The 72,089-nt window shown below is 36.3% G+C and overlaps 3 protein-coding genes across 6 annotated transcripts; 1 reads left to right on the top strand and 2 right to left on the bottom strand.

Moving 5' to 3' along the window:
- The first annotated feature begins 20,471 nt into the window (after positions 1–20,471).
- si:ch211-288g17.3 (chromosomal protein D1) lies at positions 20,472–24,567 on the top strand. Of its 4 annotated transcripts, none has more exons than XM_067411462.1 (2): positions 20,472–20,610; positions 21,997–24,567. In XM_067411462.1, exon 2 carries the CDS (start codon positions 22,066–22,068, stop codon positions 23,239–23,241), a length of 1,176 nt encoding a protein of 391 aa, XP_067267563.1. In that variant the 5' UTR covers positions 20,472–20,610; positions 21,997–22,065; the 3' UTR covers positions 23,242–24,567. The 4 variants fall into 4 exon arrangements, with proteins under 4 accessions (XP_067267563.1, XP_067267564.1, XP_067267565.1 ...); XM_067411463.1 differs by having other exon boundaries at positions 20,481–20,605; XM_067411464.1 differs by lacking the exon at positions 20,472–20,610 and adding an exon at positions 20,682–20,833.
- Positions 24,568–25,685: 1,118 nt separating this feature from the next.
- On the bottom strand, positions 25,686–33,037 carry vamp1a (vesicle associated membrane protein 1a). The gene is made up of 6 exons (XM_067412119.1): positions 32,766–33,037; positions 32,522–32,537; positions 31,309–31,438; positions 30,674–30,832; positions 27,184–27,235; positions 25,686–26,424 (listed from the first exon to the last, which is right to left on the bottom strand). Coding segments are annotated over exons 2-6 (360 nt in total). The 5' UTR covers positions 32,524–32,537; positions 32,766–33,037; the 3' UTR covers positions 25,686–26,407.
- A 7,441-nt stretch (positions 33,038–40,478) lies between these two features.
- Positions 40,479–54,232, bottom strand: iffo1a (intermediate filament family orphan 1a). The gene is made up of 9 exons (XM_067412109.1): positions 53,256–54,232; positions 48,757–48,817; positions 48,556–48,651; positions 48,193–48,333; positions 46,795–46,985; positions 45,785–45,902; positions 44,513–44,605; positions 44,295–44,425; positions 40,479–40,635 (listed from the first exon to the last, which is right to left on the bottom strand). Exons 1-9 carry the CDS (start codon positions 54,230–54,232, stop codon positions 40,479–40,481), a joined length of 1,965 nt encoding a protein of 654 aa, XP_067268210.1.
- Between the last annotated feature and the right edge of the window lie 17,857 nt (positions 54,233–72,089).

Genomic DNA, 72,089 nt, shown 5'->3' with positions numbered 1-72,089 from the left:
ATATATACAGCATGCACCTACCACGTATATACATATATGTGCACGTACATACACATGCCTGCCTACGCAAGTATTCAACATTAACATGCGCGTAAGTGCAGATATTATTTCTGACACTGTGGAAAATGGACACCCTAAGAAGCTACGCAGCTTATGGCCAGGGTCCATCACCAAGTGCAGGCAAGACAGATGGTTTGGCAGATTTTGGATACTTTAAGTTGTAAATAATAATATAATAGTAAAATAATAACTATAAAAAATAAAAGACAACAATAACAAATAACACAAAAAAAAGAAAGAAAAGAAAAAAAAGAAAAGAATAGGAAATAAGAATAAAGGGTCATGATTTTTGTGTAGGTCTGGTACAGTAATATGAATATGCAGTTTACTCATCATTACATCATGTAGGCACTGCATACTTCCCTGCCACATGTACAAGGAGAAATACAATAAAGGTAGAACCTCAGCCGCGATGTCAGTCATATACTATAATTTTCCAGAAGCTTACATTTACATTAAATTTCTTTTAAATATGGATAGTGAGGCAGACAGTTTAATATCATTGTCTAACTCATTCCATATTTGTGGTCCTCTAATAGCAGACACTGAAACTAGTACATTTTAAGTTCCTGATTTTCCCTTTTAAAAGAGACTTTTTCCATGTATCATGTTGGTGCAAAGAAGAGTATAGTGGAATAAGTTCATGCAGCCTGCTGTTTAATTTGTAATTTATACAATAAGCGGGACAAGTCCCCCCAAATATTCAGAAATGGCCAAACTGTCCTGAAATTCTTGCACTGCTCTGTATGTTGTAAAGTTTGTTACATTTTAGACTATAGAATAACACAAGACGTGTCACTCGTATTGTTTTGAATGGGAGAAAGTGCAACGCGCAATATGGTGGAATAAGCCCCGCCTTCTAAATAAGAGCCAATCGCCGACTGGTAAAGTCATCGCGTCACTGCAGCGGCCGTTAGAAGCACTGGTTTCTATAGAAACAGTCAGACGCGCGCCTCCGAAATGAGGCACAAGAGACGCGCATTTAGGTCTGCGCATGCGCATTAGCTTGATCTAGCCTAAAAAATTCCAGCTTTTGGAAAAAAAAATTATGAGACAGTTGTTGTCATATTTCTTTGGTGATTACAAATATAAAATTTAATCGAAAGCTTGGCAAACAGCTTTGGAGAATTTAATGTTTCCCCATTCAAAGAGATGGAGCTGCTCTTGCATGCCCGAGCGGCGTTTCAAAGATGGCCGCCGACTGAAATGACTTGTCTTAAAGGTGCTCTATGTAAGAAAAGAAAAACTTGCAGCAAAGCCCCTATCATGTAAATCTTTTCATACAGATATTTATCAATATTTAATGTCTTTTCTGATGGCAGGAATGCTGTAGAACTGCAGTTTGGAATATCATCATCGTTATTCATTCTCCAAGACTGGAATGACAGAAAGAATTTCAGCATGCACGGTAATAATGAAAATTACCATCTTTGTCTTTCTTTGCTTTTATATCTTGATCTCTCTGTCATACGTTGTGACTGAAGGGAATTTCAAACATTCAGGTTTCTTTGATGTTTGGAACTAATGATTTAAATGTTTGAGAGATAAATCCTGAAAAAACAGACATATCAGAAAGGGAAACAAATTATATTTTGCATAAAGAAAACAAAACCTAATTTTTGTTCATATTTTCATTAAATTAAGCCACCCTTCTCCCAAATTCTTTGGATGTTTGACTTTTTTTCTTTATTTTAAATTCTTCAAATTCTCAATAGTAATGCTTTTTATACTGTGCTGTAATATAAATATTTGTATTGCATAAATTAAAGGCTGTACCACAAATACTACCAAGATGTATAAATTCTTCACAATTGAAGTAAAATAAAAAGTGTTTTTTTTTACATGAATTTTTATGAAAATAATTGTCGTACAATAATATGCTTACATTTCTATATGAAAAATAGCATTTCCTATTTTTTCTGTTAATTGTTATTTGTTAAAAATGAACTGTGGACATGTTTTTGACATGGTTTCTCGAGATTCAATGCGTGCTTCTCTGTCTTTTTATGGACAAAGACATAGAGCACTGCCACTTTTGACCTGACGTTCTTGCTAGTTATGAATATTTTTTTTCTGCATCGTTTTTAATCGCAGCAAAGCCGTCGTTAAATGCATATTTACTCTGTACATATAATTTACAGATATAGACAAACAAAATGAACACATTATCGATACACATCCAGACGCACACAGCTGGCACGGCACTTTGCTGCCACTGACAACACTGCCCTGGCAACCGATGGGCACGTCGCCAAACCAGCAAGTTGCCAAGCAGCGAGTTCCCATAGCAACCTGCCATTCCCTGGCTTTTTGAATAAGGTATCGGCAGACAGACTCTCAGGCTTATGGGGAGAGAGAGGGGTTTGGATGAGGTGGAGAGTAGATGGAAGTGATTGAAATAAGAAAATGAAAAGAAAGAGAGTGAGTTAAAGAGAGATAGACTTTTGTTAACTGGCCCTAAATTGAACTTAAATGTATGTGATAAACTTTGAATCTTTTTCATGTTGTGTTTATTTATACAAAATCAAAAATAATACCTTTTAATTCCACTTTATTAAAAAATTCAAACAAAATCAACATTTTGAAATTTAAAACTCAAAATGAAAACACTTCAAAACTTCCAAAGATTTGTGCCAGCTTCATCGCTGTGTGGTCTGATAATTAAGATCATAACAAGTGTGTTTGACCTTATGTCCCAGTGATTCGTGCTGGCTAACACACACACACACACATTCAGGTTGGCAAAAAGCTGGCACTGGCACCACCGTGCCGCATTCGCACGTGATTGGACTGTGAATGTGGCAGTGAGAGAAAGAAAAAGAAAGAGGGAGGAAGATAGGGTGGAGCCGAGCCAGAAAGAGAAGGACAAAAGTCCTAAAGGATATTAAGCCGCAAAAGTGACCTAAACAACAGCAACATTAAGAGCAGAAGGCACAAATCCATAGGCCAAGTTGTCAACTGTTAGGTTTGTAGTTTAGTTTGCATCAGGAAAATGAATGCGTTTGACTGTGAAAAGGACAGAGAATGAGAAAGGAGCTGAATAGACCGCTCAGTTAATGTTTGGACCGCATTCACGTCTCACCCTGGAGATCTCTGTCATTGTCAGAGGAACAGAGCTGTCCAACATATGTGTCTGCAGTTGTCTGGGAACAGTGTGAATGTTAACCGTTTCGTGTTAAAGGAATGGTTCACACAAAAATTGCAATATCTGATCATTTTTCCCTCTGGTGAGCTGTTACGGGCAAATCATTGAGTGATTTGAAACATCAGTTTGATGCACAAACAAATCATTCAATCTTGTTTTGTACCCTTTTTATTGAAAAGAAAAAAAAGTATTCAGTTTTGTACTATGTATTTTCATTAAAGTGACATAAAATACACTATTGTCAACTGGAATATAGTGCGCAAGTCGTGCTTTATGTAATTTCTTTAATTAAAATAATTGTGTGTAAAACTTAAAAATATTTCTCCTTTTTTTTGCGCAGAATGAATATCATCCATGAGCGTTTGGAACCACTTGTGGGTGAGTAAATAATGACTTAGTATCTGTATCTGGTTATTGTTTGCAGATAAGCTAACTTTTGAGGTAGCAAATGAGAGAATCATCATTCTAGAGACAAGCAAAAATAGACTGATCCACAGGCTGGATTCATTTTTCAGGATTTCAGACACACAGAAGTTCAAAACGAAACACATGAAGGGCCTTTTTCTTGTTTGAACTGCATATGAAATTGATTGAAGTCACCTCACTAAGCATGTACAATTTCCAAGTACTTCAAAAACACCCCAAATCTGACTTTCTTTTCAGTTGTTTTCGGTAATGCAATAAGTAAGACCTTTGAACAACAGCCTTATTCATGATGGCTTGATCCATACTATTTCATATTTTATTAAATGAAAAACTTCATGTCAGTCTCTTAAATTGTATTTCAAATACCTGTTCCTGCTCTTTTATCTCAATAGTTTGATTTGCTCTTGCATTCAGCTTCATTCAAGGATTCATCTCACACATGGAATGAATGTAAGAAATTGAATTGCAAAAACAACATTATTATTAAAAAAATAGCAAATAATAGTCAAGAAATCAATCCTGTCCCTCCACAGATTCACAAAAACACTAAATCATGACATGCCATTGAAATGTAGGTTTTCCAGAAGTCAAGGCTGTGGCCGCTATGAAAAGAATAAAGATTTGGGCATAAGAAAAGAATACATTCCCATAGAGCACTTCTTAAAGGTGGTAGTTGAAAATTCTGCAATAATGCCATTCCAAACATGTAAGACTTTCATTCATCTTCAAATACAAATGAAGATATTTTTAATGAAACCGGTATTTTTAGTGATCTTTTCAAAATCCATTCAAAAAGGCCATACAGAGATTGTAAAGGAAATTGAAAAGTTTATTCCAAATCTTCTGAAGAGATACAATCAATTTTGGACAGGTTTGATTTAAGCTTTTTTGCATATAAACATTGATCAGGGCACATAGATCAAATATGGTTAACACAGACTCATTCGTACTTGCTTGACAAACAAGAATAAACCTTGGTTTTTGCACATCAACAAAGCACATTTGATCTTCCGTTTATCAAATTCGATAAGCAATTGTGCTTCTTCAGAAGACTTAAACTAAATGAAATATGGTTTCTTTTGTACTATGTCCTTATGAACTTTTCAAAGTTTTGGTTGTGTGGACTTTAAATGGAGGGACAGAAATATCTCAGGTTTCATTAAAAATATCTTAATTTTTCTTTCAAAGATGGAAGTCTTATGGGTTTGGATGGTGCGTTTGGATCATGACGGTGCGTAAATAATGAGAGAATTTAAATTTTTGGGTGAAATAACCCTTTTAGCCAATCAGACAGCCGAAAAAGGTTTAAAGGCTTAACCTTCTCTTAAATATTTTTATTTGATCATTTATTGATTTACATTTTAATAATGTTAATATTATATATATAATATTTTGATGATACCATTACATTTTTTTTCTCATTCAGAAAACAGACACAACAATATATATAAATTATAAATATAAATATAAATATATATATATATATATATACTTATATATATATATATATATATATATAATATATATATATATATTCAGTTGTTTTCGGTAATGCAATAAGTAAGATCTTTGAACAACAACTATACATGATATATATGGCTGTCTGTTTTCTGAATGAGAAAAACAATTTAATGCTAGCATCAAAATCTTTGGGAAGTACTTGTGCATATCAGCAATACCATTTTTCAAAAGTGGATGATGTGTTGCTTTACATAAGTTGTCCAGTAGGGGAAGACATTACACATGAAATATATTGACACCTGACTGTGAGAGTATGTAGAAATCGAACCACGAGTCAGTGCGCTGCAGGCTGAGGTAGTTGGTTGTATGGTTTTGCATCATAATCAGCCTGGAGTTAACTGTACAACCTTCTAGCTTTCCCTGCGGCGTCACCATTACGTCGAGGTGAGTATGAATGACCATCAGCTGCATATAGACAAGCATTTCAATTGTTTTTACCTTAAAATTGAGCTGCAAGGTTGAAAACAAAACAAAACATATGGTGTGAATCAGCACAGCAGCACTTTCATTGTTGTTGTTTTTGTAGTTTCAGTGTTTGTTGCGCTCATTAACAGGCTGTTAGTCACCCCTATCTACCATATGGACAGTTTGGGTGAGTGCCCAAATGCCCTCATCCACAAGAGGGCTCCAACAAATCCATGAAGTCTAGTAAAAACAAAAAGGTGGAGAAAACAGATTGACATGAAAATTATACGTTTTGTGTACTTAGGATTGTTCAGCCCTTAGCTCAAATAGTATAGAGGATGGCGCTGCTAGCAACACTATTGGGTTTGATTCCCAAGGCATGCATGAACTGATAAAATATACCTTTTATGCAACTTATCACTTTGGATAAAACCAGGTGCATAAATGTTCAACATTAAGAATTGAATTGAGAAAGCCTTTTAAATTCCAGATTCACAGATGCACTTGTCCTCAACACCTGAGAGTCATGCCAGTGAAAATAAGAAAGAGTTGATTTGTAAGATGAGAAATCATGTTTATTTTCTAACCATAATAAAACAGAACACCTCAATATTGTAAAAATCAAGGTTGACTTAACAGCCTCTTGAATGTCTACAAAATCTCAAGTCTCAGTTAAGCTCACATGCTCAAAAAGGTCATAAGTAAGTCAATATCCTTGAAAAGATCTCTTCAGTATAGCAGATAAATTAAATAACGCTAAGTAAAATGAAATAGTCAAAGTCTTCGTTCACTGGATGTGCTGGTTTTGGCCTCATCACCAGCTGCAGTCATGACCTCATCTCCTAAATCAAACACCTGCGATTCAGTAAACTACCTGCTAATGCACTCATATTGTGAGTAAAGGCAAAATGCACAAGATATAATACATTCAATTAACTGTAGATGGCAATATCACTTCCTTATAACTGAAACAAACTGCTGCAGAAAAAGTTAGGTGCCATGCAAAATGTAATGTGTAATTGCATTGCTCATCATAAATGTAGTGGAGTAAAAAGTACATTTACTTGTTCAAAAATGTTGGCAAGTAGAGAGTAAAAGTTACTAATATATTTGATACTCAGTACAACTACAAAGTAGCCAAAAAGATACTTAAGTACAGTAACTAATTATATTTACTAACTTTACATCACTGTCCCTGACTGTATAGTCTGATTTTTATGTGAAGCACTCGGGTCGTTTTTGCCAGGAAAATCAAAAGGATGTGACACGCATGATCCCGAAAGCCTCTTTTCAGTTCTGTGACACATGAAACGAATACTTATGTTTAGGATAAAACTATTTAATGTAAGTGTCATGCAAAGAAAACAAATTGATTCAAACTATAGTCTCACATAATCAGATCTATATAGTCTGTATACGCCTAGCTATACGTTACAATCAAACTATCATAACATAATATATTTAAATACCTCAATTGTCAACATGATGCCGGTGAATTGCAGAGCTTGTGCAAACATCCATATCTGTACGATCAGATGCTTTCTTAAGATGCTTTTACTGTCATTTTGTTGCGTGTTTATTTTGTTAATGAGAGGAAAGCGCATGGCACATATTTACTTCTAAACGTCACTCTCAGCAGCATTGATGGCTTCTGGATGTTTGCTAACAGTATATCGCTGCAAAGGTATTTCCAACTTCTTTTTACTTCAAAGCTAAGAATGAAAAAGAACTTTGCAGAGGGTATATCAGGGCACTGAATCACATTCAGTCTCTTCTACGTCACGTATTAGGGGCTTTTTACACGACACCGTTTACAACTAAAAACGGACATAAATGGCCTAAAAACACAAACTTTTGAAAATGAGATTCAAAGTAGAAGTTTTTGAAAACAGTACCTTCCTCGAAAATGGGTCTCCACAAACTGTCAGTTAATGATTATCCTAAGTATATACAAATGATATTAATTTAAAATATGCATAGCTTACTATATAATGTGTAAGAAAACAAATTAGTGCATAATAAAACAACTGAATACACTGATTAACTGTATTATTAATAATAATAATAGCCTATTATGTGAATAATTGAACATCATTAATTTGTTTATTTATAACTGAAATATTTGGACATTTAACACTTAATTTAACACAATTACATCAAAGATGATTGTGAATAGGCTAAGTGCAAATAGAGATATCAGGCTAATCGGGTATCTGTATGCTATGCTACATAAGCTAACTAATACGGACATAAATGGTCATTATAACGTTGAAACAGCATTTATCATAACATTATTTTTTTTAGGAATTGTAATCAAGTGCTAAAGAGAGTACTATTAAAAGCAATTTGAACCAATGGGTTCGCTTGGGGTCCTAATAGAGTACCTCAGATAAGTACGTTAGCATTTTAGGACTTCCGGTTCCATCGCCCTAAAGTCTATGGGTTTTTTGAATGGGTTTTTGCTAAATCGCCTGAAATAAGGTATGTGGTTAACAAAGCCTCTAAATATTTTCACATTTTGATCAATGACATAAAACACACCAGTTATAACCCGTGATTTGTGATTTTTGAAAACCTATATTGTGTCTTAAAGTTGGCGGTTGCTAACACGTTGCTAAAAGGGACTACTTCCTTTGGCGGGGCTTTAGACGTCATCATGACAAACAGGACATTTGGACAGCATTTCTCATGAAAAGGTGGATAAGTATTCATATACAGTAAAGATCATAATCAGTGAGCATGTTTTTAAATAAAGTTTGAGGAAGCTTGGTGGTGACGGTACGTTGATCCGCGACCATGGTGTGCTGTAGTCCGTTTTAAAGTCTACTGTTAGTTTTTTATATCTGACGACTTTATTTAGGCTTCAAAATGTATAAATGTTGTGTTTACTTGTAAAGATTATCTTGATAGACAAAGTGTGTAAGTGTCATAAGCCCACACAGCTTATTTTTTGCGATTTTCGAAAAGTCTATGGGAAAAATGCACAGGCTTTCGATCGAGGGAACCCGTGCGCCGCTAACTTCCGGGTTGGCCTACAAACACACGTCGTCTCTGAGGTACTCTGTGGAGACCTAATTTTTTTTGGGGGGGGAGGTTTGTCACTACAATGGCATGCACATGCATATTATGTGTTTAGTCTATCCACCTTAATTTTCAACGTGGAAATAAGGTGTTTTCTGTGAATGTGCAAAACTTCCGATTTATTAGCCGCTATAGGGAAATAACGAAAGGAATATCAAAGTGTAATGAACTGTAAAAATAAGGTGGATAGGCACGTGCTAGGACGAGTGCTCTGTAAAAGAATGCGTACAGCCGCAGGCGCGTAGTCTTTCTTTACAAAGTGACATTGCCAACTACTTGTCCGGAATGCACAGTACAGTCGTTTGTGTGGATCCGTGTGAACAGGGATAGTTTTGATAACATTGTCATCTGTACAAAGAAAAAACGTTTCTGTTTTTAGTACACCGTTGTCGTGTAAACGTAACATTACATTATGAGAACGAGCAATAAGTTGTTTGCTGCTGCAGTTCACTTAACGGCCACCAGAGTCGCTAATAACAAGGGTTTCTGAATTCTACATATAGCCCATGTAAGGTAAATTGAGTGTTTTAATAAAACATTATAATTAGCCCAGCATTTTAATATCATTATTTATTTGTTCTAAAAACATTAAGGTGGATAATATAATATAATTTTGGTAAAGCATCTCACTTTTAGCTGATAAGCACACAATAGTTAACTAAACTGGAAGAGGAATAAATACTTTGTCATTGAAATAAATGACTCATTTCGCACAAGGATTAATGGTTCAATACATGGAGAAATAGCACTGCCGTGGCTCTCATTCTCCTCATTTTTCCTCAATACTGAGAGTGTTTTGGACAAAACCAGGCAGCACTTCATTATTCATTTTCCATTACCCATAATCTTCAAATTAGCTCATTTTAGTGTGTTTTCAGGTGCTTACAGCTGTTCTTTTCTTCTCAAGCACATGCATTATAATAATAGGATATTAGGATGGGTTTTAAGTTGTGTGGTCAGTGTGTGTTCGCAATTAGCCCCTCAATCATCTCTCCAGCACTCTTATGAATGATTAGTCTCCTCCTTCTCTGTCTGTCCCGCTGACTGTCTGGCCGCTCACACGGTCTGCCAGGATCCGCATTGCGTTGCCCTTCTCCTCTAAGAGATAAAAAGAGCACATATCAGCAATCTGTGCCTGTCGTTGTTCTTTTACAGACACATAAACACACACCAAGACGTTCAGCTCCACATTACAAGAAACATAGGAATCGTACTCAGGAGAGACTGGATCGAGAACAAAGAAACGGAAAAACCTGCACAAATGAAAGCACTCCCATGTAAGAAACTATGATTTAATGGAAAATGTTTGTCATGTTTGATCATATAATGAGAATGATTTGAGTGGCGTAAACAAACGCACCATAGATCTTTATGCATTAATTTGATTGCTTGCTAGAACAGGTGTCTCAAGGGACTTTTTTTTTCTACATATCTCACATCGTAATGCAAGCTACTGCATTGAAATTTTGAAAGCCTCAACTTGAACCCAATCCATTTTTTCAGTATAAAAGCACATCAAGATTTCTGTCATAATCACGTCACCTGATTCTTGCTCACTTGATTTTCCCCAAACACTTTGTCAGTCTCTGTTGTTTTGGCTCATTATCATTTGATTAATCTGTCTAATTGTTTGTTTCCCTATTCAATATACTGCCATGATTGGTTGTATAACTTCTTTGTTTGTTTGTTTATTCGGCTCCATCATCAGCGTGTGTTTGGTGAATTCACAATGTGGTTCATGAATATGTATCGGGCACAGGATGTTGGTATTCAGATCCTGAAGATTATATACTCGCTGCGTATTTACGGTGAAACCAGAGTGGTAATGAATTAACTGCTTAGTGCCACCTAGTTAACCCCTGCTGGTAGATCTTGTAACTACACCATCTGGGTGCAAAAAGCATCTTTCTCAGTTGACGCCCTTAGCTATGTTTCTATCCGAAGTTGCACATTTTTATCTTATGCGCAAAATTGGAATATCGCATAAACGTTTGCAAATAAAGCACCGTTTCCATCCCATTTGTTCAAGAGAACAAAATCATCACTTCCTGGGACGTTGCTCCATGAAAGAGACGAACCACAATAAACGCTGCCGTGTCTTGTGTTCGGATGCCTGATGTTTGTGACCGCAATCATGTGAGATTCTTCTCGGAGGTCATTATACCAAATCTTTCTAATGACAGACATTGGCTCAGGCATTTCAGAATGAACAAGCCAACCATGGTTGCCAGGTTTTCACAACAAAACCCACCTCATTGGTACTCAAAACTAGCCCAAAACTAGCCCAATCGCGTTTGGTGGGGGGTCCCACAGTAAAAATTGCATTCTGGGAGGGTAAATGTGAATATTTGATGGGGTTCCTCTGGTAAAATTTGCATTCCAAGATCTAAATATCATGTTATTTGGAGTCGCTTCAACACGTGGACATGAAAACCAACCCGCTGCAACAAAGTGTAAAAGTAGCCAAATTCCGCGGGAAAACCGTGGACTCGGCAACACTGATGCCAACATCTGAGATGCTGTGCCATGATATTGGTCAGCTGGTTAGTCCAGTTATCCGATCACATCCTCCGTGGAGGCAAAGTCACATGATTTTTTTATTGTTCTTGTTGTTGCACATTGAGCGATTTATTCAGTAAATATGTATCCATCGTAGTTTATGGGCATGTCTTCTTATCAGTTAAAAAATATAGTCGCTTCAATTTAGCGCATACATTTTTATGCGCATTTTTAGAAATGGTGTTTCCATCCAACTTTTTTTTTTTAATGCAATTTCCTAAAATTCATATAAAAATAGGTGGATAGAACCTAGCTATTCACAAGTAACTGCGTATTATGCCAAAATTGTCCTAGTAAACATTTACCAAGTAACATATAAATCACAAGTATTTCATTTCATATTATTGTAGATTTTCTGCTGCCAAGCGTTTGTGGAACTTGGTGTACATAAAAAACAGCCTCACATACTTCCGGGAATCCTACGCCAGCTGAGCATTTGCCCTTGAGATGAATCGGAATCAACATATAGCTTTCTCAAGGTATTATAGACTTATTATTATTAAAATACGAGACAGAGATTTTCTGTATATGAATAAATTATAATATATTTTACACAGAACAAGTAATTTTATTTACATGCATAGATGAAAGTGCTTCTAATTTAAGAATATAAAAAGTGATTGCAAAAACAACAAAACAAATAAGAAAACAGTGTCAAGTTATTATTATTATTCATTTCTCCCATCCTTTTCACTTCCTTTAAATTTGACACATTTATTGTTGTTTTTATTTTATTTATTTTTTTTAAATAATATTCTCTTTTTTTTCATTTTTACTCCCTTTTAATTTGAGACTTTTATTGTTTCCTTTTATTATTAATATTATACATTATAAAAAGACACATTTTTGTACAAAGGAGTCACATGATCAATGTTTGCTTAATGACCTAGAAATCATTTTAGGTCATAACTCGTCTTTTTATTTTATCATCTTTATTTTAATATAAAAAAAAAATAAATGTCCTACTTATTTTCGGATTTACATCCCCATATGTTCAGTGTGGTCTCAGATTTTCGGCCCCCACTGTATATTATTAAACACTAAGTATGCGTCTTTCGATTATTATGTAACCTACCAGCTCATATACATGTATCATGTTACACAGAGTCTGAACTGAAAGCGTATAACCCGACGTATACACAGAGTTTCCTCAAACGGGCTTAATTGAGTTATTCCAACCTGTCATTAGATCAGATCTTTCTGTCAAAGGAAGGAGTTTAGTATAATGCAGCATGATGGCTGGTGACACTTTTCATTACTGCAGGGTAATCACCTCAGAGCTTTTGTTGTCTGGGAAAGGAATCTCTCTCTTTCTCTCCATCTCTGAAATGATCTTTAACTCACAATCTCCCCATCTATCCCATATTGTCTCATCTGTTCCATTTCACACACAAAGACACCCTTCCAAGCCTTGAGATCAATCACAAGGTGTTATGACTGTTCTTGCGTTCGAGTGCCAGACATTGCTGTGGGGGGGAGAAAGAAAGAGAGAGAGAACGGCTGATATTCTATGGACAAAACGCAGGAGTGGAGGAGAAGAAAGGGTGGGTGTATGGGGGGGGTGTTGGTTAGAGGAAGCGGAGCGAGACGCGGAGGCAGGGACAGTGACGACAGGGAGCAGCACTAGGTCTGAACGTCCACGGCACACGCTGGTTGGGTGCGTTAGTGTTTAGGTGACACTGATTTATGATGCTGGGGGGATTAGACATGGTTTCTGTCGGGCGGGAGGAAGGAGTAATGAGAGGAAGGGAGGGAGAAACAGAGAGAAGGGAAAGAGAAGAGGGGACGGCATCAGATAATGGTGGGCTGCTCACAGCGCACCTATCTCATGATCGCCACGAGTGTCACAGCATCAACGCCACGCTAGGAGGGAGAAGAAGAGAGGAGAGCGCAGGGGGACCGTGGGGAGATAGAAGTCAAACAGGGATGGAGGAAACTAGTTTATCGTACGGCTCCAAGGAAGCGAACGTCGGATCGCGCTCGGGAGACCCTATAGCGGATTTCGTGACAACTCTTTAAGTGTATAACATACGAGGCGTACCGTGCGTGTCCGTGAGCGCGCGTTTAGCAATAAATTAGGTTGGGACGAGCAGGAATAGTGAACAAAAGACTGCAGAAGATTTCAACTTCTACGTTCGGCTTTTTTTAAGCGTTTGTCGTTACCTTATAACCCTGCAAACTGTTATTTTTCCCTGCATGCCTTTCCAAATGTGCCTTTTTGTCTGCTGTTTCCCCCTCCACTCTTCTTTCGAAAGAGCTTTAAAACTGGGGCACTACGAGACTGAGAGAGACGGAGGAAGAGAGAGCAGCGTTTGCTGTTTTCTGGTACCGCATGCTTTCTATACATCTTCAAACCGCAACGCGCCACCTTTGTCGTACGATCTTGCACACAAAGGCCGGGCGGTTTATGATATGCATCACGCGTTTATAGATATATCAACTTATGTGTGTGTCGCTCCCGTACACACCGATGCCTCTGTGTTTGTGGCTTCACAGAAAAGGAGGGCAGCCAGAGAGTGAGGGCAGAGACAGTTTGCTGGCAGTGCATATCTGTCTTTGGGTTCATCCGGTTCAAGCGTCGTGTTCGCTGTCTGCCACCAGGGGGCTGGACAGAAAAAACTGCGCACTCATTTACGGTGCTGAAGCAGAGATGCTAAGCCTTAATTTTAGTGTTCATTAGGCAGTTGCTGTCAATTCCTAAAGGTTAAATGTGTTAAAACTTGTTTCTGTTTGCCACAGGTCGCAGCCTCCCGGACATCCAGAGACGTCGCTCGATTTGGAGAAGAAAGCGTCATTGATGCGTTTAATGTTTCTTTTGGCAAATCTGACAAAGGTACGTAGGATGGTAAAGAAGTGTCCTTATCCAAAACCAGTTATTATATAACACCATTCAAAAGTTTGGGGTCGGTAAGATTTAATCATGTTTGTCTCTTATACTCACCAAGGCTGCATTTATTTGATCAAAAATACAGTTATATTGTGAAAATTATTACAATTTTAAAGAACTGTTTTCTATTTTACTAGATTTTAAAATGTAATTTATTTCTGTGTTGGTAAAGCAGAATTTTCAGAATCATTACAGTCTTCAGTGTCACATGATCCTTCAGAAATCAATCTAATATGTTGATTTGACACGCAAGAAACATTTATTATTATTCTTATCAATGCTGAAAACAGTTGTGCTGCACATTTTTTTAAAAACTTTTTTTAAATGTCTTTTATAAATGTCTTTACTGTCACTTTTGATCAATTTAAGGCATTTAAAACAAAACAGCTGCTTACAGACCCCAAATTTATATATATATATATATATATATATATATATATATTATATATATATATATATATATATATATATATATATTTATTTTTATTTTAATTTTTTTTCTGTATAGCATAAGGTGTGGTCAACTATATTAATTTTTTTAAATAAAATAATAATAAAGTAAATAATAAAAATAATAAAAAGCTGTCTCAAATCTGTCGTCTTAATTATTTCTGAACAATAAAATTATTTCTGTACAATAAAATCTTAGTCTATTACTAAACTTTGTTGAGATTCTTTTAATTAATAACCTTTAAGTAAACGGACCCAGAGCGGGAATTTCAGCCTCACTTTTGAGTTCTTTGAATTTGAACCAGTGTACGTCTGTGTCCCTGAGACCCTTAACCTGTGATGTCTTCAAAGGTCACAGGTGAGGTCCTTGGGAACACAGCTGTATATGATGACATCAGTGCGAAGTCGATGTAAACACATGACACACGCAACATCTTGAGTCTGATCTTGCCATGATTATTAGGATCTGACTGACACATTAAATTCAAAGATTAGGGTCCAATTCTCACTATTAACTAGTTGCTTATTACTAGGATATTAGTACTGATAAAGCACATATTAATGCCTTATTCTGCATGACCATATTCAGCATCCCTTGATACCGGCCTAAACGTAACAACTACCTTATTAACTATTAATAAGCAGTAATTTGGAGTTATTGAGGCAGAAGTCATAGTTAATAGTGAGAATTGGACCCTAATCTAAAGTGTGACCAAATTCATATATTTTGCCTTTTAAGAGTGACCTTCAGATTCCCCTCTAGTGCGTCTTTCCTCTGAACACGTCGTGCGTCGTGACTGACGTTACCGCAGGCGCACCATTAGCATGAGTGACTGTTTGACTGTGACTTTAAACTCTTCTACTCCACGTTACCTGAAACGGCACCACAGATTTCCAGACAGCAGTGATATCAGCTTCAGACCACTTTGACGCAGCTGTCGGGGACGGTACCTATTGGCTGACTTTGTGCCCTGACCACTCGGAGCGACCAATCCAACGCCAGCCTAGGTTCACGACCCCTATACATTTCTCCCGAGGCTTCGATGTGGATCTGTTCCATGAAACCATTTTACGGGCTAGCCTGCCATCTTGTGCTCATTATTGCCAACCGCTTTGGTGATGGATGTTGCCCCGGAGCAGCTCATGGTGTTTTTCTGCAGTGAAGATAATTGTATTTTACAGTGTGAGACAGAGCGAACATAAAGAGAATGGATAGACATTGTTTATTTTCCAATTAGATATACAGTAGTTTGATAGCATGTAGGCTGTATGATTCATTATATGATCGGTGTTGAGTGTTGGCTTGGAACGTATTTCAAATCGTGATGTTTTCTTCAGTTTTCTCATGCTTCCTTGGTGATCTAATTGTACCTTTATATTTAATCATTTATCAGGTATATTCATTTAGACACTGGTTCAGCATTTTTATGTAACCTGAAAATAAACCATGAAATCTGAGACGTTGTGCAGTGGCCTGAAAATCAAAGCAAACCTGTGGATAACTTAAGGACATTATTATATAATCTGCAACACATTTTCTCCCAACCATATGTTCCTGTCTTTTGTTCTACTCAGTGCCTCAAACCATGAAACCAAACAGTTATGATTAAGTTATACGCAAAGCACAGGCTCTCTACAAACAGTCCCCTGGATCTGAGTAGGCAAAGAGAAGCAGTCCCACTCCTTTCTGCTGGTGCTTTGAGACATCAGATATGGAACATCAACTTTCACCATCTGGTATGCAGTGGATTCATTTAACAGCCACACCAGAAATCTGTTTCACAACAATGCAAACGAACTGATGAGTTTGAGCATTGAAATCAGCAGGTGGTCTCTTCAATGTTCTGCTTCAGACAAACACATGCCGAGTGCCAAATAGCCTTTTTTTTTTTTTTTTTTCTACAGCATAGATTCATTTTGAAAGCCCCTCCCCATTATCAAGCATGAACTGGTTTGAATATTTGCCTATATTCTGTGGAAAGCACTTGTCCTTACCAAATGTCTTGTTTTAATGTACAAGGCTGAGAAAATCTACAATTTCACATGGTGTTTGGATAAAATGGAACATAAAATGCAGAAGAAAACATTAAAAGTGAGATGAAGACATCACTTTCACAAAGCATGTTCTTCTTTCCCAGGGCCTGAAGGAGGTTTTTGATAATGGGGAATCTCACCATGCATAATGAGGAACTTCAGCACCCATCAGGAACTATTTTCACTTTATACATCTCCGTAATAATTTTCTAGTGCTTTTCTACACTGTGCTTAATGGAGGATAGTCATTCTCGGAAAACAGTTTAATTTGACTTACTGTCATGACAGGATAGAAATTTAGTCGCATTATTCGATAAAATATCAGCCAATTTGTATTCCCCCATTCATCTCCATACATTTTAATTTGTAATGAAGTGCCGTATAGTCAATTTTTTTTTCAGAAAGCTTTATGCATTTAATTTTCCTCTCACTATCTGTTCAACCCTGATATGCTGCAGTATTTGCTTCCGTTAAAAATATTGATTTGATCTTTCTGGTATCACATTCAAGGCTATGACATTATAAAAACACTGACAGCATCATTCATACGGAGGTAAATGTATACTTTATTAATATCCCACCTATTTCCAAACATTAATTTTGCCATTCATTTTAATAATTCTGTGAGATTTTTGAATACACAAGGAGTCTGACCTGAAGTAACTGACCTGCAAAGCTACCTGAAAAAAAGGATGCACAAGTGTACTTGGACAAAAGCTGTTTTAAACACAAAGGGTGATCACACCCAATATTGATTTGATTTCGTTAATAGAAGTTAATTGATAAATAAAATCTATTTATGACAGTATTTTTGAAAGCATCCTCACTTTACAGCATTTTTACACAAGTGCCTAAAACTCTTCACAGTACTTTATCTTTGCAGGTCAGTTTCTTCAAGCGTATTGGAGACATGACCACAGTTCTCCTGGATTTAGTCTGTCTCAGTTTCATCTGTTTCTTCATGTAATCACAGACGGATTCAATTATGGTGAGATCAGATCTCCGTGTGGAGCACCGGCTGTTGTCAGACTCCTTGTGTATTCAAAAGTCTCACTGGATTATTATAATTAATGGCAAAATGAATGTTTGGAAATGTGAACTGATATTTACTGATACAGCAAAAGATATAAATAACTGGCTTAAAAACATGCCTAAGACTTTTGCACAGTTCTGTTTGTGTGTGTGTGTATATATATATATATATATATATATATATATGATATGTTCACTTCAAGAAAACCTACATGTATACTTGCAGTAGGGTGAAGGCAGCTAAAAATTAGCCACATTTTGGTAAATGACTTATAATACCATCAAATAAGCTATGCATGAGATCTAATGATATTTTTATAAATTAGCACAGGTCTCTTAAATAAATATTTTTTTAAATGTGAAAAAGTATAATTGTTTTAAAAGTATGAGTTAGAGTATCAGCAGGTCCCTTCTTGAGCCATGGCACAACATTCAGGTAAAATGGGCCAATAAAGAGAGAACAACACAATTTCGGCTGAAATAATTTTATTTTAAACAGTAAATTGACACTATTGTCTTTAGTGTGCCATATCAACAACACCATACATTTATTTTATTTTATTTTATTTTATTTTATTGAAAGTTGAACGAATATTTCATTAAAAACTATAGTATAATTTACTGGGAATATTCTTTGAAGTGTCATAAACAATAATGGGTTAGAAGTAAATTAACAGACTACATTTAAGTTAACTTGAACGTTTTTTTACAAGATGTAATATAAGTCTAAGGTGTCCCCTGAATGTGTCTGTGAAGTTTCAGCTCAAAATACCCCATAGATTTTTTTAAATTAACTGCCTATTTTGGGGCATCATTAAATATGAGCCGATTTATGCGGTGCGGCCCCTTTAAATCTCGTGCTCTCTGCTCATGGAGCTTGCGCTTGCCTTAAACAGTGCCTAAACAAAGTTCACACAGCCAATATAACCCTCAAATGGATCTTTACAAAGTGTTCGTCATGCATGCGGCATGCATGCATCGGATTATGTGAGTATTGTATTTATTTGGATGTTTACATTTGATTCTGAATGAGTTTGATGGTACTCTGTGGCTAAAGCTAACATTACACTGTTGGAGAGATTTATAAAGAATGAAGTTGTGTTTATGAATTATACAGACTGCACATGTTTAATAATGAAAATAGCGACGGCTCTCTTGTCTCTGTGAATACAGTAAGAAACGATGGTAACTTTAACCACAATTAACAGTACATTAGCAACATGCTAACAAAACATTTAGAAAGACAATTTACAAATATCACTAAAAATATCATGTTATCATGGATCATGTCAGTTATTATTGCTCCATCTGCCATTTTTCACTGTTGTTCTTGCTTGCTTACCTAGTCTGATGATTCAGCTGTGCACATCCAGACGTTCTGACATTGTCTAATGCCTTTCATAATGTTGGGAACATGGGCTGGCATATGCAAATATTGGGGGCGTACACCCCAACTGTTACGTAACAGTCGGTGTTATGTTGAGATTCACCTGTTCTTCGGAGGTCTTTTAAACTAATGAGATTTATATAAGAAGGAGGAAACAATGGAGTTTGAGACTCACTGTATGATATTTCCGTGTACTGAACTCTTGTTATTTAACTATGCCAAGATAAATTCAATTTTTCATTCGAGGGCACCTTTAATAAAATGAACTTTGAAAGGGAAGTTCTTCTACCCTATAAAGCTGACGTGTAATATATACCCCATAAACCTGAACATTTATATGATAAGACATGCTGGAGTATACCTCAAAAAACCATAACAAAGTAAGAAACACAACTACCAGCCAGGTAGAATATTTAGTTCAAAGATTGGCTACATAAATCAAATATACTTACATTTCTATTTACTTGTTAATATATGTACTAGGCCTATTTTTGATAAACCTGACTGTCTTACTTTTTCATATTTTATTCTTTAGTTTTATTATTATGTCTTGTTGTGCACTGAAAACTTAAGCACACTTTACTTACTACATTACACTTCAGTAAAAGAAGATTGGCAGTAGGCTATACTCTCTTGTTTTTAGTTTAAAAGAAGCATAGGCCTACTAACTTGAATAGACTATATATTTTACACGTTTTTATTTTTTAGACATTTGCGAACCCTCACAAAAAGAACTTTATTCAAGTGTGTAAATGTATTTTTTTTTATGCTTTTATTTATGATTTTATGCTTTTAGAAATTTTCTTATTGTGGTAAATCTCTATTTATATGAAGATTTTTACCATGAAAGTTAGTGATTAAGCAATGTATATAGGCATATTATTTCTATGATTATTTTACCCCTTGCAATGTTTAGGATGTTTTGTTCTTTTCTCTTTCACCCAGAACCCTCTCACCGAAATCCCGCCTCCAAGATATACCAGCAAACCGGATGTTAGCAAAGCGAAACGCGGCAAATGATTGAAAAGAAAAACACGTTTCTGATTGGCTAAAAAGGGCGCGCAATCCTTTTTGTGTGTGTGTGCGCGTGTGCGCACAGAGGCAGATGTGAAACATCAAGCTGTATTTAGCAGACAATAGGTGCATTTTATGTTATTTAACATATGTCTTTTTAAAAAAGTAAAGATAGGTCTTTAAAAAAATTTAACAAAAAAAAAAAAAAAAAACGCTCTTTAAATGCTTTTTAAATATTTTCAAATTCATTTTTACACTTTTGCATGCTCGTTCTCAGCAACTCATAAGAGGAGGTTTTGTACTCTTGAGTTCTTTAGCTATACAGTAATACAGCTAACTTGATTTGGATCTGTCACATTACATTAACACACACATAACTTGTTTATTTATTTTACTCATACATTCGTTCCTCGCGCTTGCACACTCCAACACAGTAGGCGGCGCTGTGCCATGAACCGTCAGCGCCGAGCGAGAGACGAGGAAGAAGTGGCATTGCCTTTCAAATAATCACAGTCGCCCGCCCACTGTCCGATGCTGTTTGCATCGAAAATATTGTCGAATGCATGAAAAAGATCATCTCTGCTGTTGTGAAATCCCTTTACGAGTAAGGTGCGTTGTGTTTCGAATATTTGCCGCTTTTTAATATCGAAAGAATGAAAGCCGTCTCTTTTTCCATTGAAAAGTTGTCTTAGTCGGGTTAGCAGGCAGCTAACAAAAATCGCCAGTGCCTCACATTTTACCTGGAACTACAAAAGCTCGCGGGCTTCACTGTACATGATGGCAGCCAGTCTACAGCATCCGCTCTTTTATGCGTGTCATACTGCATGAAATCGTGTGTATTTTGAAATTATTCTCTCAAATTTTGCGTTATTGCTCCATAAAAATTTAAACATAAGTAGAACATTATCGTCAATTTTTTTGTACTGTGTAAGATCTCGCGGTATAAAACGATGCATTTTTTTTCACGCTGATAAAGATGTCCATTTGCATCCGTTAAGCATGCATGAAGTACGCTAGCAACGTGCTCGAACTTCTGTAGCTGATGGTCCTCTGTTGTAAATACTGAGATGGGTTTTTCTATTGTCTAGTGTCTTCAAACAGCGCTACAATCGATTCGTTTTAAAATAAACTGCTCCCAAAATTATATATATAAAAAAAAAACACCAATGCACCTTATACCCCTTCCATTCTTAAAAATGGTTTTCAGTGAGTGCATTTTTATATTTAAATATTTGTGCATATTTAATATTAATGTAGACATTTTGTTCTGTTGTTTTTAGCTACAGAACTCCATTTAATGCAGTTGAGAAACTTAATTTACTTCCGTGTTTTTTTTTTTTTTTTTTTTTTTTTTTTTACTATGGACACTATAAATTGATTAAAACTATAATATAAATACCCTAATAGTTTTAACATGGTTATGTCTGTTATGAATAAAAACTCAATAAAGCTGAACAATGCTATACTATACATATTTTTTTTCATCATCAAACACTACAGCCTTGTCCAAATCTTATATCAAATATATTGTAAATATTATAATTATTATTTTTTTTTACCTGGACTGTAAAGACCAATAATGTTTCATTTTAAATTATTTGTGATTTCAAGTGTGTTTTTTTTCTGGTATAATTTTCATCTGTATAATTTTCATTTGTCTAGGTCTGTAGCAGTAAACTTATTTCCCTTCTAAAATAAAGTAAAAAAAGATAATTGAGGTTTGGTAACTCAATTTATTCTCCCAAAAAAAAAAAGAGAGAGAGAGAGAGAGAATAACTTGTTTTCCCCCCCATGAAAATACAGGGTATGCAAACAGTTTTCCTTTATGTTGTCATACGTTTGCGTAAAAGTAGTTTTAATGGAAATAGTCAGTTCTGGATTTGGCGGGAAAACCATGTGAGATTACTGAAAGTTGTCTATTCAAGTATTTGATTCAAATAATGTTTTGTATCTTTATATAAACCTTTTTTTCCTCTCTCGTCATGTTGTTTTCAGAGTCTCCGCACCAAATAGACAAGCGTGGCACTGATACGCCTGAAGTTTGGAGCGAGAAGCAGCAACGTGATGGAGGTTGAGAATAAAGAAGGATCTGAGAGCCCTCTGCCCAACGGCAGCACCCATCCACCTAAACGTGGAAGAGGCAGGCCACGAGGGTCGCTCAATAAGAAGTTCACTGCTGAGAAAGCGCCGACACATAACGCCAGGCCATCGAAAAAGGTGGACTTCTTTTCTCCTGACATAGTCATAAAAACCAAGGTGAAGAAACGTGGTCGACCGAAGAAGATAAAAATGCCCGGTAGGCCGAGAAAGATCCCGCTTACGCCTGAGGAAGAATCAGAGAGACTTCACAGGTTGAGTTTACAACGCAAACGGAAACTGTCAAAGCCCCTAGGAAGACCCCGCATTCATCCCATCGCCGAAGGCCCCGCAGTAAAAAGGGGAAGAGGAAGACCTCGCAAATCTGGAGACTCTGGAGGCCATAAACAAGGTAGTGGTGAAATCAGCCTCGATGTTGCTAATGGCTCTCCACGAAAGAGAGGGAGGCCGGCGGGCTCGATGAAGAGAAAGCGGGGTCGCCCCGCAGGTTCTACCAAGGTTTCGATTGCCAAGTCCTCAGATGGGACCCCAAAAAGAAGAGGCCGCCCTCCAGGCTCGGGCAACAAGGTGAAGAAGATTCCGCGGGCTGACGGATCTCCTCGAAAGAGAGGCCGACCCCCAGGCTCAGGCTCTGGCGCCAAACTGAAGGTCATTCGACGAAATGCAGATGGATCTCCTCGAAAGAGGGGCCGCCCTCCAGGTACCGGCAAGAAAGTCAAGCTTGTCGAAAAGAAAGTCGGAGATTCTCCCCGCAAGAGAGGCCGACCGCCGGGTTCAGGCAAACTCAAGGCTCATACCTCAGAAGGTGGAGCTGTAGGAGGGTCGAACGCCGATGGCGCTCCGCGTCGTAAGAGAGGTCGTCCAAGCAAAGTCACACTGGCCGTCGTGCTCGAAAAACTCCCCTCGGCGTCGGGGTGCGAGGAGGAAGAAGAGGATACCGACGCGCCCTCTCCCAAACAATCCCGCACCTCTGACGACTCGTCGCAAAATCAAAACGACGAAGAAGAAGAGACCAGGGCGAGCGAGAACGACGCAGACCCAGAAGACGAAGAGGAAGACGAAGTCGATGACGCCGTCGATTGTTCAAAAGTGAACAACACAAGTGAGAACGAAATGGTGGGCAAATTCAAAAAAAAGAAATAAAAAGATAGGGGGCTTCATTGAAAATTGGTGGGTATATTTTTCGAAGGGTTTTAATAGGCTATGTCAATTAATTTTTTTTTTTTTATCTGATAAGTGTGCTTTTGGTGTTGCCTGCCATGTCAGACTGTATTTTTTCCTCTCTCTCTCTCTTATTTTTAAGCTCATTATTAACCGAAATGTTTGCTCACAATCTGATTGAGCACAATTGATTTATTTTATTATTTTATTTGTATTTCTTTTTGCATGTATAAAAAAAAAAAAAAAAATTTGTCTGCATAATTTTAAGCATGCAAAAATCGAAGGACAAGTATGTAGCCTGTTAACATCACGGGATCCAAAACGATGATGTTGCACAATTAACGGTTCCATTGAAAACGTTACCATGCTAAGCACACCTTATTTGTTACCAATGGCTTGTGCCAATAATTTCAAAGCAATTACCAAACTAGACTGTTTCAGATAGTATCTTCATACCTGTACAGTAGTCCAAGTGCACAGGCTTTAAAAAAAAAAAAAAAAATCAAGGCTAATTTTTAAATTCAAATCGCCCAGACGGTTTTATTCGAGGATGATGGTTAAGTGCGTCTTTGCTGTAGTTTTATTTCTTTTATCACGGTCCATTCGTTCATACTTCAAATCAACCCCACCGACTTCAGTGTTTTATAGTGAAACAGTCTTATTTTATGCTTTTTTTTTATCATCTGAGTTGCCTGATAGTTTGGTCATTTATAGGTGTTGAGTGCTTAGTTTAATTGCACCCCCTCATTTTTGCTAAAATATTGTGATTGCTTCTTTTTTAAAACATGCCTTTGTTTTTCAAAATGTGAATACATTCATATTCCGCTTTGACATTAGGCTTATGGGTCCTGATTTTATTTTCATATCATGTATGGCTTTTTATATACAATTCTTGTTGCTCTTGTCTTTTTGAACTTTTTCCTCATTTAACCAGTTTCCCCCCCCCCCCTTGATTTGCTTAGTTTGTGTAAAACCGTATAGACTTCTCTTGTTATAAGCTGTAGATCTTGTCTTGATTAATTTTCATGTATGATTTAGTTTTAATCTGTATGTACCAGTAGATGCTGATTGTTTTAGCTGAAATCTTGCATCTAGAAATGTTCTTTCATGTTAATAAAACTGTTACTGTTGAGACATGATGGTTCAATAGACATTATGTGCATTTCATTGTACACGCTTTCTAATTAGGTTACTCATCTGTGCTGTAGTATGAGACATTTCTGTATCGCCGCTTTGTATGAATCATTTCACTTTGTGATTTGGATGAGCATTGTTGCTGATTAATAACCAATTAAATCATACCATATTCACCATGCCTTGTTGCGACATTCATTTATGTTTTGCGTGCGAGCTGTTCCCCACACTCATTTCAGAACTTTCACCCAAATAAAAACTCCAGAGGGGGAGGAGCGAGTAACAGCATCAGCACTTTATTAGAATCAGCACATGGTGGGCAAGCAGACATGCTTTAAAATGAACCACGAGTAAGCAGCTTGGCTCCAAATGATCAGGGACAGGATCTGTTATTTTATGCATCTCTGAAGCACATATTTACAAATGAATAGTTTGCATAAAACACAATGTATTCAAGGAGTGCGCTTTTTTATTTTATTTTTTTATTTAAGGGAATGACATTCACTTCCCTGCATTAGGTTTGCAATTTGGGTTAATGCTTAATGTAGGGGATGTTATTCACACAGATGGTACACATCAATAAGAGCAAGAATTCTTAGATTTAGGTGCTGGACAATATGTCCTTAATACCCAAAAAATGTCCTCTCAATCATACAATCGTTATTACGAAGGTGGTTAAAGTGCCCATGTATATTTAACACAAACACATGCAGAGGTACGTCCCTGAACATTGTCGTCTCCAGTGCTGATTACGTATCCGCTCCCACACTGAATCCCAAATATTTACAAATACATTAAATTAGTCACATTATCAGTTATCTTTCAGTTTGCATATCAGTAGTTGTTCATTCAACCTAAAACATCATGGTGCCAGTAAAGTCAGAAGTTTGCCATTCTTTTTATTTTCTTTTAACGGTCACATATTTTGTTAAGATGTGGAATTCTATTTGTGACCACAAATTTGTGCCGCAATAATCTCAAATATAGAAATATTAAATAATAATAAAATTAATAAAAAAAACTTAGAAAAAAATCTTTAAACCAAATTTGTCACATTATTTTATATTGTGGTCACAAGCTAAAATCTTAAATCCCCATATATATATATATATATATATATATATATATATATATATATATATAATAGCAATGATATTACATTTTTCTTTTCCCATCTCTCTATGTTCTTCCAAACTCCATTGATTTTCTGGCTGACATGAACAAAGCATCGATTTATGATCAGATATTCTCCTTAAGTCGACTGCCGACTCTAAGTGCAAAGTAAAACGTCTTGCATTGTACTTTTAAAATCTTTAAATTAATTATAAAATTGCACCATCCAAGAAACGTTTAACATGATATGGAAGGAAATATACTAGATCATTAGTCACTTTAAGACATTTAATACACATGGAAACTGCTCTATTCAAAGGTCCATCAGGTATGTTTGGAAATGAAAACAAGTTGCTGTTAGGAATCTATATGGAGGAGGGCTAAAAAAAAAAGCAATTATATTTTACTTTCTGCAATTTCTCATTGCAGTTGCACTTTGTTAATACCGTAATAACAACTTTTTCTGGGTAAACCAGTACACTTTTGTTTCTGTGCATAAATGCATGACTTGATCCTAAAGTCAAACTGATCTTTGCATTTCATTCTCCCTCTTTAGTTATTCATGGGTTCATTTGGACAACGCTAGAAATCTATATTATTGCATCACCCATTGTTTTTGCCCTGAAAAGGACCAACACATTCTCCAATCGAAAACCGTACGTCGATCGTCCTAACCGAAGGAGTTTTTGAGTAAGCTCGGGCACTGTTGCGAAGCACTCAAGAGAGGTACAAAGAAATGCAGTGACAGACAAAGGGAGGGAGAGGCACTGCGTCAATGACTGCACACACACGCGCACGCACACACACGGTGGATTCAATGAAAGGCATTGGTGGGGAGAAAAGGAGGGGTGGAGTTCACACAAAGCCAGGGTCTCCTGTCCTTGTGTGTCCCACGAGAGGCTCAGTAGTAGAAGTACACTGTCGAAAAGAGAAAAAAAGAATTGAAATTGGTTAGTCGAGGCTGATTCAGGAATAAATTAGGCTTTTACATTTAATGCATAAATCTAGATCTTGGGCCTCCTTTATATAAAACGTGTGTACGATAAAATCCACAGCAATGATCAGATTTATACAAACGTTCTTTGTCGTGAAAAGTGCTTAATGCCACATCAGGGTCTAAACAGATGTACGCACTTTACCTTGTGGCAGATTTGGTTTTTGGAAATCTAAGCAATTCTTGCTGCTTGCCATTCTGACGGACGTTGACTGCTGCTCTTTTATATGCAAATGACATTAATTAGGGGGCGTTTACAAGGCGGAGACCTGAAAGCATTCAGCTGCAAACGATTTCATTTGTTTCATTCGAAGATCATTTGCGGTTTATGGATTTCACATCTGGAAGAGAGGCGTACGCACAGTTTTTTTTTGTGCGTATGCTTTTGAGAAATTATCTTATATCAAATTTAGGATGGTTTCTACACAACATTTTATAAATGAGGTCCCTTTATAAGATCAGCTTTTCTTTGATCAGTATTTAAGTATTTGCTGGAAGCAGATGCAACACAAGATTTGTAGAATTTTTCTAATTCTTAATCCCACATCAAAATTCAAGATGGCAAAACATCCTACGCTGGGAATAAAAGTAAATAAAGACCAAAATTTTTTTTTTACTGTTTGATTTACATGTAAATAAACTCACACTTGTGTTTGTGAAATCACATTATGGTTTCTACTCACTGAAAAGGATGCCCACCAAGATGACCCCAATAATTCCCATCATGATCATCATCTGTGAATGAAAAAAAAAAGGGGGAAATACAGTTAAACTCTAAATATGAAAAGCTAATGAATCAATTCTGAGTAATAAGATTGCATTTCATCAATAAATATAATACAATTGTATATATCTTTGTGTAGAGTGGAAAAGACATTAGAAGGTTACTCTTTATTTGGTAACTTTATTTTAGTGTCTGTTACTGTAGTAATAACTATAAATTATGCATAATTACATGCGACTAACCCTAAACCAACCGCTATCCTTAACCTAACTAGTAAGTACATGTAGTTAATTGTTATGACTCAGTACTTAAATATATAATTACACTGTAACACAGACACCTTAAAATAAAGTGTAACTTATTTTAAGGTGTCCTTGTTACAGTGTAATTATACATTAGTATAATATTAATTAACTACATGTACTTACTATAGGGTTAGGTTAAGGATAGGGTTTGGTTTAGGGTTAGTCGCATGTAATTAGGCATAATTTACTGTTATTACTATGTAACGTGTGACATGTAACACTGTAAAATAAATTGTTACCCATTAAAATTATAAAATGAAGATGATCATATATTTAAGATAAAATGTTTTTAATCAAATGATTAACTCTATTCAGCTACAACATAGATACCTTTTATAACTTTGGGTGGTAAAAATAAATTAATTAATTAAAAATAAATAGATAAATTCTCCAAATTAAATATTTTGTATGTATATATATATATATATATATATATATACACATTTATGTGTATTAATCCCATAGTAATCAAATGTGATAATTAATCACATTAATCACGTCGCGATTAATCATATATATATATATATATATATATATATATATATATATATATATATATAAATGCGATTAATTGCGATTAATCAATTTGACAGCACTAAAATAAGCAGTGAAGAAATAATATTAAAATTCATTGTAAGTTTCTCCAAAATATTTAATTTGTTTCATTAGAATATTAATTTTAATATTTTAGATAAAAAATGTTCCCTTTATCAGTGATGTACAAGTTATTAGATTATAAATCTTTTACTTATCCAGCAGTTTACATATTACTCTGTCACTTTATTGGTTTCAGTTTATGAATCATAGGCACATTTTTTATTCATCCCTTAATTGGTTTTATTTTATCTACTAAAACATGTTTAAAGCATTTCCATTTTCTCTTTGCCAATTTACATTTTTCTATTTCTTACAGAGAAAAAAATACGTTTGGGAAGGGTATGACATGCTATACTTCATGTTTTAAGCAACATTTTTTTAAAAGCATTTTACTATTATTTCTCTGACCTCATGGAATATTTATACTTTTAATTTTCATTTGTCACACCACAGGACTATTCAAAATGCTATTTATTTAATAAAACAGAAAGACATAAAAATCAACCCGTATGAATGTGGATCTGCTTTAAGAATCAACACTTGCTCCACTAAAAATACAGAGGAAAGTTACAAAAAGAAAGGCTTCAGTAAGAGTAAACAAATGCACAAAGGAGAGAGAATAATAAAACAATCTGGATTGGAAAGGCGGGACATGATGAGTGAGATTAAAAGTGGGACGTTTAAATAAAAAGAGGAGGATCTGTGGATACGGAATAAGAAAGGGATATGGAAAAGGGAATGAAAGAGGAGGAGCGAAAGAGAGAGAGTAGGAATTATTAGAGTGGGTTACATCATCACATCTGGGTTTTAATCCAGAAATGCTGTAATCCAGATTGGGACTAGACACCCCCTCCCCCACCCCGCTCAAAGATGCGATTGGACGGGCAGCTGTTCAGCCATCTGGGGCGGGCGGTGGGGGGTTGGTGCAAGGGAGCAATAAATTTATGCTATCTGGAGGGGTGGAGAATGAGGGGGAGCTTATAAATCTATGCCGAGGGGATGGATTGACAGATAGCTGGATGGAGAGATAAAAATGTAATATGTAAAGTGAGGCTGTCAGAGGACCAGACTGACCAATGCAGGCTTGTACAAGATTTCCATTTAAAAAAAGGCAAGGGAAATTAGTACATTAAATTATAATATGAATTCCCCATTTATAATCTAAAAATATTTAAACATTTATATCCAAGTCACACTCCAAAAAAGCTCTTTCTATTAATAGATGATGAAAAATTTAACAACATGGTCACTGCCTGATCGTCTTAGGAATAGCTGGACTCATTCTGCTACTGCAGTACATAAGCATGCGTCACAACTGCAACTTGCCTAATATATCTCGAACGCTGGCCAGCGCTGTGACTTATGGGCCGGGCTGCATTCAGGTTATATCTAAATGAGAATGCTCATGCTTTAGTGTTGACTCAGCGTTGCCCCATGAGCCATCTTTACTGCTGGCAATATAGAAACACCAAAGGAGGCACTATTTATTCTATTAGTTTATATTAATAGTTATTGATACTAAACTATAAATTCATAGGTTAATCAATCATTCAAGCAGAGTCTAATATAATCATTTAGATTTATTAATCTTGATTTTTAATATTATATGGTATTACAAGTGCACTAATCTAAAGCCAACAGGACTTCTTTAATGAATTTTTGTGTAAATACTTTGTAGTGTTATTTTAGTATCATTGAAGTACTATTATAGTTTTTGTTAATATTTAAATTTTTTTAATTTTAGTTTTTGGTCATTTTAGTTAATGTTTTAGTAAATTTTTGTGTGTTTTTGTCATTTTTATAATAAAAAATGTCTATAGTTTTTATTTGTTTTTATTTTAGATTTAGTTATTGTAGTACATTAACTAAATGGAAATGAGAAATGACTTGGTAACTAGCTAATATTTTATTTTATTTCAATTGAAATTTATTTTATTTCAAGCAACAAAGAAGGTTTTTTATGGTTTAAGTTATAGTTTAAGTTAACTATAATAACCCTGATCTTTTGTAAACCATTTTTGTTTCTTGTTTGCCACATTAAAGTGAATGTGACAGTTTATATAACAGTTCACCAATACATTTTGCTTATGTTTCATGAATGAGGTCAAATCTGTATTGAGTAATTTAATTATAACAGTGAATGTATATAGGTATCTTAAATTGATTTAAAGGGATAGTTCACCCAAAGTTGAACTTTCTGTCATTTACTCACCCTCAAGTTGTTCCAAACCTGTATGAATTTCTTTCTTCTGCTGAACACAATAAAAGATATCTTGAAGAATATCAATAACCAAAGATTTGATGGTCCCCATTGACTTTATTTTTTTTCCTCCATACTATGGAAGTCAATGGGGACCATCAGCTGTCTGGTACCCATATTCTTCAAAATATCTTCTATTTTGTTCAGCAGAAGAAAAAAAAATCAAAGGTTCGGAACAACTTGAAGGTGAGTAAATGATGACAGATTTTTTCACTTTTGTGTGAACTATCCCTTTAATTAAAATGGGACTTGAGGTCAAGAACTCCAAATTTCAATAAATTTCCCACCTTAGCATTCTTCCACCAGTACTTGTTTTTCAGTTTAGCAGCGCTGCTCTCAAACTGTGATGCTCCGGCCTGGAGTGCGTCCGCCCTGTCGTCCAGTTCTGAGAGCTTCTGATCCCTTTCTAGAACCTTGTCCACATTCACACGCATGATGTCAACCACCTGAACACATTTACAGAAGACAGACACGGACGTCAGCAACACAACGTCACTGCATGGCATCAGTGAGATTCAATGTGAAACTAAAAGCCACTTTGAATGGAAATTTTTAATGTCTTCATAGACACTAAACGTTGAAAGCAATACAGGATGAATATTGTATGAGAGCCTGGCTAGTACCTCAAAATTAGATTTCATTAAATTTTTATGCTTCCAAGAAAGTCCTTCTAAAGGTCTATCTCGCTCCCTCACTGCTATAATCAACAGTCTTGCTAATACACAGTCACGTCCAATATATTAGTTTAACCATAGGCCTGTACTCAAAGTCCAACATTTATGCAAACTGTGCAGAATATCTCTTATTCTGTTTTATTTATAATAACCATTCCTGCTTTTCTACATGTTACACTTTTTTGAAGATTCACCTCATCCACCTTGTTTTTAATTTTCTTCATTGAGATCATATTGATAGGGTTTACCTCATCAACTTGGGCCTGTGTCTGTTGGAGACGACGGTTGCTGGAGAGGTTGGGAGGTGCGGCGGGTGCGCCCCCCTCACCCTCTGGGGCCCCTGGGGCTCCAGGGCTTGCAGCGGCATCTGGGGCAGACCTGAGGGAAGAGTAGACAGGGGTTGAGAAGGCATATTTCTCTGCACCACTGGCTCTGCAAAGGGCTCATTCAGAGACTTGTCAAATGTTCAGGCCCTTTAAACAAATATTACATTGTGTTAGTTTTAGACGACAATGTGTGTCATTAATTTGAAGAATTTAATTTGAATTGGGCCTCAATTCAGTAGGCCATGATGCAATAAAGCTAAGATTAGACATTGTAAATGAAATTTGCAATAAAAAAGCTTTTTATAGGCCTATATTAGTTTTATTTAGTGTTATTTTGAGTTTTATTGAATTGTACACTTCCCTGTAGCTATCAGTTTTAGCATTAAATAAGCTTTATTAGAGCAAGTGTGCAAATTAAAAGACTTAAGGGGTTCTGGGGTCTAACTGAGGCTCCCAAAAGGAAATAAAAACAAAGTTTTGTTTTATTTGAAAAAAAACAAAACAAAACAAAACGCGTTTTTCGCATTGTCGAACGTTTCCTTAAAGTTAGTCAGAGTAGCCTACGCTAAATAAACACTTCGCGTTAGCATCTGGAGGTTGGCTAAATATAGAAACAGCACTTTAGTAGGATCAGCATGGAATGTATGTCGATAAATATAAATACCACAATAATAATTAACTTTAGTGTTTTGTTTAAAATTGAAGATTATGTAAGTGAATGAGACAGGCCTAACTGTCACATACGGGTGCTAAAAGTCGATTTGGGTTGCGCGAGACGAACACCAACTGACGGCATCGCCTAAATCGCACTGTTTAATGCAGATAAGTTTTATGTGCCTACTGTACAGCCCTGATTTCAAAGGATTCTCGATGCAGTTTCTCCTAATTTCCGATAGGTGGAGCAGAGCACTAAAGTCTACGCAATTTGTGATGTATCAGCTGTAAAACCTGAGAGATTTTGCGGTGTTTTTTTTAACGAACTCTCTTGAAAATAATCTGAATTGCTAAATGTAATACAGAGAACACAATGTAATAGCCTACCACAACTCGTAGCCTACATCTAAGGCATAAAAAGTGATTTACAAACAAAAACTCAAATATTTATTTAATAATAGTGGAAATACAGTGCACTCACATTTTGTTGGCAGGTGCTTAAAATCGTCGTCACCAAGGATGCAGAGAGAGAGAGAGAGACAGAGAGAGGATTAGTAGTCAAAAGCCAAACTTCCTATATTGACGATAAAAACATACACAATGGAGAAAAAACCCTATGTATTCCTCGTAATAAACTCTATATGAATGCTGTATATAATATTCCCATGAGGATGGAATCATTAAGCGATGTATAGACCGCGTCATCACAAAAAGTGCTGCATTACCGAAAGAGCCTCAGGCGACTTAAGCCTCGAAACACAAATCCAGTCTTCTTTATGAAGAGCTTCCTTCAGTTTTCACACTGATGCGACTATATATCCTCCTGAGAACACGTATAGAAAAAAACATACGCAGTCAAGTGACGACTTAATGAAAATGACAGGCTTCAACTTTTGTTATGCTGTTGGAAATAGCAGTAAACTAAAAGACATTAGCATGATAAACGCTTCTCTAGAACAGATTAAAACGACCTGGACGAAATAATAATAGTCCTCCCGTGTCCGCATGAAAGTGTAGGCTATGTATGCCTGAGTGAGAGAGAAGGGGAGGGGATGAGAGAGAGAGAGAGAGAGAGAGAGAGAGAGAGAAAGATCACGATCACTCTCTCACTCTCACACACACCACCCCTCGCGGTAACGTTAACGGGACAGCACTGCGGTGGTTGAGCACAGTGTAGCTACACTTCCAACCCCCCTCACAGGCCTGGGATTTTAACTGTAAGAAAGGGAGGAGAGGCATTGGGAAAAGGGTGTATGCTTTAAAACAGACTGCCATCATCTTAGAAGTGATGCACTGGAGCTTTCTGATTGCATCAAACATTATCTGCATTTCTGATCACAGTTCAATGACAACTTGTGCAATGCTTGATTCATTTACAAAGTGTCAAAATCCTTCTGAAAAGATGATATACCTCAAAAATCTCCATTTGAGATGCAATATACCTAATAAACCCCTTTGCTAAAACCTCTTCAGGTAGACGTGTAGGTTATTATTAGTGTTGTTTTGGCTGCATAAGCAGCAAATGGAAGCAGTGCAGCCAATAACAAAGCTCAGCAAAGTGCTACAGACAGTTCGGTCGCTGTGGAAACAGCATCACCATAATGACTGCTGAGCTCACAGCACCAATCAATGAAAGAAATATTCAGTCCTATGCCCAAACTATGGCCAAAGAGCTGACCATTAATGGCAAAACTGTGACTCAGACCATCAGCAAATATATTAAGTTGGAAACAGATTCTAGGACAATTAAGGAAATGCTGTTTTTTTTTTTTTTTTTTTTTTTTTTTGTGGATGAATCATTCTGTCAACAAATAAAACATTTCTCATATGAGAGTCTAGAGTAGGGGTCTCCAAACTTGGTCCTGGAGGGCCACTGTCCTGCAGAGTTTAGCTCAACACACCTGCCTGGAAGTTTCTAGTTGCCTCTGCCTAATTTCACCTTGATTAGCTGGTTCAGGTGTGTTTAACTAGCTAAACTCTGCAGGACAGTGGCCCTCGAGGACCGAGACCCCTGGTTTAGAGTTTAGGTGAAGGTCTAATTTTTGGATTCAGGACTCTGTGAAACTATACACAGTCTTTGGGATGTGCTGGAGTAGACATTAGGGTTAGTTCACACAAAAATTAAAATAATGTCATTTATCACTCACCCTCACGCCGTTCCATACCCGTAAGACCTTCGTTAATCTTCGGAACGCAAATTAAGATATTTTTGTTGAAATTCGATGACTGCATAGCCAGCAATAACATTTCCTCTTTCAAGATCCATTAATGTACTAAAAACATATTTAAATCAGTTCATATGAGTATAGTGGCTCAATATTAATATTATAAAGCGACGAGAATATTTTTGGCTATGGTGATGGCCGATTTTAGAGCGTTATGAATCTTTTGTGTCGAATCATGATTCGGATCGCGTGTCAAACCGCCAAACTGCTGAAATCATGTGACTTTGGCGCTCCGAACTGCTGATTCAACACAAAAGATTCATAACACTCAGAAGCTTCCTGAAGCAGTGTTTTGAAATCGGCCATCACTATATAAGTCGTTATTTTGTTTTTTTGCCACACCAAAAATATTTTCGTCACTTTATAATATTAATATTGAACCACTGTACTCACATGAACTGTCTGATTATGTTTTTTAAATATGTTTTTAGTACATTAATGAATCTTAAGAGAGGAAATGTTATTGCTGGCTATGCAGGCCTCACTGAGCCATCGGATTTCAACAAAAATATCTTAATTTGTGTTCTGAAGATTAATGAAGGTCTTACGGGTGTGGAACGACATGAGGGTGAGTAATAAATGACATTATTTTCATTTTTGGGTGAACTAACCCTTTAACACCGGCGAACCCGCCAAATGCAGGTGGATCTCAGCAGTGGCGTGTAACACAGTCACTCCCACTAGCCACTTGGGCTTGTTGAATTTTATATATAATACATTTTTCAATTGCAGTCTTTTGAAAAGGCTTCTGAAATAATAAACTAAGTGCAAAAAATATCGATTTTTCGATATCGATACTGAAACACTTCCAATACTAATTTTCTGCCGAATAGATACACGATACTAGCTCTTTCTCTCTCTCTCATCTCTCTGACAGCGAGTTGACACTTGACACACAAACCCGCCTCGCCTCACTCATTTAATTTGCACTGGATGAATATTGCTGGTGTTACAGGGCTTGAATTTTGGCGTGGGAATTTCAGAATTTTACTCATTCCTGCAGATTTTGTGCTCACACCCAAAGCGTGCGCACATAAATCCATCTCTCAGTACTAAATTGAGTTCTTTTTACTGCTTATTATAGTAACTTTGGAAAACCCCTAGCCAGAGTGGCTGGTGAGCAAAAAATGTTAATGTCAAGGCCTGCACGTGATGTCACCGTCGACCGCTGTGACTACACTCAATGAGTGGCAAAAAGACTGAGTGGCAGCATTGGTTTTCAGTGTGAATGCTGCGAAAAACACACAAAACACATCCAAAACAGGAAACAGCATTGCGATTGACTATACAAATAGATTTGACACAAAATCTGAGGTATATTTTTACAGATTGCTGAAAGCTACAGAAAAAAGAAGCAAAGGGATCGCTGCAATTCACAGAAACAACAGGACTCCAGGCAGCAAAACATGGATTTGTAGTTATTTTGTGTCAAACTGTTGGATTTGGGGGTAAAAGCATACCCTATATATCTATTGTTATGTACTGTATTGACAACCCATCAATTAAATATTTTCCATCTTATATTCTGCATAAATGGGTGTTTTTAAATAAACACTGACAAAAACTATACAAGCTTTAGGGCTGGACGATATGACGATATATAAAACATTGATATAAGTGATCTCGCTGATTTAGACCTAATTGTATTTAGGCCTATATAAAGCGTTCACAGGCAGATTTGCTTTATGTATTTCCCCGGCGTCGAAATCAGGCACATATAAATGTCAGGAAACACAATTCCTGGCTGCATGTCAATATCCATGGATTAGGTTTCCCCTATTAAATCCAATCATGCAGCAGGCTCTTTTGCCACTCAGTCCAGCTGAGGGAGTGTGTTCCAGCAGGAATGTAACATCAATGCATACCCTCTATACAAAATCTTGACCAAAAACTGATGCACATCTTGATGGAAGTAACATCACAACAAGATATGCATCATTTTTTTGTTCAAGATCATGTACTGACAATGCAAGAGGTGAGCACTCTGTAAAGTCTACTCCAGCACATCCCAAAGACTTTCAATAAAGTGCCAATTCATGTGTGAAAATGATTCTTGCTCCCTCCTAACCATTCTTTCACAGTTTGAGCCTGATGAATCTTGACATTGTCATCCTGGAATGTGGCCATGATGTGCATTCCTACATGGTTGTTTAGGAAATGAAAAGCTACACACTCCATCAATTAGGGTTACAAGAACTGTTGCCAAACATATAAGATGCTAGAAACATAATAATCACTAAATAATGATAGACTCTTAAAGGGTTAGTTCACCCAAAAATGAAAATTCTGTCATTTATTACTCACCCTCATCTTTGGAACACTAATTAAGATATTTTAGTTGAAATCCGATGGCTCCGTGAGGCCTCCATAGGGATCAATATCACTTCCTCTGTCAAGATCCATAAATGTACTAAAAACATTTAAATCGGTTCATGTGAGTACAGTGGTTCAATATTAATATTATAAAGCGACGAGAATACTTTTGGTGCGGCATAAAAACAAAATGATGACTTATAAAGTGATGACCGATTTCAAAACACTGCTTCAGAAAGCATCGGAGCATAAATGAATCAGTGTATCGAATCATGAATCGGATCGCGTGTCAAACCGCCAAACTGCTGAAATCACGTGATTTTGGCGCTCCGAACTGCAGATTCGACACACAGATTCACAATGCTCCGATGCTTTCTGAAGCATTGTTTTGAAATCGGCCATCACTAAAGTAGTTATTTTGTTTTTTTGCTGCATTAACAAACTTCTTTATGAAGTTTTTGAAATGTCAAAGTGGAAGTTACAAAGGCAGTCAATGGAAGGAAATCTGACAGCATTCTGTCATCAGAAAGATCTTCATTTGTGTTCTGAAGGTCTTACAGGTGTGAAACGACATGAGGGTGAGTAATAAATGACAGAATTTTCATTTTTGGGTGAACTAACCCTTTAAACATTTGCCTATTTAAATTATAAATGAAAAAAAAAGCAGTAAAATTTAATACAAATTACAAATTTAGTGAAAAATATTCTTACTCTTATATAAAGATTTAATTAATAATAAGTAAGATTGGAATAAAAAATACTTGCATGCAATCAAGACCAATGAATGAACAACGTTTTCACTAAAATAATTTATTTTCAGTTTGTCCACCTCGGTATCTGTACACAGTTTTTCATTTTCTTGTTTGAGACCATCTTTACAAGTTTCATTGTTCTAGATATCAGATATCTAGAATGAGAACTATTTCACATTTTATTTAATAAATAGTAGTCTATTGCATCTGCACATAGAAGCCCTTTTCTAATGTTGCAAATTTAATTTGGGTAATAAAACCCCCCTCTTCACATACTATTCATAGCAGTGATACTCATTATCATTTCAGTTATATTTCTCCTTTTTATATTAACCACTTAATTTAACATCATATTACAAACTGAGACTATGGACCATGTGAACCCATGTTCTAAGACTGTAATAAAAGGCATAATATCACTTTGTTCTGTACACTGCAGACTCACTTACATTCATGTTAACAGAAGGTACACTGCAGCATGAGATGGCATGGTACTTTACTGTAAGATATGACTGAATTATTACAGATGAAGCTCTATTGCTTCTATGGTACATCTACAATAACATATATATTATCTGTTGCCGCTACTACTGAGATTTAAGAGTTTTAAGCAGACAGACATTATTATCCTTATTATGAAGGTTGTGAAGCAGATATGTGCAGTAAACGCCTCAGCAAGAGTCTTCAAGTATAAATACAACAGACTTTCCAAACCCTCCAGTCCACATCGAAAATCAGGCTTTCAAAAATCTCTCAAGCACCTTTATATACAAATATGTTAGTTGAGATTAATCATTTGAGAAACAAAACTCAAGGTAAAGCAAACATGAAGAGAGCAAGATCTTTTTTTAAACAGCATATTGACTCATGATTAGCCTATTTATGAAGGTGTTATTATTGTCAGTGATTTGATGAGATTATATAATGTTTTTAAGCTGAACCCAGTTTATTCTTTTTTTAAATGACACTTAACTGAAACTATCTGAACTCTCTGTTCCTAACTCAGAAGTCTTGAATTGTTCGGCTAAAATTGTGAGTGATATCGAAAACCCTCTTTATTCAAATAAATAATTAAACAACCAAACAAATAAATAGATAAATAGCTTAGGAGAAGTTCAGCGTGGAGAGAGGAATAATGTGGAATGCATTGCCCTCAGCAGCACTTAACATGTTCAGTCATCACTTAAGCATAAGTGCATAATGACTCACTGCATATTGACTTTTTTGACCTAACTAACCAATTTGTTTCAACCGATTATTTACACTGAATTCACTTGCCATTTTGGCTTTTTTAACCAAATGCACTGTTTTTGTAACCCTGGCTCTCATAGAGTGAATCTAATGAAATTCACTTGAGCATCTCTGTTTGACTAATGCTAATGCAACTAAATGGATAAAGACATTTACTGAGGCTAAGCGATCAAGGGCATGTTACAATGCGTAATGATTCAAAGCTAAAGATTTAACCTAAAAATGCAATCAAATAACAAGGCCAGTGATTAGTCATCTGGCCTTCACCCACAGCAAAAAACAGATTCAAAAAAGTAAATGAAAGAGACACCCACACATTCATTGTGCACTTCACGCCAAAGTGTTCAGTGCTAAATTCTGCTCCCAAAATTCTCTCTACTCAGAGCTGCGAAAAGGCAGACCTATATCACTTATCATTTTGCTGGCATTATTGGTAGCTGATGCAGAAACTGATAAGTGCTTGTTCAGAGATTAATAACTCGCTCTTATTATTTCAGTATTCAAGGTTAAAAAACCCTATTGTTGTGACTGATTGAAAAATTATTTTAGACAAAAACTGTTTTTGTCAAAAGTGCCTTGTGGTTAATGCTGGGGTGAGTCATTCCTACTACGCAGTATTTTAGTAATAGTTAATTTAGCAAAATTCATATACAGTTTTGAGGGAATTTTAAATAAAACTTCTACAATGATGATTTATTAAGAAACATTTCAGGTGTTTCTTCATGTTTTTTTTTTTCTCTATTCAAAATGTATCAAACAAAACATGTGCTTTTTATTTTTGGTAATTTTTTTGTTTATCTAACAAAAGCCAGTTCCTCAATGACATCATTTTTTAACAGGGAAACAAAAATATAACCAATGGATTTTTTTTGTGGTATTAGTTGTTTTGTCTTGATTTAAAACAATCATCTTGTTGGAATTGGTATAATAAATCAAATTATTGTTAAAAAAATTATTTAACAAAATGATGTATGCAAGTTCTTCACTTCAGCTCTTTCTTGTTAATTTTCTTGCCACTGTGTAAATAATACTGCTTAAGTATAAGCAGAGCATATTTCTTAGAGAACTTCCTTAAAGGGTTAGTTCAACCCAAAATGAAAATTCTGTCATTAATTACTCACCTTCATGTCGTTCCAAATCTTTAAGACTTTTGTTCATCTTTGGAACACAAATTAAGGTCTGTTTGAGGACAGAATGCTGTCAGATTTCCTTCCATTGACTGCCTTTGTAACTTCCACTTTGATGCTTCAAAAACTTCATAAAAAGATCGGAAAACTAATCCATAAAGTTCAAATTTTCTGAAGAGAATCAATTGCTTGTTATGAAACCACTTGAGTCATATGGATTCGTTTTCTGATCTCTTTATGAAGTTTTTGAAATGTCAAAGTGGAAGTTACAAAGGCAGTCAATGGAAGGAAATCTGACAGCTTTCTGTCATCAGAAAGATCTTCATTTGTGTTCTGAAGGTCTTACAGGTGTGAAACGACGTGAGGGTGAGTATAATTAATGACAGAATTTTCATTTTGTGGTGAACTAAGCCTTTAAATGACAAATTACAAAATGTACATAAGAATAATCCAGGTTATCTGCATACAAATAAAGTGTTGATAAAATGATGTAACCTATAAAGAGTGATATAACATCAGCCCTCATGTTTTTCAGTGCTACATACTGAAATTGCACAATGGATGCTTTTTTTTTTTTAGGATAATTAACGGAATATTCCAATAGAGGGCACTAGTGAAACCACACAAGGTTACTTGGCTTTCAGAAGGTAACTATATAACCCGTTTACTGTGAGTCTTGCTGCAGCATCACAGTCTCATTTTTGAAACAATCACTGCCATATGTTTATAATTGCAGCTATTACTGTGGTGCTGGAGGGGCATAAAAGCTATCAAGCCTTCTTCCACGTGTGGTCCGGGACAGAAGAGTTTGACTGCAAGTCACAATACGGTTCAGCGCTGTCAGAATTTGCCGCAGTTGCTTTTTTCCTCTCCTTCTCCCCATTCTCTCCCTCCTCTACATTAGCCGAAACGAGAAGAGGGGATTTTCTGTGAAGGAAGGAAGGAAGATGTAATGAGTTCACCCGCCAGAGTAAGCAACAAAAGGTGAAGTGTTCAAAAATAACATTGAGAACGCACTTATGTCATCTTTCACATCATCTTTTAAAACCAAAGCTGCCAATGTTATTGTCACACAATGGTTTACACCATCAGTTAACGTCAAATTTTTGCACATCATTTTAAGATCACTAATAACCACTTTCACAATATAAAGCAAAAGAAAAGCTTTTAAAAAAAAAAAACCTCTGGTAAAAATCAAGTTTTTATTGCTGTTTATATATCTATTTGGTGCTTTTAACCCTTTAACTGTCACCCCCACTTTTTTTTTAGACAAGAAAATGCACTATCCAAACTTAAATGGTTGTAATTCAAGAATACTTTTGGAGTATAGACATAAGGCTGGTCTTGTTTTAAAGATGAAATTTGGCAGATTATTGTAGATGTGAAAATTAAATTATGTAAGTGAAACACAAAAAAAGTTATAGAAGTTAAAATTTATGAAAATGTAAAAATAAAATAATTTTATATAAAATATATATTTTACAAAACAAGTTTTACTCTAAAGCTGCAAGGAAATCAAAGCCAACAATCTGAACAAGCTGTGTTCCAAATTTCAGGTTGATATCTCAAAAAATGAGCTTTCAGTAAGATTTTGTTTGGGCGCAGTACCACACTTTTTCACTAGATGACAACCAAGCTCCATTACTGACCATATAAAGGCGCCTCCATTTCCATATATGGTTTGAGTGATCTGAACCATATATTTCCATTATTTTCATACAATTTATGAAGTAGATATCCTATATAGAAGTAGTATGGGAAGTTTGGCAGAATTCGATATGAATTCAGCCTCTAATAAACATAAAAACAACATGTATGTGGGTTATAGAGCGCCGCCACAATCATAAATGTATTTTTTTTCCTATTAAAAACATTTTCAGACCTTTTTTTCTCAAAAAATTGAATGGATGTTATCTTTTGAACTCTTGGCATGAAAATAAACATGTTTCAACCAATCTTTAATGATTTTTCATGTTCATTTCAAAATAAAGGTCTGAACATGCCTTATGAGTATGAAAATATGCTTGTTGCAAATTGATAAATTACTGCTCATCTGTAATTTATTTTGAAAATCACCAAATATGTAAACTAGAGATTCTAAGCTTTCAAATGATATATAGTCAAGATTAGTTTAGGTTTAGTATAGAATATTACTGTTTTAAATATGTAATGGCAAACGTCCCACCTGTGGGACGGTGACAGTTAAGGGGCTAACCCTTTAAGGCAAACCATGTGCAAATTTGTCAGTCAACACCATTGCAGAGTATTTTCTCCTTAAAACTGTAGTGAAACAAAGACAGTCTCAAAAATGCAGATTGAAACCGTCCCTGTTTCCTACCATCACATATATGTAACCAATCCTGTCTACGTGCAGGGCGGGGGTTTTCTACACTGACTTTCTATGATGTTCAAAGTGTTTCTAAGTATGCTGATTTTTAGAAGGCGGCTGTCTGACTCTGAGAACGGGAATGTGGTTTGTGTAACATTAGCAAAACACATTATTAGCTGTTTGATAATATAGCCAAGCCAAAGGCTAATCATATCAATCAAAGGCTATGTGTCTGACATTTTAGAGAGCGATACATAAACCGCATTACCATTCTGATACATTGTAGACTTGTAGACTACCTTGTATAATTCAATCTTCGTCTGAATCAGTTTCTGGTTCAAACAGATATGGCTGTATTAAACCAATATTTCATAGGCTCCATGCAGCGTTTACTACAGTTGACCAGATCAGGTAGTCCGAGCTGGTGTGATTGAGTGGAGGTGGGGACTAATTTGCATATTCATTGATCCACGTATACTAAATGAAGTAAAGGTGTAGAGTTACATTCAAGCTATTTTGAGGCATGAAGACATTATTTTCAGAGAAAAAACATGTTTAAATATGTAATTTTGATTATCTACGATGAGATTTATGAGATAAAATGATTGACTGCAGGAGGACCTAGTAATTTTATTATATTATATATATTATTTCAATTAATAAAACTGACAGAGGTTAAGTCGATAGTTTAACAGAGCTAAAAAATGCACTAAATGTAATAATTAACCTGTTAATGGTCAAAAATGCTTTGGAATACAGACCTAAGGTTAGTCTCTTTTTAAAGAAGACACAGATTATTGCGGAAAGCACTTAATAATAATAATAATAATAATAATAATAATAATAATAATAATAATAAAAAGGAAGTCTATAGAAGTTTAATTTTACTGTCAATACAATGTTTTTATTATTTCCAAGATGTAGGTGACTTTGTTTCTTCAGTAGAACACAAATGATGATTTTGAACTCCAACCGTTGCCGTCTGTCAGTCAAATAATGCTAGTGAATGGGAACTTCTACTATAAGAGTAAATAAAACTTGCATAGACAAGTCCAAATTAAACCCTGCGGCTCATGACGACACATTGATGTCCTAAGATGCAAAACGATCAGTTTGTGCGAGAAACCAAACAGTATTTATATGATTTTTTACCTCTAATACACCACTATGTCCAACTGCCTTCAGCACTCGTTTAGTGAGGTCTGATCGTGCTCTGACAATGGAAGTAATGTCTAGCACTCATTGAAGTATATGCGCGAGACATCACTGCCGCTGTCAGAGCGCGATCAGACCTCACTAAGCGAATGCTGAACGCAGTTGGACATAGTGGTGTATTAGAGGTAAAAAATCATATAAATACTGTTTGGTTTCTCGCACAAACTGATCGTTTTGCGTCTTAGGACATCAATGTGTCGTCACGAGCCGCAGGGTTTAATTTGGACTTGTCTGTGCAAGTTTTATTTACTCTTATAGTAGAAGTTCCCATTCACTCCCATTATTTGACTGAAAGACAGCAACGGTTGCAGTTAAAAATCATAATTTGTGTTCTAAAACACAAATTTTATATACCATTTGCATTATCAAATTATTTAGACTCTAAAAATGCTAGAAGATCAAAGCCATATGTCTAACCAGATTGTGTTCCAAATTTGAATTTGATATCACAAAAATTGAACCTGCTAAAAGGTTTTAAAATAGGTTTTAAAATATAATTTCCATTAATGCAATGTTCAATTTTATACTGGTTTTCACAGGATGAATTTTGGGTGTTTAAGCTTTCGATTGATAATTTCTGATCTTATTTATGATAATTACTAAAATATGTGATAGGTTAATAAGGCTGTATAAAATGTGCTTAAATGCACTTCTTTATTAGAAAAACAACCCTAATTTACAGTACAACATCAGCAATAATAATAAACAAAAAAAACTTTTAATTAAACCACATCTTTGCAGCTTTTTTCTTTACAGAACCAGAGCATGTTTGCTGGTAAGCTTGTGCAAATTAATGATGAGTGGTACGAAATGAGAGGTTCTGGTGCAGAGCAAAGACTCTTGGTAGAAAACTGCCCATTAATTGAACCCTACAAACATTTTGATGTCTAAAAAGGCCTTTTGAAGTAGTTCCTCTGACCCTACAACATGACTATCATGATTAGTCTTCTTTCAAAGTCCTTGTGTGTGTGTGTGTGTGTGTGTGTGTGTGTGTGTGTGTGTGTGTGTGTGTGTGTGTGTGTGTGTGTGTGTGTGTGTGTACCTGTCTCCAGTCTGAGTGATTAATCGTCTGCAGGTCTCCATTTGAACATCCAGCCCTCTTTTCATGCTGCACATCTCCATATACTCATGCAAATGCCTGTTCATATCCGACTTAGCAGTTGCCAATTCCAACTACGGGTACAGACAAACACAAAACAAACTTAAAGTAAAAGAAAGACATGCAGAGTTAGATGTTTAAGCACAAGCACCAACTCTTACCTCAATTTGATCAATGGTGTCTTGGTATTCCTTCTCACGAGACTTGAAAAGGGACTCAGTGTCCTTTATCACCTTCTCTATGGACTCATCTTGCTGTGTGAGACAGTGTGATTTAGCAAAAGAAAAACTGTTATTTTTGAGATGTCTTGTAGCTTTTTTCTACATGATAGAAATATTTTACAGAGAGAGAGAAAGATGAAATGTATCAATTCAGTTAAAATGGTGACTCAGTGTTTTTTTCTCATTCGTTTGCCGTTAGCAAAACTGATGAGCCAACAGAAACCACCAAACTGTATTAGGTCTAGCGTGAGCAATTTCATATTATGTTTGTAGGATGGGTACTTTTTGGGCGACCTGCTCGAAACATTTGGATGAAAAAACAAATCAACAGTACAAAATAAAGCTAAATAAATTTAAAAATGTATAAATCACTGCATGTTCAGCTGATCAAATGCATGTTTGTTTTTTCCAGGTGTAACAGGATTCATTTCATACATTGTAAAAAATTATATGATCAAGAAGACATGACAACATATGTTTTTACTAGTGCTATCAATAGATTAAATAAATTACTTAATCACATTTTTCTGTAATGTAAATTTTCATTAAAAGTTTTTAATATATTTCTATGTTGTAATAATTTCACATTTAATCTCCACATTGTAGAATCAACATAAAGACACTAAATGTTTTAAATATTTGTTTAATGGAATCTTTTTATACATGAAGGTCTGTTTCGAGGATACCAATACTGCTACTGATGTTTCTATGAAATAGATTTTTTCCCCCTCAATTTTAGCCATTAATTACAGCCATTCAAAGTTACAGTATAATTAAAAGCTATCAGCTATCAATTTTCACATTTATTAGGCTTTGAAAAATATAACTTTTAATTTATGTGAACTTAAAACAATCATCACATAAACAGGTTTATTAGGCTGCTGTCACTTTAAGACCTGCCGCACATACTGTATTATGTGAATCTGACACTCATCCAGTTTTCCCACTCTCTTTTTTTAAGACTGTACTTACAAGCATACTTGACAAAACTGCCATTTTGGCATAATTTTGTGAGATTTTGTCTTTCTGTGCACGAGTCGTGCGTGTGTCACATAATTTAAGTTGAAATAACTTTTACAGCCAAGTTGATTGTACTTAAAAATTTAAGGCAGCAATTTTTTTTTTTTTTTTTTTTTACAGTTTAAATCTATCATGCCAATGTTATTTACAAAGTCCATCAATGGAGTTGAAACGAATTAAAGATGGATGTACCTCTCCTTGGTTCTCAACACTGAAGGTGTATCCTGGAAAATCCTCCCAGAGTAACAGAGTTTCCTCCGTCTCTTCCCATGCAAGACTGTCACAGTCATCCTCAAACTCACATTCGCGTCTGGGACATAAAAACAAACACTCATTCTCTCAAGTGATTTGAAACAGTCTGCATAAAAAGCGTGTGTGGTCTTCAAAATAACAACATGAACCTCAATGCATCAGCACTATCTTTTTAAAGGGATAGTTCACCCAAAAATTAAAATTTGATGTTTATCTGCTTACCCCCAGCGCATCCTAGATGTAGGTGACTTTGTTTCTTCAGTAGAACACAAATGATGATTTTTAACTCCAACCGTTGCTGTCTGTCAGTCAAATAATGGGAGTGAATGGGAACTTCTACTATAAGAGTAAATAAAACTTGCATAGACAAGTCCAAATTAAACCCTGCAGCTTGTGACGATGCATTGATGTCCTAAGACACGAAACGATCGGTTTGTGTGAGAAACCGAACAGCATTTATATGATTTTTTACCTCTAATACACCACTATCCAACTGCGTTCAGTATTCGCTTAGTGAGGTCTGATCGCGCTCTGACAACGGAAGTAATGTCTAGCACTCGTTGAAGTATAAGCACGAGACATCACTGCCGTTGGCAGAGCCGCAGGGTTTAATTTGGACTTGTCTATGCAAGTTTTATTTACTCTTATAGTAGAAGTTCCCATTCACTCCCATTATTTGACGGACAGACGGCAACAGTTGGAGTTAAAAATCATCATTTGTGTTCTACTGAAGAAACAAAGAAACAAAGACACCTACATCTTGGATGCACATTTTTGGGTGAACTATCCCTTTAATATTCCATTTCTTTTCATTAGAAGTACGATTTATTTAGTTGACTTGTGTATCATCTCACTAATTAGGAATTCATTATGTTTGAGTAAAACTGATTAACAGCACTCATAACTCCATAACATTCTCTGAAATTTCAGACGTTCAATGGCACACTTACAATTGGTTGAGCATCCTCTGCATCTCCTCATTGATCTGATTGGCTGATGAGCAACACAGTTCAACCTCCTTATTCCCGCTTTCTTCACTTTCAGAGATGCTGGCTGGTTCATCACTCTCGTTCCCTCTGATTGTTTGTGGTGCTGTTTTACGAGGACGGCGATTCAAAGTTGATGGAGGCGTGGCTACTTGCTAGAAAACAGTAATAGGAATAGAAATCTTCAGTGTCATGATCTGCATACAAATATGCTGATTTAAGAATCTTTTCTTATTTTTATCAATCTTGGAAACAGTTGTACTGCTTAAAGGTGCCCTAGAATTAAAAATTGAATTTACCTTGGCATAGTTAAATAACAAGAGTTCAGTACATGGAAATGACATACAGTGAGTCTCAAACTCCATTGTTTCCTCCGTCTTATATAAATCTCATTAGTTTAAAAGACCTCCGAAGAACAGGTGAATCTCAACATAACACCGACTGTTATGTAACAGTCAGGCTCATTAATATGTATGGCCCCAATATTTGCATATGCCAGCTCATGTTCAAGGCATTACACAACAGCGAAAAATGGCAGATGGAGCAATAATAACTGACATGATCCATGATAACATGATATTTTTAGTGATATTTGTGAACTGTCTTTCTAAATGTTTGGTTAGCATGTTGCTAATGTACTGTTAAATGTGGTTAAAGTTACCATCGTTTCTTACTGTATTCACGGAGACAAGAGCCGTCGCTATTTTCATTATTGAACATGTGCAGTCTGTATAATGCATAAACACAACTTCATTCTTTATAAATCTCTCCAACAGTGTAGCATTAGCCGTTAACCACGGAGCACTATCAAACTCATTCAGAATCAAATGTAAACATCCAAATAAATATAATACTCTCATAATCCGATGTATGCATGCAGCATGCATGACGAACACTTTGTAAAGATCCATTTTGAGGGTTATATTAGCTGTGTGAACTTTGTTTATGCAATGATAGAGTCGAGAGCTCGGGAGGGGGCGGAGAGTGTGAGCAATTAAAGGGGCCGCTGCCTGAATCGGCGCATTTCTAATTATGCCCCAAAATTTTAAAAATCTATGGGGTATTTTGAGCTGAAACTTCAAAGACACATTCAGGGGACACCTTAGACTTAGATTACATCTTGTAAAAAAACGTTCGATGGCACCTTTAATATTTTTGTGGAAACCATAATATATTATTTTAAGGATTCTTTGATGAATAGAAAGTTTAAACAGCATTTATTTGAAACAGAAGCACTTTACAATAAGGTCCCATTAGTTATGTATTAACTAAAATGAACTAACAATGAGCAATTTATTTGTTAGTATTTATTATTCTAATTCATGTAACTGTAACTGCAAATAGTGATTATGAAAGACAAACCTGGAATATCTGAATCATGTCTTCGCAGTTTCTCTGTTGTGCTACATCACACAGACGAGCCGTGATGTCAATCCTGCGACAGATATCCATGTCCACTTTCATGGCCTTCTCCTGGATCTTACTGTCCAAATCTGAGTGATTCTAAAGGAAAATAGAAAATGAAAGAGAATGTAAAGTGAGGAGGAGACTAATTGAAATGGAGTGGACAAGTAAAGAGGATCAATTACTCTGCTAAGACATTTGTGAGACACCGTATGACTGGACTTAGCATTATTTGTGCTTCTATTGAAATGAACAATATTGACTAAATGAATTAATGTGGTATTTTTGAGGTCAGCTCACATGAATATTGTTTTTACTCACATTGCTCATGAGGCCTTTGAACAGGACCAGCTCCGCTTTAAGCTGCTTAACCCTCAAAGCAAGTTCATCCTGGCACACCTCGCTCTCCTGCAGGTCCTGCAACACACACAAGTGTCATTAGATGCAGTAAGTGTACACAGTGGAAAATAAGATTTGATTCTTAGTTTAATTCATTTGAATATTTAATTTAATTGGTTTTACTTCTTCAAGCTCTGCAACTTTTTCCTCTAGTTCCATCCGCATTGTGTATTCCTCTTCCCATCTAGAATAATTAATGAGATGAGAGAATTGGCCAATCATTAAACACATTCACAAACAATTATATGATATCAGGTCTCAAATATACAAACTATCTATCTATCTATCTATCTAATCTATCTATCTATCTATCTATCTATCTATCTATCTATCTATCTATCTATCTATCTATCTATCTATCTATCTATCTATCTATCTATCTATCTATCTATCTATCTATCTATCTATCTAATAAACACATAAATGTGTTCAATTTTAATAAAATTTTAAATAATAATAAATAAATACTATTTTTTTCCATCCTAGGTGTATATGACTATCTTCTTTCAGATGAACACAATCGGAGATATATTAAAAAATATTCTGGCTCTTCCAAGCTTTATAATGGTAATGTATGGGGGGTGAGATTTTGAAGCTCAAAAAAATGCATCTATCCATCATAAGAATAATCCATACAGCTCCAGAGGGTTAATAAAGGCCTTCTGAAGCAGAGCGATATGTTTTTGTAAGAAAAAATATCGATATTTAAAATTTAATAATAACTAGCTTCCAGTAGACGGCCTTACGCAGCGATTTGTGGTGTAAGTGTAACCTCTGACCCGACGCACTGACGAATGTGGAAGTGCAGAGGATAGAGCAAAACAAAACACCGGTCACGAAATTAGAAGTCTAAACTGCGTAATCTTAAAGAGAAATGTTGGAGGATTTTGATATAAGAGAAGAGGAGCTTGAGTTTGTTGCCCAGCCATATTTGTTTGAACCTTGAGAGGCATCTGGCTTACGCTACTCCTACGTCATGCATCGCGCAACAGGTTACTCTTGTGGCGAAAATCTACTTGCGCCATATGCGTACGGTCATCTGCCAGAAGCTAGTTATTTTAATTTATAAAGTTTTAAATATGGATATTTTTCTTACAAAAACCCACTGCTTCACTTCAGAAGGCTTTTATTATCCCCCTGGGGCCGTATGGATTATTTTTATGATGGATGGATGCATTTTTTTGGGATTCAAAAATCACACCCCTCATTCACTACCATTATAAAGCTTGGAAAAGCCAGGATATTTTTAAATATATCTTTGATTGTGTTCGTCTGAAAGAAGACAGTCATATACACATTGGACGGTTTGAGGGTGAGTAAATCATGGGATAATTTTTATTTTTGGGTGAACTATGCCTTTAATCGGGTTAAATGCCAGATTTAATTTGATGTCTATTTAATGGGTTGTATACCTTGGCTTTGATAATTCAAGAATATCCCTTAAATGCATACCTTGGGTCTTTAGTGACCCGGGACATCATTCCCTACCCTCCTCCTTGTTCATTTTTTAAAGTTAGACATCAACCTTCTTGTTATTCCTCAATCAATTCATCATAAAGAAAAAACATAGCCATAAAAAAAACATAACATTATAAAAGAATGCCTATTTTTGTATTCATTTTTTGTAAAAATTGTACAGGGTCGCAAACGATCCGAGGTGTGTATGAGTGTATGTATATTTTTTCTGCACAACAATAATTGAATCTTAGATGACGGAATAAGTGCAATTCACCTTTTTTCCACAAGGTAGCACGATACACAATGCTGAAGTGACGACTCATTCAGACAGAAAACGAAATAATAAGAAAATCATGAAATGGCTCAGCGATTTACTGCAGAGCAAGCCTTGAACGCAATCAAATATGACTGCAACTGTTACTGGATGGATCTGGTGAACCTGTTAGCGATCGAAATATTGATTTTGAAGATGTTGTAAACTATATAGTTTTGAAAATACGTTTGAGATTGCGAATGGGCTCATATTTGTGACCTCAAACATAAATCTAGCCTATTATTTGCTGAATTTATTGGGTAAATGAGCTCTGACGAGGACAGTGATGATGGCATAAAACATCTGCTCAAACGGAGCCCTTTCAAGCTCCAAAAGGTAACAAAATATGCTTTATTTTATTCTTCTGTAATTGTTACTCTAATATCAGGGGAGTTTTATTTTATCGTGACAGGTAGAGATCCTTCCGTGTTAGATATAGATCCGGGTCAATAAAGACCCGAATATGTAAGAATGATTGGCGAAACGGTCATGCATTTAAGGGATATATTAAAAACAGACTGTAAAACAACCTATAACGGTGGCTAAGTTATACTTAGCATGTAAATGTAAAAAATTTTGTAAAAAACAACTCTACGAAAGTAAACATGGAATTCTGCACTTCCACACATCATAAAAGTGCAACCATCAGCAAAGAGTGAGTGAATATCCAGGGATCTCTCATGTAACATGACCCTATAGTTTGGGTTGATAGTACTGTATTCATGTAGTATGTCATCCTTTTTTTGTGCCATTACATAATGTGTCACCAGACTGTACACATAAGGGACACACACTACTGACTGAGACAGGAAGTACAGGTCACACACAAGCTCCTTCCATTTTAGATCATCACTGCAGTATTACTGCAGGTGTTACAGCAGGTGATTTATGTTAGTGTAACACTGAGATAACATCCAAATAACCTTCTTCTTAACACGCCAATGAATACGCTAACAGCCGAATCAGCAATTCCAGAAACCTGGTGCCATTGCATCACAAACACAACTAAAAACAATGAGAAAATATAACAGAAAAACATATAACAAAGGGGTTCTTGAGAAATAAACCTGACTGGGCTATTTTGGCTGATACTCAGTAGCTTTGGCAGCTGGTGGTAGTCTAGAGAGGCTGAACAGGAAGGTAAGAGAGAGATCGTTAAATTATTCCCTATTGGCATCCTGGCAGTAGCAGCACTCAGTTCAGTACTGCATTGCAGATGCTGAGGCGCAGAGGGGAGGCGGCTGAAGTTAGAATGAGAGAGAGATGGAGAGAGAGACTCATCGGGAGGAAGGGTTATTCAGGGGATTTACTCATTAGTCATGTGTTGTTCTGAAACCCCCCTGAAATTATAATTTAACACTAACTGGCATTATTCATATATTATAATATAAATGCATCAAATAAATACCTAATCAAATCATAATTTTTTATATAAAATTGTATAAATAAGATAAAAAAGAAAAAAATAACTACTACATAACAATGAGAGAATCAGGTAGAGGTCCAATTTAAACATATTATATTTTAAACAAAACAAATTAATAAGAAATAAGCCTTAAAAATTAAATAACATTTAACTATTGAATGCAATTAAAACCACTACATTCTCAAAGGATAATTCTAAAGCATTTTCACTATATTCTAAAGTGATTTTTAATTAATTAATGGGGGTCTAGGGCAAAAATGATGCTGAAAATAGCCCAAAAAAAAATCACATACATATTTTTCATAGTACCAAATAATCTGACACAAGGATGATATTATATGTTTAGAAATAATATGCCCCATAACGTTAAAAAAGCAACAACATTCATTTTAACACAGTTGTGCACTGTCCTTTTTTTCTGTGATTAAATACAGGAAGAAGGGTAATATACAGAAAGTGAATTCTGTTTATGAAATTCTATTTAAAGACTACTTCAATACTCCATCAAAAAAAGTCAAGTGAAGAATAATTTAAATATCAAGTCAGTGTGAACCAGCTCTAATAGTTTTATCTTGCTAAAGAACAAATGCACTTACTCAGCGCAAACACATTCAGCATACAAATGTATTTGCATTGAGCACATCTGCTATACTAGATTTTTATGAGGGTCACAGGCTTGAATAGGCAAAGCCCTGTAAGAGCTATTACAAGAATCTTCAGTGATACACTTTAATTAACCTGTAATCTCACCTCACAGAGGTAAAACCTGAGGATGTGCACTATTTAGTGGATGTTGTTTTGTTAAAGATTCTGCTAGAAACATAAATGTTAATGTCGGAAATTTACTAGTCTATATTACCAGACTTTGTATAATGTGTGGTGGATATTAATATATTGTGTCATGGTAGTGACATATGATGGTAATAATGTTTTTCAGTTTTTAGAAAAAAACAAAACAAAACAAAAAAAAACATAACATAAGCCCTAATACATTAGTTAGCAGTCAGTTGAATGGACTGATTGTGAATGAAATTTCTCTAAACATGTTTTAATGACATCTAACATACACTCAATATGATTTGTAAATGTTTTGAAAATGTTAACAAGTCCAAAATACAGAAATTGCAGTTTTACAAAATTACAAAAGTTATCTTTAATTTGGGGAATACTTTACTTTTGGATAACCATCCAAAAAAGTTTCTCCAACCACTTAGAGAATTAAAGAAAGTATGATATATATGAATATGAATGATATATGTAGTGTGTGTGTGTGTGTATTATATATATATTAGATGAAAATGATATGGAAATGCTACTACAGAAGTTGCATAGCGCGCGCAAAGAGCGCGTAAAGTTGTGCGTAAAAGTTGCATTTTGAAGCTTTATACAACCTTTAAAAGAACATGACATTCCACACATACTAACCTCCTTTTGTATTCGTCTCTCTCCCTCTTTACCTTGGCCAGCACATTATACAGGGCCCGAATCTCTGGAGTTATGGTGTCGATCTGGACACCCACCCCGTTCGGAGGCACCCATGACGACACCCCTACACCCGGAGCCGAGACCCGCGACTCACGCCCGGTGCTGTACCTCTGATTGTAAGACCAGACAGAGCTAGGATGAAATCTGGGTGGAGGATTGCTGGTACAACCAATCCCGGTACTGACATACTTCCCGTTAATATTGTTAATGGTTTTTGGAGCAGGATCAATCGGGCTGATGGGGAAATTTGGGGTGAGATTGGAATTAGAGTCCGTCAAACTGAATGGGTTCAAGTTTTCTAATGTTGTCCTGTTATTGGACTCCAGAGGGAGGATGGTGTTATTGAGAGTAGGTGACAACAAGGTTCCGGACAGATATGCGGTGTCGTTCGCGTTCTGAATGGGTATCAGGTCTGGCCTAACAGGAATCAATCCAACGAAGCAGGTTTGAACCCCAACATCTCGCGTTAAAGGCTTCTTATTTTCTACACACTCCGCATTATCATCCAAAGCCTGTTGCAGTTGCTTTTCTAATACTTTATTCCGACGTTCCAGTTCATGCACTTTGGCTAAAAAGCAGCGGAAACGCAAATTTAGAGTTTTGAGGACGCTGATGTTGGATCCCAGGTCGTTACGCAGGGCCGTGGCGGCAGGAGGAGGTGGAGACACCCGGTGAAGATAGTTACCCAGGTGTAGATACGGTGTTCCCGGAGGTGGTAAAGCGCCCAGGTCAAACCCATCTTGCCCGAAGCCACCCGTGTGTTCGCTCAGGAAAAGGCCCGCTGGATCGGTCCAGTGGCCCGATGACGCGGAGTCCGCGAAGCCCGTCACCTGGTTCTGCTGGAACGAATACACGTTCTCCCCCAATACAGGATTCATTCTAGTATGAGAAAATCTAAAATGCTCAAAGTCCGGCATGAACACTGATTTAACTGTGTGCCTTCAAAGATGATCCCCTGAAGTTAATAAACTGGAGAAACACTTGTCCGATTCAGACCAAATGAATGAATCCGACTAACACCCGATCAAACTTAAGATTTTAAATTATATGGCAGTCTATTAATGTAACATAAGGACGCGTTATGCGTATTTGCATGCTATTAGTTATACCAATACCTTAACAGACGTAGTTTGTTTTCTTAGTGAGGATTAAACGCGTCTTCATAGCGGAACAGTCAGGCTCCAGAGCAGAGATAAACATGAAAGGAGCAACTGCGGCTCCTTCTTACCGTGATTAGTTAGTATAAGCGCCTCACTCGCGCGCATCGCGAAAGTTTGTCCAGTTTTGTAGACTTCATCGTGTATAGTTTAATCAACGAGGTAAAAAAGACATTTAAACCCTGAGATTGTTAGGTTATAATTTATTGTGCAATATTTAAGATCACTATTTTAAATGTGCGTTTGTAGGTTTCTGGGATTTACGGTAGCGTAGGTGTACCCTTAAAGTAACTGACTGTGATTGGCAACAAGAGTGTGATACAAATCGTGACGGAGAGCGTGCCTATTATTTATTTATGCACACACTTAAGTGTTTCTTTAACTATAGACACTTTCTGCAATGTGGACCTTTAGAAAAGTAGAAAATTCAGAAATTTAGCTGTTTTGAAACACACTTTTTGTTTGAATGTTTCTACCACAGTGTTATTTCCATATCGAATTGTGCATATGTTTTGCGTTTGGAAGTATCATGTTGGTCGAATTAAACGTATCGAATTAAATAACGTATCTTAGCTGTAGCTACATAGCATAATATTTTCTTAGTTTCCATAGTTTGCGAAAATTATAGTTGATTTGAAATGACAGAGTAAAAAAATCTGCTCACAAAAACATTTACCTTGTTTTTTTTAAGGTCGAGTCTCAAATTTCATCTCAGGTATGGTCTTCACTGACTTTTGAGAGAAAATGTACTTTTATAAAATATTTTCATAGTATAAAACAAACTCTGGGACCAGGGTAAAGCTAAAATCTATGTTTAGTATGATGTACAGCATTATCTTGGGTATAAAGTCTTGGGTTTCTAAGTTCTCCAAATATAATTCACAATTGAATACATCCAAAGCATATGTTTCACATTATTTATTAGTAAGTTGACAGTAAAGCTTTATTCAACACTGTTTACAAAGTGTTTTACAGTTGAATAGAAGAACAAGTAGGACTCAGAAAAGCGTAAACAGAGGACTTCATTGTGTGGTACTGCAAGCTCATCCTCATTATCATATCCATCTTGAACATGACATCACAATAATTAGTAAACAGAGTTTTATTTTTAACAGGTTAACAATGCAGGGCAGACTGGTAAAAAAATGTTGGTGTTTGTCTATATGGTACCTGTGAAAATTAACCATTGGGGAAAAAAAATCACATTTATCATTTGGGCAACTCAGTCAAATGCATAAACATGTAATTTATTTATTTATTTTTTTTTAAATCTATATTGGGGGTACAGTTTACAGGTGGATCAGCCCACTGGGAATTCTCTCGGTGCACCAGATGGCCAATCTGCCGTCGTCTTCACGAAGTGACAGCTGGTTATCCTTACCTTCTTAACCTCCTCACACTCATCTTAGTGTAGAGAGATGATCAGTATATGAAAGAGCAGTATTATGACAAATAAGCTGACTTTTGCTCTTAGGACAAAATAAAAAAGGTATTTTCTTAAGTGGGTTCTGTGATAGAAAATAAGTAGTTCAGATACAGTGACTCATCAACATCACAGCGAGCCCTAGACATAATGACATGCTGTGTGAAGTGATCTGGGATGACAAGAGGGGAGATGAAGGGATGATTACAGGCTTTCGCAGGTCCACTGGCAGCTCCATGACAATCCTGTCATCATGTCAAATCAAGAAAATCAAGAGTCATTATGCAAACAATAAGAAGTTAAACATGTATAATCACTATAATGGAGAGTGAATAGCTCTTGCTAAATGTGATTGTAAGATAATAATAATATCTGTTGGTTGACCAGAGTAAGTATTCAAACATGAAAAGAAACATAAATGAGTTCCAGCATGACTCAGTGGATGTGATAGGCCTATATCTATAGCCTACAGTACTGGTCAAAAAAATTTGGAATAATTAAGATTTTATACTGTTTTTGAAAGAATGCTCACCAATTTGATGGAAATACAGTATAAACAGTAATATTGTGAAATATGATCACAATCTAAAATAACTTTTTTTGTAAATAAATGTAATTTTTTCCTGTGATGACAAAGCTGCATTTTCAGCATCATTAGGCTACTCCAGTCTTCAGTGTCACATAATCCTTCAGAAATCATTCTAATACGCTGATTTGCTGCTCAATTATCAATTACGTTTTAGTGCTCGGTCATTAAAGGGTTAGTTCACCCAAAAATGAAAATTCTGTCATTTATTACTTACCGGTCCGTGTACCTTCGTATAATTTGTTTTTTCGTTTTTGTCTTCTAAACGGAAAAAAGAAGAAAGCATTCATTTATCACATATTCGACCCTCCTCATGAGCATAAATAAACAAATCTCGAGTCGTTTTTATCATATTTTTATTTTCGTTTTAATCACACTTTGTTCTAATCCACCAAAAGGAAAAACAATAAAACCAAAATGGATAAACGGCTTGAATATTCGATTTCTACATGGGCGGGAATAAAACGCCCCTTTCCGCTGATTGGTCAACCAAAGATAAAGCCGCGCCATCAGCTCTCAGCTCCAGAATCTGCTCCGCGCAACAGTAGACTATATATCCGATACATTTGTACGGATTATTACAGTTTATTGCAACTACGTTTAATCTAGTTCTCATCAAACATCCAGACTAATATATAGGCCTAGCTCGACACAACCCGTGCCGGGGTAGAGCCTAAACAGAGCTTTCTTATAAGCTATTCATTCGCGTAAGTTTAAATATTAATATTTGGCGGATTTATATCGTATTAAATATTAATTTACGTGGCATCTGCTCTCACAACTACTCATAGCCTATGTATTTGCTTGGCACACCGCTGTTTATTTAGCGCTGGACAGCGCGGAGAGAATGTATCAGATATTTTATCTGGGTCTATATCTCATCAAACAACCAGATTAATGAATGGCTCGACACAAACCCTGCAGACCATAGCTTTCTTCTGCCTGCGCATACATTTACATGCGGTGGAATTAGTTTATCATATTAAATATTAATTTATTTATATTGCATCTGCTGTCACAACTACCCATAATTGGCACTGCGGTCAAGCCAGCCGCCACCCAGAAATGAGCGGTCAATCTAGCCGCCCCTATATTTCGCGGTCCGCGCATACACTTGGTATTACGGTAAGACTGTCTGTGAACCGATCTGAACGTGATTTCACATTCATTCATTTATTCAGTCAGTCAGTCAGTCAATAAAAATAACTAAAAAAAAAATATTTCACAGCTCAATTTCACCTGAAAATGATAGTAAACCTCAAAGCCTGACATTGTATGCTGCTGAATTCCAAAATTAAAGCCCTCCAACACTCATACGCTGTTTTGTCCATACATTGTGAAACTGAATACATTTCACAGAACTATTTTACCTCGTGTGGAGAGGACACCTTATCACAGTGTTAACGGCACCGTTTCAGCAGGATATTCTGATGTTGGATTCCAAAATAAGAACCCCCCCAAAACTCATGTTTGTGCTGTTTTGTTCATATTTTCAGAAATTCATAAAAAATAAAATCCTAGTTTCCACAGACTATTTTCACCTCAGCTGGAGAGGACACATTCTCACAGTGTCCAGGGCCGGATTAACATAAGGGCTAGGTGGGGCTGAAGCCCCAGGGCCCGCGGGTAGAGGGGGCCCGTGATTGGCTGGAGGAAATGAGATTGACAAGTCATAGGTGGTTGATTTGTGTCTAATAAAATAACAAGAAAAAATTATTGGAAAATGTGCCTGACTGATAAATCATCGTCCAATCAAAATCACTTTACAATTCGTGCCATGACATCGGGAAACGCCTCTTTGCGTTACGCTATGGCATGTAGACTAGAAAATTGGCCTTTTTTGCTTTTTCAGCCTCGCTGGTGTTCAAAAAATGATTAAAAAAAGTGATAGTGGTGCGCAAAAACGGACAAATAAGCTTGAAAGCGAGAAAAGGGATGCTAATCTTATAGCAAAAATACCAAAACTAATTTCTTCGGTTCACATAAAACATCCGTACCAGTGGAAGACTCCGCGTGCAGCGGCAGCTTACAATTATCTTCACCCACCGACACCGTCGCCGATCATGCTTTACACGTTGAAGAAGGTGAGATAGCAGCTGCATCAAGTTATTATTCTTATAACGAGTTAAGCCCTATTCGGATGGATGGTAATTGTTTCTCATGAAAACGTAAGGTGTTTTCAACATTTGCAGGGACGCAGGGCCGGATTAACATAAGGGCTAGGTGGGGCTGAAGCCCCAGGGCCCGCGGGTAGAGGGGCCCGTGATTGGCTGGAGGAAATGAGATTGACAAGTCATAGGTGGTTGATTTGTGTCTAATAAAATAACAAGAAAAAATTATTGGAAAATGTGCCTGACTGATAAATCATCGTCCAATCAAAATCACTTTACAATTCGTGCCATGACATCGGGAAAACGCCTCTTTGCGTTACGCTATGGCATGTAGACTAGAAAATTGGCCTTTTTTGCTTTTTCAGCCTCGCTGGTGTTCAAAAAATGATTAAAAAAAGTGATAGTGGTGCGCAAAAACGGACAAATAAGCTTGAAAGCGAGAAAAGGGATGCTAATCTTATAGCAAAAATACCAAAACTAATTTCTTCGGTTCACATAAAACATCCGTACCAGTGGAAGACTCCGCGTGCAGCGGCAGCTTACAATTATCTTCACCCACCGACACCGTCGCCGATCATGCTTTACACGTTGAAGAAGGTGAGATAGCAGCTGCATCAAGTTATTATTCTTATAACGAGTTAAGCCCTATTCGGATGGATGGTAATTGTTTCTCATGAAAACGTAAGGTGTTTTCAACATTTGCAGGGACGCAGGGCCGGATTAACATAAGGGCTAGGTGGGGCTGAAGCCCCAGGGCCCGCGGGTAGAGGGGGCCCGTGATTGGCTGGAGGAAATGAGATTGACAAGTCATAGGTGGTTGATTTGTGTCTAATAAAATAACAAGAAAAAATTATTGGAAAATGTGCCTGACTGATAAATCATCGTCCAATCAAAATCACTTTACAATTCGTGCCATGACATCGGGAAACGCCTCTTTGCGTTACGCTATGGCATGTAGACTAGAAAATTGGCCTTTTTTGCTTTTTCAGCCTCGCTGGTGTTCAAAAAATGATTAAAAAAAGTGATAGTGGTGCGCAAAAACGGACAAATAAGCTTGAAAGCGAGAAAAGGGATGCTAATCTTATAGCAAAAATACCAAAACTAATTTCTTCGGTTCACATAAAACATCCGTACCAGTGGAAGACTCCGCGTGCAGCGGCAGCTTACAATTATCTTCACCCACCGACACCGTCGCCGATCATGTCTTTACACGTTGAAGAAGGTGAGATAGCAGCTGCATCAAGTTATTATTCTTATAACGAGTTAAGCCCTATTCGGATGGATGGTAATTGTTTCTCATGAAAACGTAAGGTGTTTTCAACATTTGCAGGGACGAGTCGATTGATTTTATTGCCGTTTGAATTCAGAATGTCAGTGTTTTTCTCTCATCATCATCACCCGTGTAAAAATCCAGAATTAACATTCCTACAGTTTTTTTGACGAACACCAATGTCGTGTGACTTGTCTCCACTATCTGCCTTTGAAGCACATTCTATCAGTTGCAGTTCTGGTGCCTCCATCCGTACAACTCGACCTCGATACATTCACATCACACGTTAACACAGCGGTAGAGTTACTCACGGGACACTGCACTTATTCGCAATCACAAAAGTTCTTTATTTGCATGTGCTTTAAAGCCCTGCCAGTTAAACATGTCATTCGTGCGCTGCGCTTTTTCTGACCCCATACACCCGAAGCGTGCACACACACTTAAGCCTGTCAAACAGCACCTGACTACTGGACTTCATCTTTCGCGTCTGATTGCGCCACAATACTGTCAAATACACAAAAGGTTTACATAAACACAGTTGGTTATGTCTGAAGTGAGTTGAGAAAATGGGACGCATGCAGGTCTTAAAGTGACAGCGTCCTAATAGTTAGCATGCGGACCGTTGTCCTTAAAGGGATAGTTCACCCCAAAAATTAAAATCCTAGTCATCACATACTCACTTTCAAGCTGTTTTAAACCTGAATGAGTTTCTTTCTTCTGTTGAACACAAAATAAAATATTTTGAAGAATGTGGGTAACCAAACAGTTGCTGGTCCCCATTAATTTCCATAGTAGGAAAAAAATATATATAATGTGGAAATCACTGGGGACCATCAACTGTTTGGTTACCCACCTTCTTCAAAATAGTTTATTTTGTGTTAATAAGAGGAAAGAATTATTGTGTCAGCAATATATGCAATACAATTTTAAAATATGTTAAATATTTTATATGTTAAATATATTTTAAAATATGTTAAATAGCATGGAATATTTAGTGTGCTTGTGCTTATATAAAATGATTTGATAAAATGAACTTTGTAAAAATATAAAAATAATGACAATAAAAAAAAAAAAAAAATCTTGTGGTACAAGACACTGTGGCATGGCAATCATATGAAAGGGGGCCCTTGGTGTTGCTATAGCCCCAGGGCCCAATGTGTTCTTAATCCGGGCCTGACAGTGTCAACTGCACCGTTTCAAGACATTCTGATGTTGCATTCCAAAATAAGAGCCCCTCAAACCTCATGTTTCTGCGGTTTTGCTCATATTTTCAGAAATTCATAAAAAATAAAATCCTAGTTTCCACAGACTAATTTCACCTCAGGTGGAGAGGACACATTCTCACGGTGTCAACTGCACCGTTTCAAGACATTCTGATGTTGCATTCCAAAATAAGAGCCCCCCAAAACTCATGTTTCTGCTGTTTTGCTCAAATTTTCAGAAATTCATAAAAAATAAAATCCTAGTTTCCACAGACTAATTTTACCTCAGCTGGAGAGGACACATTCTCACAGTGTCAACTGCACCGTTTCAGGACATTCTGATGTGGCATTCCAAAATAAGAGCCCCCCAAAACTCATGTTTCTGCAGTTTTGCTCATATTTTCAGAAATTCATAAAAAATTAAATCCTAGTTTCCACAGAATAATTTCACCTCAGATGGACAGTTCACCTTGTCAGTGTCAACTGCACCGTTTCAAGACATTCTGATGTTGCATTCCAAAATAAGAGCCCCTCAAATCTCATGTTTCTGCTGTTTTGCTCATATTTTCATATTTTCAGAAATTCATAAAAAATAAAATCCTAGTTTCCACAGACCAATTTCACCTCAGGTGGAGAGGACACATTCTCACAGTGTCAACTGCACCGTTTCAGGACATTCTGATGTTGTATTCCAAAATAAGAGCCCCCCAAACTTCATATCTATGCGCTGTTTTGTCTATACATTCAGAAAATCATAAAAATAAAAGTCCTAGTTTCCACAAACCAAATTCACCTCAGGTGGACAGTACACCTTGTCACGGTGTCAACTGCACCGTTTCAAGACATTCTGATGTTGCATTCCAAAATAAGAGCCCCCCAAACTTCACATCTATGCGCTGTTTTGTCTATACATTCAGAAAATCATAAAAATAAAAGTCCTAGTTTCCACAAACCAAATTCACCTCAGGTGGACAGTACACCTTGTCACGGTGTCAACTACACAGTTTCAGGACATTCTGATGTGGCATTCCAAAATAAGAGCCCCCCAAATCTCATGTTTCTGCAGTTTTGCTCATATTTTCAGAAATTCATAAAAAATAAAATCCTAGTTTCCACAGACCAATTTCACCTCAGATGGACAGTTCACCTTGTCACAGTGTCAACTGCACCGTTTCAAGACATTCTGATGTTGCATTCCAAAATAAGAGCCCCCCAAATTTCATATCTATGCGCTGTTTTGACTATACGTTCAGAAAATCATAAAAATAAAAGTCCTAGTTTCCACAAAACAAATTCACCTAAGATGGAGAATACACCTTCTCATAGTGTCACTTACATCGTTTCAGGACATTCTGATGTTGTGTCCCAAAATAAAAGCCCCCCAAACTTCATATCTATGCGCTGTTTTGTCTATACATTCAGAAAATCATAAAAAGAAAAGTCCTAGTTTCCACAAACCAAATTCACCTCAGGTGGACAGTACACCTTGTCACGGTGTCACCTACATAGTTTCAGGACATTCTGATGTTGTATTCCAAAATTAGAGCCCCCCAAACTTCATACACAGTTTGGAATACAACGTCAGAATGTACTGTAACGGTGTATTTGACACTGTGATAAGGTGTACACCCCATCTGACATTAAATTGTTCTGTGGAAACTAGGACTTTTCTTTTAAATGATTTTCTGAATGTATAGACAAAGTGCGCTGTTTTGTCTATACATTCAGAAAATCATAAAAATAAAAGTCCTAGTTTCCACAAACCAAATTCACCTCAGGTGGACAGTACACCTTGTCACGGTGTCAACTACACAGTTTCAGGACATTCTGATGTGGCATTCCAAAATAAGAGCCCCCCAAAACTCATGTTTCTGCAGTTTTGCTCATATTTTCAGAAATTCATAAAAAATAAAATCCTAGTTTCCACAGACCAATTTCACCTCAGCTGGAGAGGACACCTTCTCACAGTGTCAACTTCACCGTTTCAAGACATTCTGATGTTGCATTCCAAAATAAGAGCCCCCCAAAACTCATGTTTCTGCTGTTTTGCTCATATTTTCAGAAATTCATAAAAAATAAAATCCTTTAGACAAAGTGTATATATGAGATTTTGGGGGGCTTCTATTTTGGAATACAACATCAGAATGTCCTGAAACAGTGTAGCTGAAACTGTGAGAAGGTGTACTCTCCAGCTGAGGTGCAATTGATTTGTGGAAACTAGAACTTTTATTTTTATGATTTTCTGAATGTATAGACAAAACAGCCGAAACATGAGTTTTGGGGGGCTCCTATTTTGGAATACAACATCAGAATGTCCTGAAACAGTGTAGCTGAAACTGTGAGAAGGTGTACTCTCCAGCTGAGGTGAAATTGGTCTGTGAAAACTAAGACTTTTATTTTTATGATTTTCTGAATGTATAGACAAAACAGTGCATAGATATGAAGTTTGGGGGGCTCTTATTTTGGAATACAACATCAGAATGTCCTGAAAAGGTGCAGTTGACACTGTGAGAATGTGTCCTCTCCACCTGAGGTGAAATTAGTCTGTGGAAACTAGGATTTTATTTTTTATGAATTTCTGAAAATATGAAAATATGAGCAAAACAGCAGAAACATGAGTTTTGGGGGGCTCTTATTTTGGAATGCAACATCAGAATGTCTTGAAACGGTGCAGTTGACACTGTGAGAAGGTGTCCTCTCCAGCTGAGTTGACATTGGTCTGTGGAAACTAGGATTTTATTTTTTATGAATTTCTGAAAATATGAAAATATGAGCAAAACAGCAGAAACATGAGTTTTGAGGGGCTCTTATTTTGGAATGCAACATCAGAATGTCTTGAAACGGTGCAGTTGACACTGTGAGAAGGTGTCCTCTCCAGCTGAGATGAAATTGGTCTGTGGAAACTAGGATTTTATTTTTTATGAATTTCTGAAAATATGAGCAAAACAGCAGAAACATGAGATTTGAGGGGCTCTTATTTTGGAATGCAACATCAGAATGTCTTGAAACGGTGCAGTTGACACTGTGACAAGGTGAACTGTCCATCTGAGGTGAAATTAGTCTGTGGAAACTAGGATTTTATTTTTTATGAATTTCTGAAAATATGAGCAAAACAGCAGAAACATGAGTTTTGGGGTCTCTTATTTTGGAATGCAACATCAGAATGTCTTGAAACGGTGCAGTTGACACTGAGAGAAGGTGTCCTCTCCAGCTGAGTTGAAATTGGTCTGTGGAAACTAGGATTTTATTTTTTATGAATTTCTGAAAATATGAGCAAAACTGCAGAAACATGAGTTTTGGGGGGCTTTTATTTTGGAATGCCACATCAGAATGTCCTGAAACGGTGCAGTTGACACTGTGAGAATGTGTCCTCTCTAGCTGAGGTGAAATTAGTCTGTGGAAACTAGGATTTTATTTTTTATGAATTTCTGAAAATATGAGCAAAACAGCAGAAACATGAGTTTTGAGGGGCTCTTATTTTGGAATGCAACATCAGAATGTCTTGAAACGGTGCAGTTGACACTGTGAGAATGTTTCCTCTCCAGCTGAGGTGAAATTAGTCTGTGGAAACTAGGATTTTATTTTTTATGAATTTCTGAAAATATGAGCAAAACAGCAGAAACATGAGTTTTGGGGTCTCTTATTTTGGAATGCAACATCAGAATGTCTTGAAACGGTGCAGTTGACACTGAGAGAAGGTGTCCTCTCCAGCTGAGTTGAAATTGGTCTGTGGAAACTAGGATTTTATTTTTTATGAATTTCTGTAAATATGAGCAAAACTGCAGAAACATGAGTTTTGGGGGGCTCTTATTTTGGAATAAAACATCAGAATGTCTTGAAACGGTGCAGTTGACACTGTGAGAATGTGTCCTCTCCAGCTGAGGTGAAATTAGTCTGTGGAAACTAGGATTTTATTTTTTATGAATTTCTGAAAATATGAACAAAACAGCACAAACATGAGTTTTGGGGGGGCTCTTATTTTGGAATCCAACATCAGAATATCCTGCTGAAACGATGCCGTTAACACTGTGATAAGGTGTCCTCTCCACACGAGGTAAAATAGTTCTGTGAAATGTATTCAGTTTCACAATGTATGGACAAAACAGCGTATGAGTGTTGGAGGGCTTTAATTTTGGAATTCAGCAGCATACAATGTCAGGCTTTGAGGTTTACTATCATTTTCAGGTGAAATTGAGCTGTGAAATATATTTTTTTTAGTTATTTTTATTGACTGACTGACTGACTGAATAAATGAATGAATGTGAAATCACGTTCAGATCGGTTCACAGACAGTCTTACCGTAATACCAAGTGTATGCGCGGACCGCGAAATATAGGGGCGGCTAGATTGACCGCTCATTTCTGGGTGGCGGCGGGCTTGACCGCAGTTAATTGGCACACCGCCTGTTTTATTTAGCTGATCATCTCTTGAAATCTGTGCACCAAAAATGCACGACGAACAGCGCAGAGTGTTACATTGTAGTGAAGTGCAGATCAGCAGTCCTGACATTGTTTTGAACCGTTTATTTCATTAACACTGAGTATGTCCCTCAAAACAATGTTATATTTTTTTTCTGCCAGCTAAATTTCTAAATCAGTCACAGATCATTGTGCGACTCCTGACATAAGGCGCACAGAGTAGCCTATAGTAGTAAATTCGTGAATGAATCAGTCTTTGAGTGATTCACCAGCCATACAGCCTTTTATTACTGAATGAATCAGCGTTTCGAGCGAATCGATTGAATAAAATCACTCGTTCATTAACAGAGTGACTTGCTGCCACCTACTGGCGATATTTTATATTCGCTTCATCTTGTAATTTATTTAATATTTCTGTATTCAAATCATTTTGTATAAAACATAAAATTAATGTAATTGCATTATGTATTTGCTCTGCTGTGTGAATGTATTAACGGACCTCTCTAAGCAGCATTAATTGTGTAAATACATCTAAAAGCAACTTCCGATGCTGCATTGCCACCTCTGCAGTGCAAGATGCCTTTGAAACAAAATAATGTAAAAAATATAATTGTATTGACTAAATGTAAGATTTTAAATTAAAAATGGCATGCCTTTAATAATATATAGCTATTTTAAATATAGCTTATTTTACTAATTAATTTGTTGACGGTAAAAGATGGCAATAACCCTTAAACACGTAATGAACGGCAAGACGCATTGAAAGTTTCTGTTTCTGTTCTGTTTTCAGTTAAAAAATGTGTCATTTAAGCGTCATTTAAGTTAATAATTATTGATTTTTACAACGAAAGTGATTCAATCAAAACCTTTAGCTCGATAGACTTTATAGCTGCTGCAAAGCCAAAACAAACGCTGTCTATTAATTTTCCTATTATCACTGTGAAGCTGCTTTGAAACAATCTGTATTGTAAGAAGCGCTATATAAATGAAGATGACCAACGCTATCTCACGACCAATTCGTACTTATTCTACGAGGTGGCTATTTCGTATAAATTCATACGACCTCACTCGTGCGAATTCGTACGATTTGTCTAAACCCCAGTGACGGTTAGGTTTAGGGGCGGGGTTTGGGGTAGGTCATTCGTATGAATTCATACGATTTAGCCACCTCGTAAAATACGTACGAATTGCCGTGAGATCGGGTTGCGATGACTTGACCCTTGAATCGATTCTGCTCTGCGCTTCAGTAGACTGACCAGTCTCAGCGCTGTCCAGTGCGGCACACAGTCCGGCACACAGATTGAGGCTAATAAGTGTGCCAAAGTTGTGATGCCACGTAAATTAATATTTATTACGATAAATTAGTATTTCACGGCCCGCGAATGAATACCGAAGAAAGCTCTGTCTAGGCTCTGCCCCGGCACGGGTTGTGTCGAGCTATTTATTAGTCTGGCTGTTTGATGAGAACTAGATTAAATGTAGTTGCAATAAACTCTGTAATATTCCGTACAAATGTATCGGATATATAGTCTACTGTTGCGCGGAGCAGATTCTGGAGCTGAGAGCTGATGGCGCGGCTTTATCTTTGGTTGACCAATCAGCGGAAAGGGGCGTTTTATTCCCGCCCATGTAGAAATCGAATATTCAAGCCGTTTATCCATTTTGGTTTTATTGTTTTTCCTTTTGGTGGATTAGAACAAAGTGTGATTAAAACGAAAATAAAAATATGAAAAAACGACTCGAGATTTGTTTATTTATGCTCGTGAGGAGGGTCGAATATGTGATAAATGAATGCTTTCTTCCTTTTTCCGTTTAGAAGACAAAAACGAAAAAACAAATTATACGAAGGTACACGGACCCTTACCCTCATGCCGTTTCACACCCGCAAGACCTTCTTTAATGTTTGGAACACATATTAAGATATTTTAGTTGAAATCCGATGGCTCCGTAAGGCCTCCATAGGGAGCAATGATTTGATGACCGATTTCAAAACACTGCTTCAGAAAGCATTGGAGCATAAATTAATCAGTGTATCGAATCATGAATCGGATTGCGGGTCAAACCGCCAAACTGCTGAAATCACGTGACTTTGGCGCTCCGAACTGCAGATTCGACACACAGATTCACAATGCTTCGATGCTTCCTGAAGCATTGTTTTGAAATCGGCCATCACTAAATAAGTCGTTATTTTGTTTTTTTTGCCGCACCAAAAGTATTCTCGTCGCTTTATAATATTAATATTGAGCCACTGTACTCACATGAACTGATTTAAATATGTTTTTAGTACCTATATGGATCTTGACAGAGGAAGTGACATTGCTCCCTATGGAGGCCTCACGGAGCCATCGGATTTAAACTAAAATTCAACTCAGTTTGTATTCCGAAGATTAACGAAAGTCTTACGGGTGTGAAACGACATGAGAGTAAGTAATAAATGACAGAATTTTCATTTTTTGGGTGAACTAACCCTTTAATACTGTTTCTTATTATTATTAATGTCAAACCATACTAGGATTCTTCAATGAATAGAAAGTTCAAGGAACAGCATTTATTTGAAATATAAATCTTTTGTAACATTATAATGTCTTTACTATTATTTTTGATAAGTATCTTTCTTTCTTTACTTTTTACTGTATTTTTGATTCAATAAATGCTTAGGTGAGCATAAAAGACTTCTTCCAGAAACAATACTTTTTTAAAAATATATATATATTTCAAACTTTTGACCAGTAGAGTAGATCTATCTGTCTTTTAGTTGGAGTGCACATAGTCATAAATATTCAAATGAAGAAAGTTCTTCCATAAATTATAATGCTTCCATTCACACAGCGTTTGTTGTAAGTGTCCACACATACTCACTGAGCTGTGGGATGACTTTGCCCAAAGCTTTGGCAGTCCCCGTGGAGTTTTGAATGATGTTCTGTCTGGCATCTTGCTCATCCTCACAGCTCAATAAATAAGAAATGCACAGTTTTTTTTGTCCAGCACACTCCTTACAGAAGATCAATGTGTCCAGTATGCATGCAGCCAGTGAACGTTTTTACTTTCTGAAAGTATATAATTTTAACTGCGTACATATATGAATTATTTAATTCATTTACTTAGTTCTACTAAAAGTAATGGCCAAATTTGATGTGTAGAAAGTTTGCAGTTCCGAATAACAATGCACTTTCCGTTGAGTGTCACTAGGCGGCAACAACAATGACGCTCTCTGCAGGCAGCCACACCTCTATTAAAAGTGCATAAGCTGTTTATGCAGTGTATTTCCAAATTTAGTAATATATTTGTTTTACTTTTAGCAGCATGTGTTATCAAAACGATTTACAATAAAGGACTTAAGTCTATGGAGGCACTTTAGCAGCACCACGTGGATCATAAGCAGTATAAGGAGTATCACTGCAGCATTATGCACAATGTGGATCTCTTTCAAGTGAGAGGGCGCTTCTAGTGGTTTGTATGAGAACTGCAATGCAGCATCACACTATCGTGGACTTACCTTTACTGTGCAATGACTTTATAGATATTTCAGAGGCTTTGCCACTATATACTACACTACAGTTCATTTTTGTTTGTTTTTTTCTTTGAAAGAAATTAATATTTTTATTCAGCGAGGATGCATTAAATGCATCAAAATGACACTGAAACATTTATAATGTTGCAAAACATTTATATTTGAAATAAATTCTGTTCTTTTATTAAACTTTTCCAACAAAGAATCCTGAAATCTCGGTTTCCACAAAAAAATTGTTTTCAACATTGATAATAATAAGAAATGTTACTTGAACACCAAATCATCATATTAGAATGATTTCTGAAGGATCATGTGACACTGAAGACTGTAGTAATGATGCTGAAATTTCATTTTTACCATATGTGGCTGACAAAATGTTTTTGTATTGAAATAAGTGAGAGAAAGCTCCTTTTTTAGCTTCATAAGGTAGTGAAAAACTAAAATAACAAAATATAACCAAAAAATTTGATTTTGGGTCTGTACAGCTGCCTAGAACTAGGCATGTGACGGTATCAATAGATGAAGCTTTCATCACGGTATACAGTATTATCACGATATTAAAATAAGTTGCAAAACCATTTTTGTCATAGTTTAACAGGTTTAAGAACTCTTTTTGTAATAAAACAAAAACAACTCTGACTGAAATTTTCAAACAGATTAAAATGCAAAAGAATTAGGCCATAAAGAACAACAGATAACACTTTACTCTGTTTAATGCATTAACTAAGATTGAGCAATAGTTACATTTGATACAGAAAGTGTTATTTTTTGTTAATGTTAGTTAAGACATTTTTAGAAACACAACTGATCATTGTTAGTTTTATCTCAGGTCCATTAAATAAGTTATTTTGATTTTAGTAATGTTATTAAATAGTAACTAAGAAATTAACTTTAATTAATACTTTAAGTATTTTTATTGTCAGTTTAGTGATAATGAATTAACATGTTAACTAATGAAGCTGTATGTTTTCAAAGTTTTACTGAACAATAACAAATAATCAGAACATTTCTAATCATTATGGCATGTTGTAGTCCAGATTAAAATATAAAAATGTTTAGGTTTGAAATTAAATATCCTTTTAAGTCTTTTTTAAGTATTCAGTATTTGGTGCTGTGATGAACAACACTGAGATTACAAAAAAATGAATGGCTGTTTGAAGCATTTTAAAAACTTCACTAGCGCAGTTACTTTGTTTGCACGGTTTCCGTGGTAACCGCTGCACGCTGCTGTTCCATCAGCGCCCTCTGCTGTCAGAGAGTGAACGCGCACTTTCATTCGGCTCGTCTCCTTCACTGGTTCCGCCATGTGCTTCTCGTGCACGTTGGGATTGATTACATCTGAGCGCGTGTCCTTTTGACGCAGAATACAGCGGTGTTGTGCATTTTATACGATCGATGGGTAAAGTATTCTTAATTGCCTTATAAAAAAATAATAATTGGTAATAAATTATTATTTACGGTATTCTGAAGTGCCGACGATTACAATATCGTGCATATTCATTATCGCGATTTATCACATTACCGAATATCGGCACAAGTCTACTTAGAACATTAAAATATGCGGGTCAAATTGACCCATGAACGTAATAGTAATTTTGTGTGTTCATGTCAAAATCAACCCGATCTTGCGCCAATTTGTACATATTTGACAAGGTGGCTAATTCATACAAATTCGTATGAATGACCTACCCCTAACACTGCCCCTAAACCTACTCGTCACTGGGGTTTAGACAAATCGTATGAATTCGTACAAATTAGCCACCTCGTAAAATACATTAAAATTGCCATGAGATTGGGTTGGTCAAAACACATCAGAGTGCTGAAACTTGCATGCATGTACATGACCCTAAATGAGAAAAAGTCACAAAATTTCAAGAGAAACAATGTAGGTTGGATAGCATTTCAAATAGAAGAAAGAAATAATAGCTAATTTTTACCATTTGTGGCTGACAAAATATTTTTTTGTATTGAAATAAGTGGGAGAAAGCTCCTTTTTTAGCTTCATAGGGTAGTAAAAAACTAAAATAACAAAATATAACCAAAAAATATTATTTTGGGTCTGTATAGTTGCCTTAGTACATTAAAACATGCGGGTCAAATTGACCCATGAATGTAATAGTAATTTTGTGTGTACATGTCAAAACCAACCCGATCTCACGGCAATTCATATGTATTTTACGAGGTTGCTAATTTGTACAAATTCGTAAGACCTCACTCATACAAATTAGTATTTCTTAAGGTCTTAATATTCATATGAATTCATACGAATGACCTACCCCTACCCCTAAACCTACTCGTCACTGGAGTTTAGAAAATTGTATAAATTCATAGGAATTTGTACAAATTAGCCATCTCGTGAAATACGTACGAATTGGTCGAGAGATAGCATTGGTCAAAACACATCAGCGTGTTGAAACTTTGCATGCATGTTCATGGCCCTAAATGAGAAAAAGCCACAAATTTTCAAGAAAAAAAACATGGGTTAACCGATGTTTCCGACAATTCAAAAGTCAAAACGAGTCAAATTGGCCCGCAACAGTACATAAGGATTAAAGGCCCGTTGAAGAGTCTTGGAAAGTGCAGCATTATTCAATGTGTTGATGTAATTTCAACTGAAACAGGAAGACAGGGCGATATATCGAACAGCCCCGGCCCTTTTTTAAAATAGCCAATAGCGTTTTGTTTATATCACAGCTCGGCCAGGGCAGTTAAACTCAGTAAAACCTCTGTTTCCTTTTAAAATCAAATGGTTTCTCCTTCTAACCTCTGTGCCCGTGTCTCGGCCAGAGCAGACTGTGCTCGCGCTGAGGCGGTTCACGTTATACTAACGCGAAAACGGACTTCATTTGCGTCAAAGGAAAGCATATTTACACTGTCTGAATCATTCCCTATTTTCTATATAGTGCACTATGTGCCATTCACCATGTAGAAACTAGTAAATGTGTGAACAAACGGCCAGTTTTAGCCACAGCTTCATTGTCAATAGTGTAGGAGGGGGCAGGACTTCAGATTCTAGAGAGCATTTGATTGGACAGAAGATTTGAGAAGCTGAAGTGCGATGTGATGTCATGAAAATCCGTGATCCATTTTAGCGGA

Source organism: Chanodichthys erythropterus, chromosome 15 (genome assembly GCF_024489055.1).
Source record: "Chanodichthys erythropterus isolate Z2021 chromosome 15, ASM2448905v1, whole genome shotgun sequence".
In the NCBI taxonomy this organism is placed as follows: Eukaryota; Metazoa; Chordata; class Actinopteri; order Cypriniformes; family Xenocyprididae; genus Chanodichthys; species Chanodichthys erythropterus.
The sequence above is the reverse complement of the archived record's forward strand: the minus strand, read 5'-3'. Positions and strand labels throughout refer to the sequence as shown.

Excerpts from the sequence above, each read along its gene's own strand:
- iffo1a (XM_067412109.1), bottom strand. The coding sequence starts at position 54,232 with ATGCCGGACTTTGAGCATTTTAGATTTTCTCATACTAGAATGAATCCT. Across the intron at positions 46,986-48,192 it reads ACATGATTCAGATATTCCAG|CAAGTAGCCACGCCTCCATC; the intron begins GTTTGTCTTTCA and ends ACTGTTTTCTAG. Across the intron at positions 40,636-44,294 it reads ATCACTCAGACTGGAGACAG|AAAATCCCCTCTTCTCGTTT; the intron begins GTACACACACAC and ends CTTCCTTCACAG.
- vamp1a (XM_067412119.1), bottom strand. Across the intron at positions 30,833-31,308 it reads CACAGGCCCAAGTTGATGAG|GTGGTTGACATCATGCGTGT; the intron begins GTAAACCCTATC and ends AAATGTGTTCAG. Across the intron at positions 27,236-30,673 it reads ACTGGTGGAAGAATGCTAAG|ATGATGATCATGATGGGAAT; the intron begins GTGGGAAATTTA and ends TTTCATTCACAG.
- si:ch211-288g17.3 (XM_067411462.1), top strand. The coding sequence starts at position 22,066 with ATGGAGGTTGAGAATAAAGAAGGATCTGAGAGCCCTCTGCCCAACGGC.